This window comes from Pundamilia nyererei, unplaced genomic scaffold (assembly GCF_000239375.1).
Source record: "Pundamilia nyererei isolate P.nyererei 1_Seehausen unplaced genomic scaffold, PunNye1.0 scaffold00070, whole genome shotgun sequence".
Classification (NCBI taxonomy): Eukaryota; Metazoa; Chordata; class Actinopteri; order Cichliformes; family Cichlidae; genus Pundamilia; species Pundamilia nyererei.
The window spans coordinates 490,123-557,945 of NW_005187471.1; the positions used below are offsets into that span (position 1 = coordinate 490,123).

Here is a 67,823-nt window from a genome sequence, read left to right on the forward strand (position 1 = left end):
ATATGGCTGTTAGCATGTGTAGCATGTGTTCTTTATGCACTCACTGTCTGTAGGAGTACACACTCAATATAAACACAGTCTGGAATATCTAAGAGCTTCTGCTTTGTCATTCTGTCCTGCAGAGGTCCCAGGAGCAGCAGGAAGACAGGAAGCTCCACCCATTCCAAACTCCTTTAGCTCAGACAGCAACTGAGGCCCCCAGCCAGCTCTGTCTTTAAGCTGTTATCATGCGTGCATGAAACCATCTTTACACAAACACACTTTTTTTCTCTCTCCCTTAGACATAATCCTACAGAAACTTTCTTTTACACAATTTTTAAGCCCAGTGATACAAGGAGACCAAATCAATTAACTTCATTACAATACCAACTTCTCCACTCTCGCCTTCTAACTTCTTCCAAAAACCAAGTGCTCCCACTACTTCGATTCTCCATTTCTTGTCCTCCCCCTCCCATCCTCCGTCCTCTTACTCTCCTCCCACCCCTTCATCTTCCTGGCCCTCTCACTGACAGCTGGCTCTGATTATAGCTGTGAAAAATGGGGCAGTCACGCCAACAATCCCCCCTCCCCAGCATTCCTACAGCATGACTCCGCACTTTCTTGTTACTGGTGCTAGGCCTGTCTTTGCTTCCCTCCCTCTGCATCCCTCAGTTTTACTCTCTCTTTCTTCAGCTGCCTTTTGTTTCTTGCTTGTTTTGCTGCCTAAATACTGTATACTAACATAGAAGGAGGCACAGTTTATGAAAGCAGCTGTTTTTGCTTTGTTTTTTTCAGTTTTGGGTTGGTTTAAAGGGTATTCCCACTGAAAAGATAGAAGAGATACTGAGATAGTGTCACACAGCTTTTTCACATATAAAGGATATTTTAAAAACAAAAGACTGCACTAGAGAAAAACCCCTCCATCATTTTGTGCTGTGATGTTTATGGTACGTTAAACAACTATATAATGATATAGTAAGGCAGAAAACACAATGCTTTGGGGGGGGGGATCATTTGTTGGTGGAATGAGGATCAACAGTGAATGCTGGTTATGTTTTGTTACATGATTTTGCACAACAATCCACACCTATGCTTGTTTGATAAACTTCCTGACTTGGTTGCTCCGTCCATCTTCTGCTTGATATGCTGGAAAACAGGAGACTTGCCCAGAATTCATAACAGATTCTTGACGCCATGAAACTTAAAATAGTTGGCTGGGAATTCTTTTTCTTCATCATGAAAAAAGGGCCGGGGGATTAATAGATAGAGTTTCACAATCGTACAATAAACCTGAAGAATAATACAGAACAATAAAGTTTATGATAGCATTTAATGAAACATGTTACAATGAGTCTTCAATTTACTATGTAAGGTCTACCACTGCCAGCGCTGCAAAGTATTTGTTTTCTAAAACACGATGCATGAAGACAGGTAATGAATTTAGGTCAGTGTTTTGTTGACAGTGTTATGCTTCTCTAAGTACCAGATCAGATATCAGATTAAACTTTGCTTACAGGACATTAAACACTCACTGGCCACTTTATTAGGTACACTTTGTTAGTGCCAGTTTGAGTCCCCTTTTCCTTAACTCCTCATGGCTCAGATTACAAAAAGTGTTGGGAACATTCCTTAGAGATTGTGGTCCATATTGAAAACAAAGCAAGTTTTTCTTACAGAGGATATACACAGCATGGCAGTATTCTGTTAATTATATCCAGGTTAAAAAGACAGGACAATCTAACTGAATAGCACACTTTTCTAAACAATAACTTAAGGGGACATCAAGGTTAAATGAAAACCACACAAAAAGAAGAATTTATCAGAAACAGCATCCTCCAGATGGTTAAGATATCAGGTGTCTACTGGTATTAATTCTCTGCTGTTTTTAAAGTTGTTTGCTTGACCTCCCCAATACTTACTGAAAGGTATTTTGCTATTTCTTTCCTTAAAAACATCCATCAATCTGTTGTCTTAGCCACTTATCCATTTCAGGGTCACACTGGGGCCTATACTAGCTATACTAATGCACAGAGACAGACAAACAGCCCCCCCCCCCCCCCCCAAAAAAACCCTGTAAAACAAAATTGAAATCTATATCTTTTGATTTGACCGTTTCTGTACTAATCATAAGAAAAACTGCCATGCATTAACCACTTAATATTTTACAGTTATAGCTCCTTAAGGAGAGTTTTTCTTATGAATGCCCGCTGTGAAACAGGCAATACAAAAAGTGGCTGTTCTTTCACGCGTAAAAGATCTCTCAAATTCTTTTGCTAAGTGCATGTAGCTTAGCTTTCCCAAAGCAGTGAAAAGCTAAAAACAATTTTCCCACACCCCCGCCATGACTCTTCCCTCTAACAAAAACATCTCTTTCTTCAGCATCTAAGGTGTCATTGTATTTGACACCAGAAATGAATTCTAGTGAAATTATTTTTCTCTTTACCAATAGCAGATCCAGTATTAGCTTACGCATCGCAATCAAATCATATAATACAACTCCTGCTTTTACTAGATATGTTGAGCATTTCAAAATTGACTCTTGAGCAAATCTAAACAGTAAATCCAGTATAAACTTCTGCATCTAAAAATGTTTAAACAATTCAGTGCACTGCTATTTTTTAGCTGGATTAGAATAGAGCTGCTACATTGAGCTATTAGGTTTAAGCTAGGTATTGTTCTAAGCTAAGTCAAAAAACCACTAAGAGCAGATGTTTTTAAAAAACACCCAGCAGTAATTTACCTGCACTATTCACTGTAATGCCTGCAATCGGGTTTCATTGTCTAATGGGGACTGGTAGAGGGTTGTTACAGCATTATCTGAACACTCCAGAGGCTAGCAGATGCCTTGTGTCAGGTTGCATAAACAAGATGGAACACTTTCATCCATCATGTTGCTGAACTGGGAGCTTTAGGCCCTCTTATCCGGCTCAAGGCATCTTGTTGAAGCAAAGACGTTTTCAGGACGCTGACCTTGATATTACCTTAGTGGAAATAAATCATGGCTGAATACTGAGCTCTGTTAATACCCGCTCTATGGCTCTCTGAACTAAGAGAGGGGTTTCGACATTATAGTTTCACAACTCTTCATCCTCAAATCATGTCAAAGTGTTCAACCCTTGTTTATACCCAAAATTCTTATGATAGCATCAGGCAGTGTTAAGCTCATGTGACATCAATGTGATGGGGGCTGTTGATTCACAGGCTTTTCAAATACTCATACAGACTCACATCCTGTCTTTTGGCGACGTTCAGACAAAAATAACATAAGAGCACTTACTCAAAAATCACACACAAGACGTAATTATGAAAACCCAAAGTACCAAGCTTCATCCTGTGGTGTGATGTTTGTCTAATGCCCCTTGTTTTAATGCAGGCATCAAGAGTGCAAATTGCACGTCAGTGTTGATGTCATTGTGCAATTACGAGACTTTGTAGGTGCATGCTAATATGCGGACTGTAACAGTTTTCAGTGGTATTTCAATCTCATCAGTGAGTCACGCAGTGATAAAATTGCCCACAATGGAAGCTCCAGTACTGTACTCTAGCACAGTCCCACCTACACACCACCCCTTTGTCTCCACAGCTGCACTTATTTTTGCTCTTCACCTGCCAACTCTTTTCCATGCTATTTCTCCATTCACACTGTAGCTTTTCAGAGTACATGAAAACTTGATTGATTATAATTTCAGCTAGTGTGGATGATTAAAGAAAGTTGAGGTGAACTCCCAGGGTGCTTGGAATCAGCTGTGCAGGCCAAGGCTGAGGTTTTATTAAAAAAGGGAAAATGATTGAAGTCACCATATTAAACATAATAACAGGTTTCCCCCTGTAGGGATGGTGCTCATGTGGAACTCATTTCAGCCTCCACTTTATATTGTCTTTGATAATATTGGATCATGCTGACGGCATGTTCTCGCTGTCAGAAGATCCGAACTAGAGTTTCACACGAGCCAGGCATGAAAGTAGATCATAATCTTTAAAAATGGACAGTTTTAAAATATTAATGAAGCTTTTGCATATAGCAGTCTGTGCTTTGCAATATTTAGTCAAACATTTAATACAGCTCAAGTTAAAAATGAGGATTAGAGGTAATAGTGAAGTAGGTAGTTCCCACCAACAGCCTTTGGACTGTTTTCTCTCTGAGGACTGAGTTGGAGGGCTTCAGTGGAGTAAACACTGTTAATAGACAGTTGGAAAGTTTCAATGAGAAGAAAGAGGGATTGTTTGGGTGTACTTTGGCAGCGGTTTTGGCATATAGTGGTACTGGTAATGGTATGAAGGTGGGGGCTGCTGGCTTGGGATTTTTGGTAAATGTGCCATTATTTACGAGTCGGGTGGGCTGATGGGGACAATAAACTTTCATTTCTGGGAAAGCCATTCAACTTTACTAGACTTTATAGAACCTATAAGAGTACAAGTCAAGTTAAAAAAAACAGCAAACCAGAAAGTATTTAACAAGCGCAAAAAGTGTTTCCATATTCAGCTGTCACACAACACAGCAATAATGTGAGCACTCCTCTGGGTTGCCATGTCGGCCTGATGTGACACTTACTGGAAACATACACAAGGATTGCTGTGTATGTTTCAGAGGCGACTCTAATGACATCAAAACCACTCACAAAAGCTAAAACTGAACTCCATGCATAATTCATACCAGTTTGTGCTTGTTAAAGCTCCAAATCACAACCGGGCTAACTTGCTGACACACATGTTGTTGGTCAAATTACAATAAACATCTGTTTTGACAAGTAATTTAGCCTCATATTCAGACTTTGGATCTCATAGTATGTAAAAAAAAAAAAGAGGCAATCTATGCCAACCGGGTGAAGTAATTCCACTTGTTCTCAATTAGTTTCTTATGTCTGACGAATTCTTTGTGAAATTAGTGTCAGTTCCTTTTAACAAGATATATAGTTCTATAGAAAATGGCATTTGTTTATTATTCATTTTGAGAAAATCTGGAAATGTAACTTTCTGTTTTAGGGAGGCAGGAAGTGTTGAGATAGCAGTGTTTAACATCAGCTCCCCACTGGTCCCAGACCTCAACCTGTTGAAGCAAATGTGTGTTATATGGCCGCAGGACAATCCCCATTGTCCTGTTGTATGCAAGTGGCTGGAGCCCAGGAGCCCAGGAGCTACTCTGTTAGGCCCTGGCACCACAGCTTAGCTTTGGCCAGAAAAGTCAACCACAGGCTGATTTTTTCTCATTCAGCCAAAAAGGACTCCACACAGCTGCGCTTTCTTTCACTGCCAGCAAAAAAGACAGTCTGAGAAAGGGAGAGGATAAAGAGAGGCGGAGAGGGGAACAGTTGGGGGCATTTGGACTGGACAAGTTCAAAGACCCAAAGGGTTGTTTTCTTTGAGGAAAAAAAAAGCAGGGAGAGGAAAAAGAAGCTGCTTAGGCTCATCTTGGACATCAAACTCTATTTTGGGCTACGCCGTGTTTGGACTGCAAGCAATCACACCGAATCCCTGAGCTGTTTTTGTTGAGTGATTGGGAATGCTTTTGCCAAATTACAATCAAAGAGGTAAGGTGGTGACGTATTCTGGAGAACAGCGAAATGCTGTTTGTGCCTTTGTCTGAGGAAATCATTTTGCCATAGGCTCCTTGATCTTTATCCACATAGCTTGAGTTTTGCTCATTTCCTCTTCATTTTCCATTAAACTGAGAGCTGATATGTTTCACTGGCTCGCGTTACTATGTGGGACTCATGGCAGGTCACGGAGAAGCAGTGAGCAGACGTAAAACAAAATCATCTCAGGAGGTGCAGTTTAACCGAGGAATAATCTACTGATGCTTAAACACCTGTGGCTCTCAAGACTACAGCAGAGAGTCCCACCACCATATTTTGATCAAGTACACTACCCATGGGTTCCTCATAAAACATGAACTATAGTAGCCCTGAGACCTCAGCATTTTGCGGTTAAAGAAAACGCACACAAATAGATAAAACACCATATTATACAACACAATGTGGTTTTCAGTGTGGAACAAAACTAAACTATTACTCAAAACCAAACTGCGCTCTTCATGCAGGTACAAGAATTGGATAGCTCTTTTAAATTCGACAAACAAGTGTCTTCTGTTGTCAAATCTTGCTTCCATCGATTGCGTCTTATTAGCAAAGCCAGAGATTATGTCCCACCTAGTGACCTGGAAAAGTTTATTCACGCCTTCGTGACATCTAGGTTGGATTATTGCAACTCCCTTTACTTTTGTCTTAACTCTACTCTTCTTCATAGACTGCAAATTGTTCAGAATGCGGCTGCTCGTCTCCTTAGTGGTAGTGGGCGGCGTGTCACTATTACCCCTGTCCTTGCCGATCTGCATTGGCTTCCTGTTAAGTATCACATTCAATTCAAAATCCTGCTGCTCACCTTCCGAATTACTAACAATATAGCGCCAGGGTACCTCATTGAGCTACTTAGATTATACACCCCTATTAGAGCACTAAGATCATCTTCCCAGTCACTCTTGGGACTGCCGAGATCCCGGCTGAAGACTAGAGGTGACCGAGCGTTTGCTTTGGCTGCACCCGATCTATGGAATAACCTCCCCATCGCTATCCGCGAGTCTGATTTCATTCAATCTTTCAAATCGCAGTTAAAAACCCATTTATTCAGCCTCGCCTTTTCTACCAGTTAATACTTGTTTGTTAGTTAGTTTAATGCTTATTTCTATCTTCAGTCTAATCTTAACTACTTTAAATCGTTTTTTAGATTTTTGACTGTTTTATCCTTTACACATATTGTTCTTTTATGCTTTTATATGCATTTCTTTTGCTTCTGTGTTTTTAATGCCATATAACCTGCTAGCATGTTTGGTACTTTGCCATAGCCTTCATCCTTCCCTGTTACTTCATCTTACCCTCTTATATGTTAAACACTTTGGTACACCACTGGTTTTTAAATGTGCTATATAAATAAAGTTTGTTGTTATTGTTGCTCTATATAATAAAAATATTCTGTATTTGAATTCCAGCTCTATAAATTAGGAAAAGGCCTGGAAACAGCCAACATGGTTATTATGTTTCAATAATATTTGAAACATATGCATACATAATAATAACTGCGCTATTTAGAAAGTCATCATTTGTGATTCATGGGGTCTTTTACTGCTTTTCTTTAATATATTTTGTGTTAAGTCATTTCCTGTGTTTTGTTATCATTCATGTTTGTCATTTTACAGCGTTTGTGTTGAGTCATTTTCTCTGTTATTCATCTTTGTGTATGTTTTACTTCCTGTCTTTTTGAGCTTTTAGTCCACTGTGATAGTTTCCCCTGCCCTCAAGACTGATACACCTGTGTTTAGTCTGCCACACCTGTTTCCAGTTAGTCATCAGTCTCATCAGTGTATACTTATACACCTGCACTTGCTCTCCCAAATCCTGTGCAGGCATCCGATGTGCTGCATTGGTATGCTACACCAACAGTTTTCTTTACGCTTACCTTATTAGCTTATAATGTGTGTATGATGGCTATCTCATATGAGCAGGTGTTTAGCAATAATATTAGCCATGAAAATGCTATAACTTAACTTAAATTGTTAACTCCTTTGGCTGGTTATATTTTGTTGTCCTTTCTCATTCAGCTTCCCTCTCTTATCAGCATCTACTGTTACATTCTGTTATTCATTTTTTGTTTTCTACTTGTATTAATTGCAATGATAATAACAGGAAAAGAAAATGTCTTAAACCCACAAACATCTCTGATTGTATTCATCAAGTAGCCTGCGAATAGCTATCATTTGTAGCATTCTACTGGCAATAAACACAGGCACCAAAAAGGATCAAATTAGATTTGCAGCAACAATAAAAGCACAGTTTTTCACAATAAATCATCACACGCCTACAACAATAAGGAATTTGACATCGCCATATGCCCTGGGTCAACTGAGGACGGCTCACAAACAACGGATCTTTTTCTCACGCTCAACATCATTTAATGAAAACCATCAGTTCGCACTTCAACGCTCATTCACGATAAGCGAGCAGTTGTCAAAATTCAAATTCAACAAAACCGCAGGGATAACATGTGAGGAAAGTGGGTAGGATCACACGGGCGGTTGACTCTGTATACTGTCCAGAGTCCGGACACATGGACTCTGTAATTCTAGTCCTGGAGTGACCACACAGGGCTGGTTGTGAGGTCTGGGAGAGCTGCAGAATTGAGACAGATGGGACAAGGGAAGGATTTTTAGGGGGTGAGAGAATGCTTTCCACTGTTCCAACATTATACAAAGCCCATTGATTTTTTGCAAGCGTTGAGTGAGGAGCTGAGGAATATCTGGTTTCAGCGTCCACTGCATGGTCATGACACCTGGGCCAGGGTCATGTCTGTCCAGTCCAGTCCGGTCGGATCTGGTCACAACAATCACCATGATTCATCATTCCATCCCTAACTTTTTTGGCCTAAGTGCCATCGCTGTACTGTGAATTTAATGCATTATGCATCATATCGCTGTGGTCATCAACTCATTTCTGTAGCTTGATGGCTTTGACCTCGGCTTCATCTGTCGTGACCCCCAATGTGTGTGTGGAAAACCAAACTATCCCTTCCCATGAGCCCTCTGCATAGACAGAAAGATTGTTCCTCAGGAAACGCAGGTCAGGAAGTCAGAGGCGGAAGCCAGCCTTTCGTTCTAAATACAACCATCCTCTAGAGATTGCCGTGTCAACAGAGAATTGGGCAGTATATCTTCTTTAAACGCTGACCCCTCACTCTCTTGTTTTGTTGCTATTTTTTGCAACTTTGCATTTACCGAAACATCATCCTTCTTCTTCTTCTTCTTCTTCTTCTCCTATTTCGCTGCAAATTGGCAGCAAAGGAGCCACAGACTTACATTTCCAACATGGTGTTTGTTTTGAACTCCGGTCATGAATGTAATGCTGTGACGTGTCAAAGCCATCCAAATGAGCCAGGGCTAGCACTGATGCCGCATCCCACCCAGTGTGAGATGAAGGGCAGTGGAAGTGAGTGGATGGGCATGTTGGAGCGATTCATGGGAACAAGATCAGCAAGAGCAGTTGGCGGTTAACCACTAACAATGCTGTGGCTACTCTTATGGACAATTAATCGCTGCTTGTTCTTATTTTGCTCCTTCCCTCAATCCTTCTCTCTCCCTAAACTCTCTTCCTCTGAGGCTAGGTTCGCCCTGCATGATGACCACAGTCCTCCCATATGAATTTGGCAAACATACCATGAAACATGAAAGGAAGCAATCATGGTGTCCTGGCTGTCAAGGCTTATACAGACAAGGACAGGATCACACAAATTGGGAAGTGGGCAGTGGATACAGAAACAAAACCCGTGCAGGATCACAGTAAATATGAGATCACACATGACAGCATATTCAAGGAATCAAAGTCTGTTTTGTATTTTTTTTTGCTCAAACTTGACTATCCTTGACCACTGATTACTCAACAGTCAGCAGAGTGATTAGCTGTCCTGATGAAAAACAAAAAGGAAGTTGTTGAGTAAGCAGTGACTTTTAATAGAAGCAGAAACACAACTGACTCTACTCCTGCAATATGTCACATTTGCAGTAGTGAAAAGCATATGTACTGCGTTAATCATTGTTTTGTTTTTTTCATCTTAAACTCCTTTGTCATCCACTTTTATTTTTCAGAGGACAAATGTACTCCAATACAGCTGTTTCCACATATTTAAAGTAAAGAAGTAGTTCAGTATACTTTAACTGAGGTTAAAATAACCTGTTGTTAAATTACAGCTAAATGCAGCACTTAAAAGTGTCTCCTCCTCAACATTAAGTACTCAAATAAAGGTCACCTTCCATCTGTTATTTAAAAAGAAAGAAAAAAAATATATGCAAATATAACCATCTTCTGAACATCGATTTGATACACTGTAACTACCTTTACTTAAGCATTAATAACATAACAAATAAAGTTGAAAAAAACACAATATTGTACTTTGCAGTTGGATTTAGCATTGAGGAAATGCTTGTGACTATCATAAAAATATGGATTTTAAGGAAATCTGTATGTTTTTCTTCTATTTAGAAGGAAACATACAACACTACAACACAAATGGCAACTACAAACATAGCTTTTTTTCACCCTGACTATGTCCCCTCTTCTCAAATCTAACCTACACGGGCACTACTAAGATCTTAAAGGTTGTTTTCCCATGACTGGCAGAAATAACTAAGATGTGCCAGCGACAAACTGAAAATACATTTCTTGTGAAGCAGAGATGTTCCGCTCACAGCTGCATATACAGTAATAACCTTAATATTAAGGAATTGAAAATGCAAGTGTGTGGGGGGGATGACTGTTTAGTGAGGCAGAAATCTCACTAAGTGGAAACCACTAAGTGACTGGTATTCATCAACAACCCTATCAAGCCCCAGAATACACATTATGCACCATGCAGCAGTAAAAAGTAAAAATACTACTTATTTCTTCTTTAATACATTGTTTAATGAGCTTGTGGTCACCTTAACTGGGATGTGGTGCAGCACGGTTTGAGATTACCACAATACTAGTTTGAGTAATTGTGAGTTTTGTAGCTGATAAGTCCCTTTGCTTCACACAAGGCCAATGTTAGTGTATCTGTGGAAAGGCTGATTACACAATTCACAAGTTTGTACTGAGCACTAAATTACCTCAAAGCCGCACAAAGGAGCTGTCTTTGACTGAGCTGACCTGCTGGTCTAATCTTAGAAATTCCCACTCAATCTAGAACTCTTCTGTTGAGGTAAAGTTATGTTTTAGGCAAACGTGCAAAGACTTAAAATACTGTACAAAAATAGAGTTAAATAAGAAATGCTGAGACCAGAGGAGAGAGAAGCGGAAGAACTTTGCCCTCTGTTGGCTGCAGGGGGGAACTGCAGCAAATTGTTGCCACAACAGTCACCTCCCATTTATTTGTTGTTCTCCTCCATGACTTCTTTCATCTCCAGTAGTGATAGGTGAAAAATTTAACATCCTGTCATCCCACTTAAACATTATCAGTGACCTCAAGCTCAATCCCCATCCTCCCTTCTGAGCTTGGGGTCATCAGAGTCAACGGCGCAGGAGGCAGAAATCAAACGACGCAGCACATGCTGAGGAGTGACTGACTCCAGCGCCAGCAGAGCCTGGAGGAAAAAAAAGGAGGACAGCCTTGACCTTGGAGAGCACAAAACCTCCGAAATCAAGTCTTCTAAGAGAGAGCTCAACTCAGTCAACAGTAAGAGGAAAATACTGCCAGAGAAGTTAATATATGGATCGTGCCTTTTGTGTTTGTTGCTTTGGAAGTCAGTGAAAACGTCATGATGCTTCTACGCACCTTAGTTGCAAGATTTCTGTCATTTGTGACAACAGAAAATATTTGGATTTCAAACTCTTTATGAGATGTTTTTTTCTTTTTAAAGGAAAGAGAGTCCAGAGTAAAATAATGCAGTTTTTTTTTACAATGCATTGTGTTAAAGTCTTGTCAGTAGTAATTACAGTGGTTTACTGTCTCCATTTTTAAAGCATCTGACATTATCCCCTGAGAGCACAGCAGGCTGACTTTTTTCTATATATTTTCATTTTGGCAGGAAACAGGTGCCTCCTCCTAAACCTGGAAGGACAACTGAGTCACACAATAATATCAGCAGGCACGATATATCTGAGAGTATTAAAAATAAACAAATGCACTGCATGAGGCTTCTTAAGGCCAAGGTCCAGTATGAAGGCATTTCCATCAGTCAGTGGGTAGTTTGTTTTTGAGTTTAGAGCCCTGCTGACCTTGTGCGCTTTAAATCCTTGCAAGTATCTACAGTGAAATTTCCAGCTCCTGCATCACAGTTACATGAGCGTATTCTTCACTTGTGTTACATATTACGAATTCCCACACCAGCTACGGGATTTTTGCATTTGCAAAATGAAAAGAAAAGGGGGAGAAAAATGATTCTCTTTCTACTTCCCTGCTCTGTTTCTCCCTTAGAGGGAGACAATCGATCTGGCCCACTTAATCAATCAGTGACAGGCCCTTTGAACTGCAGACGAGATTTCTAGCAAGTCTGTCATCCCACCCTGTCATCTGTGAAAACACTCCAGGGGGAGATTGCTCTGCACAGGCCTGGCTCGTAAAACTCTTTTTTTTAATGTTCCAACACACACCCTTGCTGTTCACTGACAAGGTCCAGAGTAACCGGGTGTTTGCATCTACTTTTCTTAATGCATAGCGAGGAGGATGTTTGAGTTCCAAAAAGGTCAGCTCACGAGGTCTTAGTCAGATACTTGCTTGAGAAGCTGTGGTGTAATCTGGCCTGTTCTATTTCAGCTCGTTTCAACATTTCAGCGCAAAAACAACTTCTCTGCCTCCTTCAGGGCTGCTAGCAGTTAGAGACAAAGCTCTCCACCTCCCCACTCCCCCCCTGCATGGCTCCTGTATAGGCAAAGAAGAAGAGGAAGGGGAAAGGGAATGTTTGCCTCTCTATCCCACCCCTCTTCCCTCACTTCCCTGGGGGCAATGCTGTGTAGTAATAAACGTCCTCCATAAATCTCCCCCTCACGCCATCATCCCCTCCTCCATACTCCAACTTTTTTTTTCTGTACGTTAACAGCTTCTTTTCTTCTCCCCCTCCTCCTCCTCCTCAACCCTGCTTTTCTTTTCCCTCCTCTCCGTTTCTACTGCAACCCAACCCTGACATTAGGGTCTGCACATGGCCGATGTCATAGACTTTATGAAGGGGGGTGGGCAAGATGAGCCACAATACATGTGTGTGGGTTTCACTCTCTGTAGTCTGTCACGCCAGTGCGGTCGAATCTAGTGAGGTCACTCATGTATCAGATTGTCGCCTACAGTACCTGATGAAATGACATGCACGTATTCCATTCAGAAGAGGAGTTTTATACCTGCTGGTAATGAATAACAAATGAGCTGTGGCTGAGAAGAAGTATGCTGTAACAGTGAAATAGCTGTGGTCGGGAAAGAGTTAAAAGTGCGAGTGCCTGAATTCACCGGAAAGTCCCACAAGTGACGTTACAGTCCAGCAATTAAGAGTAAATTAATTACAGAGTAGTGGATGGTAGCTGAAACCCCGAGGATAATACAGTAAACAACTCCAGAAGTACAAGATTTCCATTGCCCTACTCCTCTTCACTTGCCTTTGAAGGCTTCTGATCGGACTTTAGTTTTATATAAATATATTTAAGCTGCTTAATTATGAACTGAAGACACTTTTCCCTCCAACAAAATTAACTTTTAACAAATCTAACCCAAAGTTCAGATTCTCCGATCAAGAGAAAAAGAAACTTGTTTTTAGTGCTTTATCCCTCCTAACTGGTAGCCTAAGACGGTTTGGCATTCAAAGCTCACCCAGCACTGGAGTAATCTCACATAAACTGACAAACCAATGCAAGTTTTTTTCTCTACAGTTACTAAAGTTACTGAAAGTTCACGCCCGTTTTTTGAAGCTCCTCCCTGCAGTCGATTGATTAAAAAGCAAATGTCGGGGTTGGTGCAGGGCAGAGGGGGAGAGTTCAGTAGCTCTGAGCAACTTTCTAACAAGTAGACTGGCTTTCTTTTTTTTTTTTAAACTACTTTTGTGATTTGATTCCGGTCGCTGCAAAGATGACCACAGCCGTGGTATCGCCTTTCTTCGACTTCGAAGTAATGAACAAGGTAGCTTCCTAACTTTTTCCACCCCCTTCTCTCTATGTGTGTCTTGTGGGCTGACGTTAGCCTGTTAGCAGCGGGGAGTTAGCTGCTGTGGAGGAATGACGAGCTCCGTGCCCGCGGCCCTCTGCGCGGAGGCTGTTTTTGTTTTGCTGTTTATTGCTTTGTATTCCGCTTTGAGTCAGCTGCGTGTTTATTTGTTTGCTTCGTCTGTTATTTCCTCTCTTCGGCCTCGTCTCTTGAGGGTTTACGCTATAAGCGCCTTCAAAGTGGACCGAAGCGCTGCGGGAGCGTTAATTTAAAAATTGTTTAAAAACATGGTGTTTTTATTTACTTGTGTATTTATTTAATGTTCAACATAAGCCACATCCGCTAACTTTAATGTTATCTATGGTTTATGCTTTGAGGTCGGTGTGCAGTTTAGGCAGCCAGCGGCTGTTAAAGTGAAAGCTTTATGTCCTCTTTATTTTAATGAGATCACTTTTGCGCCACTTTTAATACCGCTTTCAGAGCAGCCACATGCTCGCTAATCATTGACCAGATTTGGCTGGCTTTAGCCCACTTTCTGCCCCTATAAAACTACTTAAACTACCGGCATCGTCTCACCTTAACACTTGATGCGTAATTCGTTTCCATACCCCGTTTTGAGTGTCAGATTGCCTCTCAAAGCGTTTTTGTTTTTCTTTTAGCCTCCCTCTGGAGTTTGTTGGATTTTATTTACACTGTCATGTTTATGTAAATCATGACTAACTGTTCATTTCCACTAGTATGGAAATGTGTGAAAGCAGTTCAGGTTTCCCTTGTAATCCACAGAATGTTTGGCCACTTTCTTTCTCTTTCAAATGATGCAGGCTCTTTGTAGCCCACACTGGTCGTCCACAGGCCTCTCATGTGCTGCTGTCCTATTGACTACACAGGCACACACATTCCTAACCTGGGCAACTTGCCAAACCAGCTGCTGTTCTATAGGCCTGTATCCGCTAATGTGGTCTGAGCCAAAAAACAACAGTCATGCAGGCGGAGGTGTAGCCCCACCAGTCCCACAGTGCCCGTCATTTTTATTTATTTATTCGGGGAGAGTATCTGTACAAATGGTTTATAGGCTCGCCTAACAAGTGTTCAGTCACTTTCAGGAGTTGCATCAGGATGGCAATCGGACTTAAAAAGTAGCTTTTTATTTGTGCTCTACTTTTTCTAATGCTTGCATTTTCTGTCCTTTATTTTTCTTGCAGAACAAACTTCTCAGCTACAACAACAACCTGGGTGTCTCCCATCCAATGTCTGTTCCTTGCACTAGCACCAACGTGCCCATCTCCAGCTCCGCCGGACCCCTGCTGGACAGGAAGGCGGTGGGATCTCCCTCAGTGGGAGGCGTGTACCAGCGGCGGCACTCTGTCAGCAGCACAAAGTTCAACCAGAACCAATTTCTGAATAGCCTGAAGGCAGCGGACCAGTCCTCCTCACTCATCTCAGGGGTTGGCAATGCCAGCAACAACAAGGAGAACCGCCTGCGAGACCGCTCCTACTCCGAGACGGGCGAGAGGCTCATCAACAAGTGCCTAGGCCCTGCCAGTCCCACTGGCAGCAGCAGCCAAGTGAACTCCAGCCGTTACAAGACAGAGCTCTGCAGGCCCTTTGAGGAGAACGGTTCCTGCAAATATGGCGACAAATGCCAGTTTGCTCACGGAATCCATGAACTGCGCAGCCTGAGCCGCCATCCTAAGTACAAAACTGAGCTGTGCCGCACCTTCCACACCATCGGTTTCTGCCCATACGGGCCTCGCTGCCATTTCATCCACAATGCCGAGGAGCGTCGTGGACCTCCCCAGCAGTCCTCTCCTCTTAACTCTATGAACAAGATGGAGCGACCTCGGCTGCAGCACAGCTACAGCTTTGCTGGTTTCTCCAACTCAGTAGGGCTGAGAGACAGCCCCACCTCAGTCACCCCTCCACCCATGTTCTTCCCTGATGAGATCCCAGACTGGCCCAGCAGAAATCCCTTCACCTACTCCAGCCAGGAGCTGGCCAGCCTGTTCGGGCCCAGTCTCAATGCCGGTCCTGTAGGCACAGAGCCCAACACCCCTGCACCTCCCTCTCCAACAAGCACATCTTACTATTTCAGACCCATGTTGGAGTCCCCTCAGATGTTGGAGTCTTCATCCCCCCCAGACTCTATGTCGGATCAAGAGGGCTACCAGAGCAGCTCTGGTGGCAGCCTGTGTGGCTCAGAGTCCCCCACGCTGGATAACACCCGCCGCCTTCCCATCTTCAGCCGCCTCTCCATCACTGATGACTAGACTGCACGCATCCACTAGTGACTTTTAAATTTGACGACACAAAGAACATGGCACTCCCCTCTACCTCTGCCCTTCAGACTCCCCTCTGCCCTCAAAGCTCCCTTACACATCACGTTAGTTCCTTGTTAGCATTATGAGGATATAATCAACTAAGGGAACCCTCAGCTAAATCTATCATTTCTTCCCACTTAATCTGCACAGCAAGTTTTAAAAGAAAGTACCCCGCCATGTGTCATAGTGCCAAAAAAGGAGAGGAAACTGAACAATGAAATGATGAGAACAACAATTGACTGTTTATGCCAGGTGCCACTTGTTTTTCTTTTTGTTTTTCTTCTTCTTCATGTATTATTGAATGTGTTGCAGCACAAGTGGCCTTGGAAAGGGGTGTGCTTTGCACTAGCCCTCATCCCCCTCCCCTCTCTCCCCTGCCATCCTCCCTGATGATACCACTTCCCCTGAGCTTGCTAGAGGGTGCTCAGTAATGTAACTGTAGCTCTACACCGCAGACGTTTTTACAGACTGAGTTAAGACAAACGGAGAGAAATGACAGACCCTGAAAATATATGAATAGTTTTTTTTTTGTTTTTGTTTTTTTTAAAGAAATGGAGAAAAAAAGTGCCTGGGCAGTTTCTGCATGTGTTTAGGGTGAATGGACTACTGTTTGTTTTGGTTCTTTCTCATTTGCCCCCACCCACCTCCTTCTACCCCTCAGTCAAGCCCCGTCTTATGTAATTTTGAACCGGGTGAGTCTGCAGGAAGGACTTTGAACTGGAAGTTGGTTATGGCCCCCCCTCTCCTCCTGTTGCTGGTCACTGGCTGTTTCCTTTTTTTTTCTTTGGGAAGGAAGTTGATATCAAACTGATCATTAAACCTGCAAGACTTTGTCCTGCCCCCAGCACCTACACCTTCATCTTCACCGATCCGGGGAATTCCAGCATTCCCATAATATAGTTATACGTCACATGACTTGACAAGATCGGATCTCCAAGCTATTTTACTTTACTTGTCCCCCTCCCATCTCCTTCACTTTAGAACCTGCTCCATGGAGCTCTCTACTCTCATTACATCCCTTTTTGCTTTCTTTATTTGATAATTATTTTTTATTAATGTTATTATTACGGTTATTATTATTTGAGAAACTTTCCAGACAGAAGGTTTGCGTGTCACTGCTTATTTAACTTATCAGAACATATTTATTGGTGATCATATGCATTTTTTGTTAATTTTGTTTTTTGTATTTATCTGGATAATGAACAATAGAATATATTTTCTTTTATGTTAAATTATGATCTTCCATATTAATCTAAAGATTGTGAAGACGTTTTTGTCAGTTTTCCTTTTTTTCACAGTTTAATATATTGTACTTCAATGACTTTTGTTCTGCAACTACACTTTGTCAAAATGAAACTTAATTTAAAGCAAGAAAAAAAAAATGCAAAAAAAGCTGTTTTGCGTTTTGATTATTTATTGTACTTTGTTTTTCTTACTCCCTCTTATTGGACTGCATTTCCATCTAAACTAGATTTGCTTGTATCCATTCCTCCCCTTGCACATGTTACAGTAATCTGACAGTAACAGTAGCTAACTGTTATGACATTAATTCGATTTTTTTTTTTTTTTTTTTTTTTTTTTTTTTTTTTTTTTCCTCTCTCCCTGATCTCTTGTCCCCTTTTTGAAGAGGATTATTCCTACTCGGGTTGATGGTAGACTTAAAGGGGTGCTAAAAAGAAAATTATTAACATGACTCGTTTAGCAGAGTCTAGCAGTTCAGAGGCTGGCTGTGTTGAAATGTGTTCTGTCACCCAGTCTGTTATTACAAGCAATAGTTGTGACCAAATGAGTTGAAAGTATATCTTCTTTTAATTCAATTGGATGCTTGATCAGTGGAAGTGCCTCGTTTAATACATTCCAGGTAGCTAAGGGCTCTCCGCCTTTTTATATTTGATAATGGAGGACAATTTTTTTTTTTTTTTTTTTTTTCTCTCTCCTTAAGTCACTTGTTCTGTGTTGCCTTTGTGTGTTCGGAAGAGGTGAACAAATTCTGACACAAAGAAAGTAAAACTGTTGAATGTATTTTATTTTTTTTCCCAGCCATGTTTTTTTCACTACAGTAATTTCTGTGAGTTTATATGAAAACCTGTTCTCTCTTTCTCTCTCTCTCTCTCTCTCCCTCTCTCTCTCTCGTTCTCTCTCTCTGTTTTTGTAAGTATTGATTGCAGTTAAGTCAATAAACCTGTATTTTTTTGAAAAGTTCAACTTTGTGATGAGTGGTGTGTAAAAAGTTCTGGGAAATTGAGCAAATATGGGGCACGTTTATGCTCAGTTTTGGGTACCCATTCAAACTCTAGAGGGCTTCCCATGAATGTGAGTTTAAAAAATAAAATAAAATCAGTCTTATTCTAAAACCTTACAATTCCAAAGCTTAATCAGTATTCAAGTTTCTACAGTATCAAAAAGTCCAATAATGGCTATGAGGAAGCTCTAATGACTAATACTGCATACTTTAAATGTTGCAATTTGTCCAAAATGTGAAGAAAAAAGAAACTAGTTATATTTTGTAACACCATACCCAAGGAAACTTGGGTTTTAACAAAAGAGGCACACAGTATTATATTTGAGGCTGTAATCAGGTGAGTGCTTTTTCGATGCATAATACAGAACTAAAGGGAGTTTCGGTGTGGTGCAAGTTGATTGGTGAGCTGTGCTTGCAGCAGCCAAGGGTATTGACCTGGGGATAGTCAAAGTCTGAGCAGGCTTGATTACACAAAGACCTGGCATACTTAGTTTCAGCAGAAATATTGATCAGGGGGAGCTACTATAAAGTTTCCAAGAATAAAAAAAAAAAAAAACAGATTTGATGAGGTTGTGACCTAATCAATATGTACACAAGGATATTTCAGGTAAAAAGGAGGATAAACGGTGCAGTCATAGTTAACACTATGCCTTGGGGTTAATTTGATATATTCTGTTTTTACATCGAGAATAAATACAGATAACAATCACAAGTTGGCCATTAATGCGAGCAGAGTGGTATTCAATTTCAGTAGCAACTTCCACTTCATGCACTCGACTCAACATACGCACCGCTTCTGCATTTCCTCGGCCTCTGGACACTTCCCGTCTGTCCATGTTTATATTCTCTCAGATTGCAAAAAAACCGGAGCAGCAACAGGAACTCCCTCCATACAATGGTGGGTGCTGACCCATCACAGCTGACCCATAGAGGCCTCCTTGTTGCTTTATCCCTGAGAACCTGGGCCTTGTGGCGTCTAGTCTTGATCCTTAGGTCCCTCCATTCTTCATCACCCACCAACCTACTCCCCCATCCCATTTTAGACCAGCTGGAAATGGTCTAAAAACATACTGGTGGCCACGATAAAGCAAAGAAAGTCCTTGATTACATTCAAAACCAGAGAGCATTCATGGTTCCTATAAAATAAAGCAATGATCAACACCAACCACGATGCAACAACTTGTTTAGAAGTACAAAGGTGCTCTTAAGGAGTCAGCTTAAAAAGATGAGATGATATAACATGTGTATTTAAATGCTACTGATGGAGAGTAATTGCTTGTTGAAAGGCCTCTTTTTTGTGGCTTTATGGAATGTTTTACCTGTGCAAAGATGGGTGTTGTGTTTGGGAACAATACAGTGAAAATTGCTTGGATTGCATACCCCTTTTAGAAACTTTGAAAAAGCCTGTTTGCATTCATTTCATTTGAATTCTACAAGAATTTGTTCATAAGAAACAAGGGTCTTGAAACTTAATTAACATCACTTGAAAGATATCATACTCTATATTTCTTTGTAAGAGAGTTTTTGGCAAACAAAACCAATATTGCATAGTGTTCTTGTATCTGCAGATGCCACACAGCGTATGAAACATCGCATACTGTCTTATTTGGTGCAAGCCTGAAGCAAGATGAAAGCGATGGAAACTTGTTACCACTTCAAAACTGTTCTGCGTATTTGGTTTTAATAAGATAAGAAGCAAAGAAACAACGGATTCAAAGGAAAGGCTTCTCAAGCTAAATCAGGTGAGCATTAGTGATGCACACCTTTTTCTTTGCTGCACCCTTTCAGAAGAACATGAAGTGCATGCAGTTTGAGGCTGATGAAAGAGGGCTGTTTCCTGTTTGTGTGGTGTACGCATAGAGGCACCTTGAGATGAAGTACCAGGAAGTGGGTTTCTGAACCTCCGAAGGTGGCGGATGGAGGGGGTCGCCTGCTCTTTGATATGTTTTTGAAAAAAAGAAAAAGAAAGCTTCCATTACTTCATCAAACTTAACAGCAGGTAATTTTCCAATATGGAGACGATGCAGTGACACAGACCAAGCTCGTTCACTCATTGCTTCCTGCAAAACAGGATAAAGCAAGTTTGTAGTTCAGCTCTCAGTCCCAATCTCCATTCACCTTTAACCTGCAGGGTTGAGCAACAGAATGTCAGAGCGTGTACACTTTGCAATTGTGTTATCGCAGGAAGGTCTACCTCCTTGTTTGAGAAAGAGGTGAGTAAATAGTGCTGATGTTCTAACTGTCTTTTATCTACACTGACAGCTGAGAGAAGGGTGGCTGCAGTGCGGTGTGCATGCATGTGTGCATGCTTGTATGTCACTGCAGCACAGCAGGTGTTGTGGGACAACGGCTAAGGTCAACCTCGAGCGAGGAGGTTAGAGGGAGCTCAGAAATCTGCATGGAAAACGGTAAAGAGATCATCTGTGCAGCAGCAAAACACTGACCCGTGGACATCAAAAGCATAATTTTCTCAAATTATGCTTTGTCACTCTGTGCAAAACAGGCATACAGCCACCCATAAATTCCTAATTAACACATTACACAGTATTCAGGGGGGTTTAACCCATGTGAAGATAAATAAATCTATAAATAGTAATAATGAGCCATTTGCTCTGATGATTCTAAACTGAAACTCTGACAAATCAACCATGACAGGAAAAAAAGTCTTAGTGTTTGTCTGTCACAATCCCCATACGCTGACCTTGCTGTCAGATGACAGATTTGCCAAAGGCCTCATTTGCTCTTATACAGTGGCAATGCACAGTCATCCTCTCTGTTTGTCCTCACTTTTAGCTCTGCTCTTTGTTTGTCCATGACTTCGCAAAAGAGGTTGTTGGGAGTTAAAGTCTGGTTTCCTAAATATTGAAATTCTTAACTTAATTATGGGGATGTGTTTTATAATTTGTGCTAACAAGGGACCTTCTCATCCCCCCTCTAATCTCCTCCTGACTATTATCAGCCTGTAGTGAATGCATTTTACTGTTTGTGAAGTTTACCGTTTGAATACAAAACAATATAGATTAGTCACACTGAGTGACACAGAAAGTGGAACACCCAATACCTAAATCTATGGGGGAAAAAAACCCTTGTCGATAACTGCCTTAACAAAGAAAACAATATTAACTATGTCCTTTGAAGGAGCTGCATTACAGTTTGTAGAATGGCATCACAGCAGTGACGCCACCCTCTTTTATCAATAGCATCAACCTATTTTCACAACCTCATGATTTCCCCTACCATACATGTTTCTGGGTAATCATTTCATAAAATATCTTATCTGAAAGTCATGCTTTAGTAGTTGCTTTACAGTTAGCATTTTGGTAATCACACTGCTGCAATCTCAGTATACAGTATACAGTATATGCACTTTTTTTTGCTGCCCGCAGCAGCCAACGGGCTTTATCTTTGTAGGTCTATGGCTGTATGTGTCACAGCTAGACTCATTGCAGATCAACAAAGACAACAGTCACAAACACTCCCTGATCCCGTGGCTTTAATCCGGGCTCTCCACGCTGCTGTTATCTAGCCGACTGAGGCTGTGACACACTACTTACCCAATAATTACTATTAGCCGTGTCTGGATCCAGTGTCACATGTGCTTTTCCTCCCCTCAGGCTAAAGTGGCAACCCTTGACCTTTTAAAGAAAGGAAGAGAAAACACATGTGTTGAGCAGAGGAGCAGAGAGGTGAGGAGGCTTCAGAGGAGAGGACTGGTGATGGCTGTCTGACAGGTTGTGGAAACACACCCTTCCACTCCTTACTGTGACAGAAAAACAAACACAAAGCCACTAGACTCTCGCTGAGCTCTGCGCTAATGGACAGGTGATGACTTTTTCCTAACGAGACACTGGCCCAGTGGAAACAGGAGATGAGGAGTGACCAATAGGAGAGGCTGTAACAAACCTGACACTGTTTTGCTTTGGGTTTCTGGTCCACTGGGCCGAGTGAGTCACACACAGTTCTCCTGAGTATTGAACCACTTCAGTCTTCCTGTCTTATGACTTCCAGCGTCACGGCCTGATGGGAAAAACGCGGCCTCCATTAGCAGAACAACACTTGCTCTGCTTTATTAAAATGCGAATTCTTGCTTAAATGGCCTTGACAAGCATTTGTACGACAATATTTCTATGACATTTATGAAGGTCACAGCGGGGCTCAGGGCAGCACTGATCATCCGGTAGGTTGTAAACAAGCCTTTTCTATCTGTAACTCACTCAAAGTCTGATTTTCCATCTCTGAATGAGTTTTAGGTGCCTGAAGAGGCACATTACACAATATCTCTCCATGTAAAAGCAAATAATTGTGCAAAAAATAAAGCATATTCATCAGCTAGTCACAAAGCTGAGCTTTGGCTTAGTTTTATTTCGAGGTAAAGTCTGTAAAAACTCCATGTTGGATATCGAAAAGACATGTTACTATATATCCAACTCTTTACTTATGCATCTGTGTGTGACACAAGACAGTGAATGAGGTTAGCTCGAAGTCACTGAACCATGCTAAAGCTAAAAACAGCACGTTTCCTTACACGTGATTCTCAGTTTTGTTTTGCAGCATCTGTTTCCTCTGGTGACAGCGACACTGGAAAACAGTCTCATTCTCACTTCTTAAACGCAGTTTTCAGTTTCTCACTAGCTCAATACTGATTTAAATGACCTCACACGCACATACGCACACACACACACCCACATGTACATATCACGCTCCTAGAAATAAACTTCCTCCTCCACCCTTACACCTACAGAAGTATATTAGAGAACGACAGACTCAAAGTTGGCTAACTATGAGTCACTCTGGCCTTTTAGAGGTAAAAGCAGACAAAGATGACATCAGTGACAGTTTTACAGGAAGTCCTTGCACCGAGGCCAAGTCTGCACTACACATAGACGATCATCTCTATCTGCAATCTAACACTCAAATGCACTCACATGATGTTGACTTCAAAAAAGTTTTTAAAATTATGAAATAGATAAAGTACAAGCCTTTTCATGGCCAGAAGGGTTTAAACAGTGTTTGAAAACCAGACAAAGAATGAAGAGAGAGTGACACAGAGAGTACGTCTGGACTTCAGTTACCCTCCTGCTAATATAACCATGACTGTATAAGTTTTTTTTTGTTTGAGTTGTAAACAAGCCCTAGATACAGTATCTGGCCTTGGGACGTTAGGGAATAGTTAAAAGTGAACTCTGTCTCTATGTGCATGTGTATTTCACAATGATCTGCTGGCGGAGACTCAGAGGGACAAAGATAAGAACTGACTGTGAGAAACCACAGATCTCACACCCACTCATTTACACGTACACACACATACGAGACAAACGTGCATGCATTCTCCCGCTCGTATGCAAGTCTAAGACAAATACACACATGCATTTAACAGCGCGCTCCCTCAGGAACATGCATGAGGCTTCTCATGATGGAGGAATTTTACTTTAAAAACAACCCAGATTGTTTGGAAGTGTTTGACTGCTGCTCAGATTTCTCAAGGCATGTCTTCGATCAAGATAAGGCCGACCTGAAACCTGTCAAGCTCGCTCCTGCACTGTGCTCGCCCTCAAGCATCACCTGCTAACCTGTTGTGACAAGCACTCGCGTAGGTAGAGAGGAAAAAAGGATTAAAGCCTAACTTTACATGAAGCCTTGAGTAATGCTGGCGTAAGGGCATTACTATGACAGACTCATCTTGTGCCCAGTGGGAAACACTTTTGCGCGAGACTTTGTAAACTTTACGAGAAGATGACAAACAGTTGAGTCAAATTCTTATTATTATTACTAGAAGTGAAGTGTGTCTGGGTTCAGGGCTTGGGATCTGAGAAGTGAAACTAAAATTTGAGTCAGACCTAAACCACAAAAATAAGTTTCAAACTTCAGACTTGACTGCTTTGTGACTTGGCCTAAAATGACTTGCTGAAGTGTTAAACGGAGATAATACAAGGTCAATTTCAAAATGCAAAATACCATACTCTAGCTTAAAGTCTTAATTTGCAAACAATAAAGACAACACTGGTTGGATTGGTCCAGTAGGGTTTTGCTGTTACTACTTTGTGCTGGTATCACCATTGAGTGGCTGTTATCGAATCTCCAAATGAATATTGCTGTATAAATTACATTTATCAGAGAGCTTTTGTTATTATGACTCTTTGCACAGTGCTTATCATGTTACACATTAACACACCAGTACAATTTTATATCAACATCATCCTGAACTTGTATATTCAGGTACATTTATTCAGTCAAGTGTTTAAAAAAACACAATTGTTTATTTCTTGTTAAAAAAAATCTGCTCATAAAGTCTGACATCATTAGCCATCTCTGGGTCTAAATTTTTCCAAAAATTAACACTGAGAATCCAACCAGGGTTAAAAATTATCCAGAGTCTATCAGCACCAATAAAATCATCAGTGTGGCTGTTGTCCCAATATTACAGTAAGGCTTATCAAAAGGGCATCTATCAAAAAGAGGATTTACAAGGTTACTGGAATTAGAAATTGGTAGGAAGTTAGCTAGGCCAATGTTACACCATCGTATGACTTAAGCTTTCTATAAAAATAAAGCATACTGCTCCTATATACATTTGGACGTCAACAAAGATTGAAAATTAAATACCAGGTAAATGTAGGGTTAGTGAGGTTGTCCTAGCTTACCTTTTATAACATGCTAACTGGTGGCTAGCTACAGTTAGGCTAATATAAACACATTAGCAAAGAAAAGATGTATTAAATGGTTAAATTGGATACATTTGGGTACATTTTTCCTCAATGCACATTCATGTTGAGGGTCCTAGATAAACTGAGACAAATGTCATCATATAGCAGCAAGAAGATGTTGAAAAAGAAAATCTATCTGTAACATGGAGTTAGTCATTAATATGTTGATGTGTGGTTTGGACAACTCGCTATGAAAAAGTCACGCTCCTGAGCTGGTGTTTGTAATGGTTTGTAGTGTAGCCTGTGAGTTTTTAAAAACTGAGGTTAAAGATGAGTTGCACATGAGTAGAGCTAATGAAAAGCCAGAGAGGCCAAGAGCAACCACCGATGATTTTTAGGGGCTTGTTTCTATCAAATAAAACAAGAGACAAAGTGTTACAACACCTTAAACCTTGGACCTTGGAACAAGGTTGATAGGTCATCGCTTAACAAGCAGATTGTATTGGCAAGCAGAGCAATAAACTGGTCCAGAGGTGTGTGTTCTGACACCTTACTTATGAGCCTTGAAAACTTTGCTTACATTTCCAAAAAAGTGAAGCCGAGGCCTCTAGAGCTCTGTATTTTTGAAGCCACAGATTCAGTTGAGCAAACATGCCAAATCAATCCAGGGAATGAGTCATCACATAATTGAAGACTGACTGGCTCTGATTTTTAACCCTTAAATACCAAATATAAATAAGAGTTACAACTAAGCTTCACATTAGAAGATCTTGGGGGTTTACAGTATTCAGAATAATCTGCAATACCTTGCCAATCACCTGATATTTTAAATAATATTGCTTATTTGTCTCACTTTAGTTTTCACATTGCCATCTCCTGCATATAACCAATACCTGCTTGCTGATAACATCCCTCAAAAAAGCAGTCAACGTAGAAGAACCACTTAGAAAAGTTCCCAACCCTAATATTGATGTGTTCTTAAGGATTAGAGCTTTAATTTAAGACTCACCTCGATAGAAAACATCTTTCCTGGGGTCTACATCTGCCCAAGAAAAAGCTAAATCACCTATACAATAGCTTCACATGGGGAAACAATAAATTGGTTCTCTGAGAGGAACTCATCTGGGTTTTCCACTCTGAGAATCAAACATCATTGTTATCAGTGACAAAGAAAAACAAGCAACAAGTTCAATATAATGTGTGAGAGCAGACTGAGGCCCAAAGGAAGGCCGCAGCACAATGCATGGCAAAAGAGCTCTCGATAAATCACAGCCCTAACCTATTCGCCACCTGTGTCCACTGCCTTCCCAGAAACACAGTCACATAGGCAGCTGCCCTGCTCTGGAAAATCGTCACGGCCATAATACTCAGACACGAAGTCACACAACAGGAGATTTGGATATCAAATGCCAGCAATGAGTAGAACAAACTCCCTCTTTAATGTAGAAATTGTTACTTTGGCATAAGATTTTAGAATGACGTTCCACAGTGGTGCACACTCAGCTGTACAAATTTATGCCTTGCACACATGCGATCAAACAACACAGCCATTAATTAGATTAGAAGGCCCTCAGCTATTTCCAGTTTTCAGTCTTAAAAGTGCATTGTGGTCTAAACAAAACCAAAGCCTGAAATAAATTAAAGTCATCCATAAACCATAATGATATTAACAGTGAGACAGTGCCATTCAGATTTATAATGTTTCCCAGTTAAAGTTTGTCAGAATTTCTGGAGGTGACGTATTATATGTGTGTCTGTGTGTGTGTATATAGTCATATGTAAACACATCCGAATGTGTATGAGCATATAAACACATATAAATGTGTATAAGCATGTGTGCTGAAGGGGGAGGGTTGTTTACTTGGGCAGCCTCTCAGAGAGTGTCTCCTGGCCGGCTCCCACTTCCTGCCCCTGGAGCAGCAGCCTGTCTAGTCAGCCACCTCAGGCTGACAGGGAGACCACATGCTAAAAGACTTATTGGCTTACTTTAGAAGACCTATGGGGTAGAAGGGGACCATAGGCCTGCTTTGGGTGGGGCTGGAACTTTTCTCTCTCTTTTTTTGAAGCAAGATTGGGGGGTCTATGGGGTGTCTGATTTTTTTAATAAAGCTCTCAGCCAGCCTCCCCTCTCTCCCTGGTTTCTTCTGAGTGCTTACAGCTGCGGGGGTTGAGAAGGGGGGCATAGCGGAACAGAACTCTGCATAGAGAGAGCCCTTCATGAAGTCACATCTGGACCTTTCCCAGAGAAGTCAATGGAGCAGAGAGGCTAATGAAAGTCTTAAGTTATGTAATTGAGCTCTTCCATGTGCACCAGACGGTAATGTTGGCTTGATCTGCAACACAGGAGGTTAGCAAAGTCTTATGGACATTTATGCCCCTCGCAAAGGTCTGATAAATTCAGTCGGGCTCATGTTGCTACTGCCATGCCTGTAGCATGTCACTAACTCAGAATATTTGAGTTCCAGCCCCTTACATGGAGTCCCTGAAGTAAGAGACTTGGCCTGTGGAGCATAACAAACAAGGTTTGGCATTTACTGTTACTAAAAGGCTTACTTAGGTTGATTAGCCCATGTTGTTTTTGCTGTAGTTAGGCTTCCAGTGTCCAGCAGCAGTGGAAAATCACTAGAGAATTATGAACATTAAGTATAACGCATAATTAAATGTGGTGTACAATGATTCTTTTTGAACTTTGTTCAAAGTGTAAACGATTGTAATGCAATTTTGAGCCTTCCAGTTTATGACAAACACATGTCCGCTGGTGTATTGTTATGCTTAGCCGTGACTGGAGCAGAAAGGCTGTAAAATAAACTGCCTGGCTGCTTATGAGTCAAACAGGCAAAGAGCGATCTGCGCTGTGGGATTACATGGTAAGAAGTGGATTGATGAATGTTCGAGAACACCTACACACACAAGTGCACAGAGGCAAACAAGCATGTAGTTTTGTATATATATATATATGTGTGTGTGTGTGTGTTTGTGTTTCCATATGTGTGAGACAACTGTCTGGATTGAATAAGGTCTCCTGTATCATCCCCAGCTTTGATTTACCTTCCACAGCCGAAGGGAGTAAAAGGAGGAGCAGCCAAAGCAGAGGAGATGCTCTTGAAATGAACACCTTGGTAAAACCTGCTGATGTATAAAGTGTCAGTGCTGGGCCCCTCGGTGGCGTCACGCCAAACCAAGAGCCACTATCACCTCCACCGCCGTCACCACCACACCACTCTGCCTTCCATTAATAAAGGAGAAGAATAACAGTGACAGAGAGGAAGATAGGCCAGAGCAACGATACATTACCTGGCAATTAGATGAAGGGCGGAGGCAACGAGGGGAAATGTAGACCATATGGGAGGCTATGTGAGAGGCCACCTGACCCAAGGGGCCCACAACTCTCAAATCAACGCTCCTCGCCAGACTGGACCTGTTTGAAGTCTTACATAATTCTTTGAATACCACCCTCTTCTGCTTTTCTCTCCACTGTGTTTCCAACTTCTTCTCCTCCTCCCCTCTTGCCCTCTGCTTTCCACTCTGAGACCACAACCACAGAGACAGTTCCCGGCCAAGACAAACACAGCCCTGAATCAAATCAATTTTTGAGAAGTTATGGTGCAACTATTACAGCTTAACACGCTGTCGACAAGCCGCATGAGACGGTCCCCTGACGAGTGTGAGAAGAATCAAGACGGTCACAGCTGTAACTTAAGTGATCAGGCACACAAGAGACAAAACAGGGATTGCCATTGACAAAGTCGTTCTTCAGGTCTCTTTCATATAACATGCATTAGTAATCCTGATGATTATTCCCTGGACGTTTCTCAGTGGAAATAAGCATACCGTGACACAGATCTCTTGTGGTGAGTTATTACAGGGCCTCTCCTTGTGTTTTCCAGTGCTTAAAAAGAAAAAAAAAATCTCCAAACATTTCGTCTGTGAAGGAGCAAAAGTTTAGCCTTATTAAAACAAACATGGGATACCTTATGAGAACGGATTTTCATTTTGGTAAATACACTTATTTGCTTTCTTGCATCTTATTTAATGAGAGGATCCATAACATTCATGTGTCCATAAAACATGAAGCTTAGATAAACAAAAGGACAAGAAACAGCCACAGTGACTCTGTCCAAAAGTAACAAAATCTGCCTGTCAGCACTTTCGAGGTTCATTTATTACACATGAGGTCTTTTTTGTTTAAACTGCTGTTTTAAAATAACAAGGAAGGGAGTTTTGCATCTGAGTATTTCTTGGTGGGGTCCTAACATGAAAAGACACCATACATACATACTCTTGATCACTTATCTACTTATTGCTGGGAGCGCTGGTACACTCTGAACAGGTCATCGAAAAGACTCACAACTAAGAAATACTCTGGGGCCGTTTATAAAAAAAAACACATCTTTTCCATTGTTTACTGATGGAATAAATATAACATATTATTACGTTTGTAAGCAGTTCTTTGGCTAGAATCAGGTTTACTTTTTGACTCGCACTCTGCAGACACAAGATTCTGTGCGACTGTGTAAGTGAGATCACACACACTGAGTTAAGTGACACACAAATTTGAGCAAACTAATTTTAAACTCAGCTAATCAGTTGTTAGTCATATCTTGACAAATGGGCTAGAGATATGAGAGCAAAAAAAGCGAATAAGCGCACACAGTGCGTGACGGTTCATCCACCAGCTCGACCTGGCTAGCTGATGAACGGCTCGTAGCCAGGTCTACTCGGATCCAGAAGGGCCAGCAGCAGCTCTGTGGAAATACTGACTCACCAGCACGGGGCCTTAATTCAATTCTCCCTTCTCACAGCTGCAATGGTGGTGGGGGAGAAAGAATTTTATTTCTAAAACACCTCTATTGTTACAACACAAAACATAAAAGAGCTAAAGCAAACTTGCAAGAAAACCAAACCACAGTGTGCACAGGAATAAATCTCACACCTCACATAAACAAGCCCCAGAAACTAACTCACATTAAACATCAAGCAGCACCATGGCACCCAAGCCTCCATAAAAGAAAGGAGTGAGAGACAGAAAGCTGTATCATTAAGGTGGTTGGACCACTGGTAGACTGCCGGCCAATTATAAGTCTCTTATTAGACAACTCTGCTCAGAGAACTTGTGGTCTAATCATATAAAACTTTGAGTACCAGCTCCCTGTGTGCTGCACCACTGGCTTATTAGTTACTGCTCTGTTTTTGGTGCTCCGCTGCGGCAAATTGACTTATACTTTAGACTTACTTTAAAATGCTGTTTCGAGGCAGGCCCTTCTGAATTCTAACAAAAAAAAAGCACAGGGTGAAGCGGCATTGAGGTGTCATTAAAGTCACAGTTTCTTTCACACTGTTCTGTGCAGTTGATGAAAGCTCAATCTTTCATCAGTCTTGCTCAAACATTGTTCTAAGTAATATGGACAGAGCAACAGCAAATACACTGAAAGTTAGGTCATGCTTGCTTAAAACAGGCATATAATATCATGCAAGAAAGTTGAAAATACCATCAACTCAGTGTTTTTGTTCCTTTGTGCATTAATGTTGCAGATTGAAGACACTTTTTTTCTTTTTGAACCAGGTCATTTCACCTCCAAGCAGAAAAACAGAATTTAATCACTGACATTTTTTTTAATCTAACACAGGAAAACAGGAAACAGCAGTGATAAAGGAAGTCGAAGTGAATAACAACAACAGCAATAGCTGTGGTGAAAGAAGCATGACAATTTAACTGTTTGAGTCCTTTAAGGTTTCAGATGCTCAAGCAATATCAAATGAACAGTTGGAAAAGTGCAGATGTTTACATCAACATGTAAACACAGGCAGGGGAGAATAGAAGGGAATGGGACTGCATTGCCCTCTAATCATATGACATTTTAGAGCGTTTGCAGACAGCTTGATGTGGGGGCTGGTGCTGAGCGTGGAAGCATGATCTGTTCTGCAAAAAAACACTTTTGTTTCAGCATATATGTATAAACCTCGGCCATTTGCATGCATTTAACCTTTCATTTGTGGTGAAGAGCGATGGCTGCAGGGAAAAGAAGTTTAGCATTACAAAGGGCATGAAGACAAAATGCAGATTTGTTTGTATTAGTGGAATAATTCAACAGAAACCGAGCTAGAGCAGGTAAGCAATACAGCCTCACCGATAAACAGCTATTGAAGGAGCTGGCTCTCTCCAAACTTCACAAATCTGCTTACCAGCAACTGCACTTGTTTTGTTTCACCTATTAATAACCAGAAAAACAATTTCCATCCTGATGTCACAATGACGTTTCCTGCCAGACATGAAGGGGAATAGAAACACAGAATGACACTGAATAAAACAGCTTTTATCAAAAATTCATAAAAATGGCATCTTAACTAACAAATAAGGATAGAAAGCAATCACTAGTGGAGGTTTTTCAACTTTGGCCACTGTTATGTCAGGTATACTCCTCTGCCTCTCTGAATGCAAAGCTAAACCAACCATGTTGGAGCTCTAGTGGTATCAATCTTCTCATCTACTTCTTATCTTGAACTTAAAGGCTTTTGTCACGATACAAAAGAACTATATCTCTGAACTGACTCATTAGTGACTAATGCCAGCCCAGCTTACGCCTTAAAGTGGAAGTTGTAATTCTGATCAACTGGAACCATTACAGTTTGTCTCAATGAACAGATAACATTTTGTGACAATTTTGATCCAAGTTATTTTTTGTGTCAATTTACCTTTGTGCTTGGACACTAATCACTAGATTACATCTTGTTACTATTTCCAGAAAAACTTTGAGGCTGCTTAAAAGGACCGAATATGTGTATTTCCTCAAGTACTGTTTTCATTGTTTTTAAGTGTTTGAATTTTCAAGAACTCAGAGGAAATCTCCGTACACGGAAGCAGCTAGCACTTAAACACTGTTTTTATTGAGTTGACAGGCATATAAAAACCTCTGCAATAAAGGCAATATGACTACTATATCTGGACCCCCACGCAAACACGCAGACAACAACGACAAGGATTAGATCTTAGAATAAAAATACAAGCCAATGTTTCTCGCCACCTACACCCCCTGTGTTCACTCTCCAGTCCGGGATTTGGTGTGAATCTGGGTTCCAGCAGCTGTGTCGTGGGCTGCAGAGACCTCTTGGTCTCCAGGCCAAGTTCCATGTCCGCTCTGATTATAGCACTAGAACAATGCGGGCCATTGTGGAACAGTTAGTCTGGAGCCTTTTCAGTTTTCTCCATTTCCTTCAAACACAGTCATTCACACATATACACACAAAACAGCTGGAATGGACTAAAGCACTGAGAGAATCACTTTAGGGTAAAATGTATGGCATTTTTTCTTTCTTTCTTTTTCTTTTTTTCCCTTTTTCTGAATGAGCATGAAATATAGTTGACTTGGTCCCTGGTGCTCAGGCAACCTGCCAAGACTTGAAGCAGGCAGTTGAAATTCATCGCAGTTAGGCACACACAAAACATGTGCAGTCACATATACACGCACATGCGCTCATGCACATACACCCTCACTGCAGGAGACCTCAGGCCACAGGGGAAGAACAATCTCACATGCCACACAGTGAGGCTCTCTGCAATTAGACAGTCACTTTATCACACTACAAACTTCTCTCTTTCCATCGCTCTCCCTCCCTCACACACACACACATACACACCCAAACAAACACACAGAGGTGTAATCACTCACAAACACACTGCCAAACTCAAAACTGCTATTATCTGTCATTAGGGACTCACACACACACACACACGGTTAGAAACACATCTCGCAGCCTCACATTCTCCATAAGCAGTCAGCTTTGTGCCACTAGCCAGCACGTTACAGCAAAGTGCAGTAGCATGAGTACAGAGAATCCCCATTATGAACAGAGACGTTTTATGTTATGTCTGTCCCTCAAGGGGAAGAGAGGGGAGAGCAGTCATGACCCCTTTGCCCCATAGCCTTTGACCCCTTACCCTGGGGGTTCAGTGGTCATGCTGAGAGTCAATGATGTACACAGGGGTACATAGAAGCATTACCCTTTATATGTGTCCTCGTGTCTCCCCCTTTACCCGTATTTCCTGGAGCACATCTTGAGTTCTACTGTTCTGCATGTGGGCTCATTTCAACATGCAACCTAATGCACATAAGTCACTTTTAACACATGGTTACAGACATGCAGGGTGTATTTATTTATGAAAAGACACAGTGTATCACTCACATTTGCTGTACCCTTGTATTTACAGAGTAAGCAACTCCATTCAAGCAGTCACTGGGAGATAGTTTCGGACCCAGAGAGCAAGGCTATGATTAAAATTGTTTACATGGGTTTTTTTCCCTTTCCAAAGACTAGTATGCACTTTTATTTTGATGTTTACTTTTGTAGGTGTTGGCCAAATTGCATCTGCTGCTTAGCAATTGATATTTTAGGAAATATATTTTATTTTATTTTTAGCTTCCTTTGACACCCAACACATGTGGCCGCAACTGAATAAATCATCAACTAAGAGACTCATAGTGTGAACACCGATAGTGATTGGTCAATAAGAGTCATCCTTTATTCTTTCAGCATGTTTTTGACTGCCGCAGCAAGAAATAAGAGTTGGACAGGATAGCACAGAAAGGCACGGTCAGAACTGACTCTGTGTATTACCTGATGAAGCTCAGAGATTATTTGAGTTTAGCCACAGTAAATGTTGCATTTTTTCTGTGGACCGTGATACATCTTATAGAAGTAATTTAAAATAAATTCACTGTATTATTCTGAGAGAAACTTACTTTGGGCACAAAATGGAATTTTTAATCAATTTCAAAAGACCCAAGACAATAAAATAGGAAACACAAAGGTTAATAAACAACCCTTTTTTATGTTAGGTCACTAAAAAGCTTTAAAAATATGTAAAAGGGAGTACATCCTTAATTGTGAAGGGTTCAAATCCAAAAATGTTCGGGAACAGCAGCTATTTTATTATAACCAGCTGCAACTGTTTAGTTTCTCACTTAACCTGCCACTTTGCAACTTTTTCTACTTCTTTTGCAACTTAATACAGTTAACTACTGATTCATATCTCAACTCTATATTATAATTATAGTGCTAATTTTCACTTACCTTCAGACTAAGCTATTTTTTAAAATCCAAAGTAGCTAGTGTAAGAGAACATGATCTGCCCAAGTAAAGGCTGATGATGTGCTCATCTGCTTCTTTCATATAAAACCAGTGTGTCTCAAAAAACGAACTCTCTCTGTGGAACAGGGAGCAAAGCATGGGGGAGTAAAGTTCAGGAGATGACGCCAGAAAAGATAAACAAATGCAATTCAACTTGACATCATTTCCTTTGGTGTAAACATGCAGATGCAAACAGTGCTAAGACCAGATGGGATGACTTGGAGTGATTTGAACAGATACATAAAATGTTTTACATAAGATGTATGGAGTGCGTGTCTACATGTGTATATGATTATATTAAGCCGTCCATGTTTTCCAGTCTCTAATGATGCAAATGGAAGCGACTTTGAGTTGAACCTGCCGCCACTTCATATCAGTGTCTCCTTTCAGTCTTCTGATCCGTATAGTTGCCATTAAAGACACTAGAGTTGTCTGGCTGATGTTGGGATACGTCTGGCCCTGCCTGTACACCCTGAGCTATTTCTCTTACCCTATAAAGCTGGTTTGGTTTCAAACAGGCTGCTACAGGTCCCCGCATCTGGGATCAGGACTGGGAGACATGGAGCGAATCTTGCCTGTGCACTGCTCTGTGTGTGTGTGTCATTGTGTGATTGCAGATAGTGAAACAGATTTGCTAGAAAGGGCAAACGTGTTGCTGCATGCTGCTAAGATCTGCTGTTTTCTTTTCAGTGAGTAATACTGTAAAATAATCTTTATATAACATCTTCTCAAAAAAAAAGAATACAAAAATAAAGGCATTTGGAATTAAACCCCTAAAGCAAATAAAAGCAAACCTTTGTATATATGTAGTAAATATATAAACCTCCAGTCAAGAAGGAAAAATGTGTATTCCCTGAATGGCTGTTGAGTTGTTTCTGGAGGTAACTGGCGGTCGATCAATGAAAGTAGAGACATAGAGCATGCTGCTTTGGTTGCCAACTGCTTGTTGCAGTCACTTGTAGTTGAATAAAGACACTGACATATGTGAAAAATCTCACGAGCTACTACAGTAGTTGTAGTAAAACTTGAAGAAGTGCAATGCAACCCAAAAAAGGAGGCTGCTTGAGTTTAATGTAAAAGCTGGAACTTTAGAAACACGATGGCTGTAGCACAGAGGCAAAACTTTTATATTCAAGGTGAACAGCTTCTGTTTCCAGTGTGTGTTGCACTTTTCAGTTTCACTACTGCTGGCAAATAGTTTGCGAATAAAGAGAAGTCAGCAACGTTCCATTCCAACTACTGGTGGCCGCAGTAACTCATTAGTGACCAGTGTACAAAGCAATCATAGGGAAGGTGTCCGTGCAGCACCATATACCTCTTTGTGACCAGTTTTACACTAGTGACTTTCACAACCTCAAAGAACCCTCCCGAACTGGTCCCAGAATGCATGTTTTTCTCTAGCACCTGGTAGTTTCTGGGCCTGAGGCTTTAAAGTTCTCTTTTTTCTTATCTCTCCCTTTGGCACTTTTTTCCATTAAAAAAACATAAAATAAATAAAGCTTAAATACTAACTAGCTAGTTAAGTGGTAACAAGCTTGCTAGCCCAATTAACACACTTACCATTATCCCCAAAGGGGCGGATGGGGCAGAGTGATGTATAAATAATATCCGAATTTAACAGGGCGCCAATGTTGTATCCTCCAAATGATTTAATAATTATTCTGTTAAATACTAAGAATATTAGACAGTGAAAAGCCATATCTCTTCTGTGTTGGTTGATTTTGCTTTAATTATATAGGGATGCAGTAAATTACAGCATACAAAAATATGATTTATATCAGGGTTTCTTAAGAAATTAGGTCAACCAGCAGGGCGTGTTTTCTTGTTTTACTTGCCTTATCAGGAGAGCGATTAGAAGAATTGCTCACAACTTTCTTAGTATGAGTATGACTATCCTGCATGACAAAGCATAACATCTGCTAATAAAATTACAAATTTGCCACTAGGTGCATTTGTTAGATCCTGAAACCCTCGACTGGCACCTGATTGTTGTCTTTCACAGGAGGTTCCCCTTGTGTTGTGGAACACTAGCTGCTGAAATTTCCATTTTCCAACCACTTTAGAAATAATTCTGTCACACTGGTTTGACACCCGAGAGTGAAAGATGAACCTTGACCGTGGAAACGCCGGTAAACAAAACAACTTCACAACCACAAATTCCATTTCCTGACTAAGCTGGAGCATTAAACCATATCACAAAACCAAGATAAAAACAGTATTACAAACACTTTGAATGAAATCCAATTTAGCTAAATAACAAAGAGATTTTCCTCTTATGAATCAATCCATTGGACAATGAAGTCTATGCTTTTAAACACAGCTATAACTTGCCCCAAATGACTTTTTTCAACTATATTTTTGATTTAGTGTTTCTTTTTTAGTCACAAATGTTTACAGTAACTATGGATAAGCAGTTTTACAGGCTTCTTCTTCTGATAAACATGATGGAAAAGTATATTTGTGTATAAAGAGTCATATTTATATTGTATTATATGTAAGTAATACAATTTAAACTGGTAAACAGGTGTAAGCTTTGAGTGAAAATGAGAGAGTGTGGCTCCTAATATGTCTGTGGTGAAGATTAATAAGAATAAAAGCTGTAAACATATATTTCAACCTAATAATAACGACATAAAATCAGAGCTTAGCCTTTCTACTCCTCTGTCGGGAGGTGATTGTGCAAGACACCCTTGCATCAGACACCCTATGACAGGTTTGATAAGAGTTGATGGACGTGATTGCACTTCATGCCTCGGGTCCTCGCAGTTTGGCAGGGTTGCAGTCAGGCAGGACCAGACAAGCTGCAGCTCACAAGAAAGGACATGATCACGTGATCGCAGGATAGGATTTGAGAAAGCGTACAATAAAACTGCCTTTTCTAGAAGGGTCAGAACACAGGGTCGTCTAACTCTGCAGCTGCCTCAAGTAGTTCAAGTGAGTTCAAGTGGAGTAATCACCTCATTTACCGCAAGCCCGTTTACCTCAAAGAAAACGTTTTTAATTACATGCAGTCACATGTTGCACAAGTAGCATGATGTGCACTGTGCTTGAACAGGATAAAAACAACACATGCAGTTGGGTGTGTCTGAGTTATTATTCTCTTCATAGAAATTTCTCTGACCACAATCAGCAAACACAGGTATCTTCTTCTGTTGCCAAAATTGTGTCATACTCTTTATTTGCACAGCTCATGAAGAAGTAACTGAAGCTTAATCTCCTACAATTAGGACAAGAAAGATTCAGAATTCAGAAAAGTGCTAGCAGACAAGTGAAAGAGATTGTTGGTATATACAGACTGCATTCATTAGCTCATTACTGGCTTCATAACACCCAATTTATCATGTTTTAGATACATTATTTAAAAATACTACAAATACTGGTGACGATTTTCCACGGAGTAATTTAAAAATATTTAGGTTGTAGTTTCTAGATACATTTTTCTTTAGTAGGAATGTCAGCTGTTGGTGGCAAATTAATTTTCGATCTATAACTCAATCAAAAATGTGTCAGTGATCCGTTTTAAGACTTCAAACCCTTAACGGAAAGAAAATGATGGCCACACGTGAGAAACTGAAGCGGGGTTGCCAACGCTCACACCTCAGATGTGTGAACAATGCTTTTAGTGTCATTCTCTTACAGTTATGCTGTTCTAACAAATTTCACATCATATAAAGAGATAAGAGAAGCATCAAAACAAAACTAGATAGACTTTAACAGATGTTTTTTTCCTTTTTTTTTTCTTGACATCAGGCTTGTTCCACTTTTCAGCACCAACACCGGTCACAGTCTGGTCTCTGGGGAAAAATTAGTATTCCCGCAACCCCCAGTAACCCCTCGACTGGTTGGCGAGAGGACAAGGGGGATGCTGCACGAAAAATCTCCATGCGATTATACGTTGGTTACTAGATGGTTGCCGTGGTCACCCGTGGTTTGCATGAAAGACGCTGACTTGTCTGAAGACAGCATTCATTTACTCTTAAAGCTATAGTGAACCTGTGAAAAGTATGTTACAACGTGAAAACATCTGCTTTCAAAGTAAAACTTGGGCCTTACCACAGTGACCAACACATTTCAAAAGGCACAACTTGTACTTTGAAGTTTCACCACAACATAGCGAGGAGTTTGCAGGTGTTTGCAGGCAAATTAGCATCTTTAATATGAACTATGAGTAACTACAGCAAACTACTGTGACTACGGTAGTCTTCTAGCAACCGAAGCAATCACCAGGAGGGTTTTCAGTACCTCTTTGCGAGCAATTGCATGCTAGTGACTCACAGTGACAATCGCCAACCAGTTGTGAAATATAGATTTATTTTTTTTCTCAGAACTGGTGTTTGCCAAATAGTCGCTGACAGGTCTCTAGGCCTTGAGACTGATGACTCAAGGCCTAGTTGCTTAAGACCAAAAGATAAATCACAGTCTGCAACTGACAAGACAAGTGAGCTGTCACATACACAAACATAGGTGTACAATTAAAGAAATTAACATTATTACAAACTAATAAAACTGTTTAATGAGCAGCTTTGAGCTGATAAACACTAATGAATTAACTGTGGTATTATTGTGCTGTGGAACATAGCATCAAGGCTAACATTACTAGCTTGACACAGCTAACAGAACAACTACAAAGTGGATGTGATGGCTCTAAGTGGGACTTTTCTTTAATTTATCTTTCTTTATTTTTTTAACATAACATTGTCACAATGTAATAAAATGTGAAATGCCCTGGCTGGCAACAGTGCGTTAGCTTACTAGTACAGGTCAAAAGCTAGTTAGCCAGACATGCTAATGATTATAGATTTTACTATGTTAGAGCATATCCAAACTAAAAAAGAAAAAATGTTGAAAATCTTCATTATATATAATCCCAAGCGGGCATGTTTAACATGTTTAACAAATCTGAAGTTGTTAAGCTGCAATCAGACACCTCCTGTAAAAGAGTGTTTAGTGAACACAACCGATAAACTAATTTCTCTAGCATAACTTTCAAGTAGGTAAAAGACCATTCCCAGAAAATTAGCTCTCTTTTTCTTCCGTGTAGCCAATTAACTCAAAAAGTAGGCCTGAGTAATTCTGCCATCGGTGTTACAGTTTATAGCCCCGAGACAGTTAAAGCTGGTGAGGGCGTTGCTCTTTTAAAGAAGAGATAACTCAGTCCATGACAAAGGTGTTTCAGTGCCGAAACATGCCTGTGTACGCTTCCTTTATTTTGACATAATAGAAAAATCAATCAACAGGAGACGGCCGCGAGGTTTAAGGGAGGAGTTTGTGAGGGTTTCAGCCAAGGAAACGTGTTTCAACAAGGAGATTGTATAAGCTTGTCACATATGACCTGGTTGCTAAACAAAATAAGTTTCCACGCCCAAGATCTCCCATTCTGCCAAGTGTGTGTGTGTGTGTGTGTGCTGTAATTGGTTAGCAATGTGTGTTAGCATATATCTGGTTTCTAAATGTTTTCAGCCAGATTCTAGGGGCTTTGAAAAGAGAAAGAGAAAGAGACCGTGCCCATCCATCCTCCACCCGATTTCCACAGTACATTTCAGTTTCTTACTGTAAATGTGTGGTTAACCAGAAAAAGCTGTCTGTGGGGCCAGAGCAAATCTTGAGGGAAATGCATTTTGAAAAATCAAATTTTTTGGTAAGATCGAGGGCATTGTGGATTTGCTCCTGCTAAGGCTGCGAATCACCCAGGGCTGTGATGATTATTATTATTTGAGTTGTGCATTTGTATGAGGATTACGCTCATATATGCTGCCTCTCTTTTGCTCCTTTGCTATACACGAGTGCAGATATTGAGGAGGCTAGAGCGTGGCTGGAAAGATAGAAGGCCAAAAACAAGTCTGTGAATGAAAGAAACAGATAGCAAAAGAAAAGGAGTGTGAAGAGGGGATGACAGAACCAGCACGAGTGCGCAGAGAAGGGGATGGAGGGTGGGTAGAGGAGGAGGGAGTGACTGAGCATTGCTTTTCAAGAGCACAGAGAACAAAGGCTCTTTTGTGCGTAGTGCTGAGAGAGTGAAGTGGAGCCAGGGCTTAGGGAGTGTTTAACAGTGTACACCGACTGCATTCCTGCAATGTGATTACAAGACGCTTTTAATTTATACTCAGGAAATGGACTTAACTCGTTCCTTTCCTTGCATTCCCTTACACTCTACCTGTTCTTGCTTCCCTTCTTAATTTTGGTTATTTGAGTCTTTTAATGAGCTCACTTTCATCCAGTTAAGTCCAAACAGAACAGAAATTTGTTTTATATCAAACTTAAAGAGGCTTAAAACTATAAACATCCATAAGCACAGTGTATTATCAAAGTTTAACGGACTTCTTGAATACATTTCCTTCCTCGTTCATGAGCCAGATATTCTTAAACATTTGCAGTGTTAATATTTGTGCACTTGCTGGCAGTAAATGCTGTGTTTCTTGGTCCATTACAGCCACCGCAATACGGATGCAACGCTGTGCTGTATAAAGCTGATACGGCTAACGTGTTACCTCATCAGACATCCTGCAGGAAACATTAACATTCACTTAATGGCGAATGCTGGTATAATAAACACATCAGCCGCAACATTACAACCATTACACCCCGTCTGACCTGTCAGGGCACAGACATGGGACATCTGGAGGTGTCCTGGATCTGGGGAGTTTCAAAGCCAGGTCAAGGGTTCTTGAGCACTTTTTGCAGAGCGGTGGTTATGAAGAGTGGATTTGTGTTAATACCATCAGCAGTCAGAGGTTTTAATGTTGTGGTTATTCAGTGTATGTGGCTGTTTAGCTGTTTAATGCTTCACCAGCTTCACCACTTCATTGCAATCTTCAACTTTTAGTAGGCAAAGACAGACAGACAGACAGATAGATACATACATATTGAAAAACAACAGTTTCTCCTTCCACACTAAAAATATCCCAGCATTGTTTACAACCAGAGTGCCAAAACATATTTCTGCCTTCATTATCCAATTTAGCAAATGACATTTGGGCCTCACAGTCTCCTGACTTGGCTTGCCGAGTCAGATTTTCCTGCTGAAGGTGGAACAAGAGAGGGGAAATCTGGAGGATCTGAAGGCTGAGGTCAGGGCATGTGGACGTCAACCTATGGCCTTGCTGCTGCAAAAAAAACAACCCAAAAAAACAGTCCCTGTCTGGAAGTGATCATCACAGCTGCTTGTTATCAGGAGGGAAACATCTGATCTCAGATCATTGGCTTTCCTCCTCCTTCTCATCACTCTCTGCTTCTCTATTGAGTTGGGACGGAGACAAAGGTAAAATCTTGGTGTGTCCTCCTTCCATGAGACTGGCCACTAACTGCTTCTTTTACAGCACACTTCCTTTCCTTTTTGTTATTCCACCCCTTACCCCACCACCCACTGTATTCATACATTCAGATGTAAGCTGAAACTCACATTTCTCCCTGCTTTAAATCCTCCTCCTTGCTGAGTGATTTACTTTTTTTTCTTCCCTCCCCTTTCTCTCTCGACATCTTTGCTCAGACCTCGTTCCAGTAATGAGGCTCTGCATTGTCCAACTCAATCTCAATCTTCCATCAAACGCTGAGGAAAAAAAAATATTTCACTCAAAGTAAAGAAAACCAGGGGTGGGCTGAGAAAGAGAATGCATGAAACAAGAACAGAAAAACTTTTTGAAAACTCTTTTAAAAGCAGAAATGGCCAGCTCCCCACCCACCACCAGATTAGCTTTTCTTCAGAAAGACGGTATAAAGATTTAATTAGCCAACCGTTTCTGTAAGGCTCAGTCTTTCCTCTCCTTTTTTCTTTTATCTGTATTTCAATATGCCCACTCTGCATTTTCCAGACCACCTAAAAACCTTAACTCCATCATTCTGTGTGTGTGTGTGTGTGTGTGTGTGTGTGTGTGTGTGTGTGTGTGTGTGTGTGTGTGTGTGTGTGTGTTTGTTCTTTTCTTTTGCCTAATCAGAAATCCAGGTCTTTAGTGAATGGAAGGTTTAAAACGGTGATCTGGGTGAGGAGGGAAAGGGTTTCAAATTGGGAAGGAGGGTGAAGGGGGTGTTACAGTATATTGTCCATCAAAAACAATGCACGTTTTATATTCAGCAGGGATTAAGCATCCTATCAACACGTCTGGAGTGTGTGAAGAGCCACATGAGGAGCTTGTGATTGTGTATATGTCAGGCACATAAGTAGTTTTATATGTATGTTCATGTGACTGGACAGATTTCTCATTTATTTTGACTACACTGACACAAATGCAGCTATATCAGAAAATGCATGTTACTTTAAGCTTCTCTCATCTGCACTATTTAACCCCAATGATTTTATACATCAAAGGATCTTTATGCCTGTGGATGAGTACTATTTGCAAGGTAAAAGAACAAAGTTCCATAAAAACTTTCATAAAAGCCTCTGTAGCATGCTTTACAAAGCTGCTCAGGGCTAGGGGGCTCAAGACTAGATTTAGCACAAATGGTAAAATATATGCAAATCATCATGCAAACTGTCAGCAGTCAGGCATGATTTGGGGGTAATGTATAGCCTTTTTCCACCAACATGGTGCAAGTGCCTAATCTAGAACCAGTTGCATCCATTTCCATCAAAAAGAAAAAGAAAAAAAACACTGGTGTGCCACAAAATTACTGGGGCCAAAGTTGAAACAACTAAAGTTAGTGGTTATGGTCTGGGCTACCACAAGAAATTCAGCATGATTGGCAGATGCACCGGGGCAGAACTGAAACTGGATGGGCACCATTCTGATGGAAGGAGGTGGTCTGCTTCGTGTCTTGAACAGATAGAAGGGTGTGTGAAATTAAAAAAGACAAGCCTCTGGGTTCTGCTCCATCAGACCCAGTATAGTTGTGCCAAAAATCTACGAACTCCTGATGTATGATTTTTCGCATAAGCTCAGAAGAGACTGTGGTGGCCTGTAGTGCCCTGACAGCATTGAACTCAAAGTGTTTTTACCTTGTAAAACAAAGATCTGATCTGGTGTTTCCATAAGAATACCTAAATGTCCAACTAACTATAAGTGATTGATTGGTTAAAATAAAACAAAAAAGCAGATACAATAGTCATATAAACTTGGTAATGATACTTTGAAAGCTGAGTCACACATCAATTCCTTTACCTTAGTACCATCTTTAGATTAATACTAAAACTGAAATATTTACAATGATGACATTTGATGAAATAGTTTGTTGCGTGCAATGCACCTACCACAAATGATCCTTTTCAGTCTGTTTTGTAATCTGTAGGTGTAGGAGAAGTGTTTGTAGATCTAAAAAGGGCAAACCACAAATGGAGAATATAACATGCTGATGGTCATTCTCAAAATGTAGGTTTCCCTCCCCACCACTGAAGAGTCAAATCTTCAAAGAGTTTCCTTTAGGGACTTGAATAAGGGCCAGCATAGTTGTGATACACTGGATACCAGATAGTGCGGTTGGAGAAACACTAATAGGGGAGGAAAATCTCTACCAGACAATATAATGTTCAACATTTTTGCATCTGGAACTGGCAACCAAACTACTTGAGTTGTTCATCAACGCAGGACTTTTTCCCCGCTTTTGAAATTTTATGGTGCTAAGATAACCATGTTTCAACACTTTCATGGAAGCAATACATAAATTTGGGGGATTTGTGATTAAACCCCTTTGAATACAGTATGTGGAACAAATCCCATTTTAATAGGTGATTGTTTTTGTGCCCGTTGGAAAGTTCACAGTTTCTCAGCAAAGTCTAAATTGCAGCTGAGGTTAGAGGCTGAGAAGCAAAAGAGTGAAAGAAAAAAAAAAAAGCAAAGCGCCAAAAGAGCTGGACAAGTTTGGAGGAGACAGCTCAGTGTGCCGGAGGGTCTGTTTTGTCAGTTGAAGAGCAAAGCAATGAGGGAGTAAAGGCGGGAGGACGGTGGGTGGGAAGGAGGCACGGTGAAAGTTAGTCTGTATGAAAAGTTTTTTTTTCTTTTTTTTTTCCACATCAAAGCTCGGCCTGGCAATAGAATTAAAAAGAGGCAATCTGCATTTCCATAAGCTCCTCCTGACCCTCCTGCAACCTCCCCTAACCACCACCCCCTCTTCCACCCCACCTTCATTATCCTCCCACACACCTCAGCTAACCAACAACCATTCTCCTATTTGCGCCAGCAAGACCATGGTCATTTATTATGTTATTTTACCCAAGAACTCCTGTCCTGATCCACGTCTTCCCTGACCTTTCACCTCTTCTGACACCTTTCTGAGGAGTTCAACCCTAAACCAGTTTTAGGTAAGTACTCTTGAATGGGAGAAACCTAAATCAATTAAAATCATCTCCATAGAAAAGTTCCCTTTTAATATATTAGATGCCTTCAGGAAAGAAAGAGAACAAGTCCAGTTGCAGAAGTGTATCCCTGCATCTGGATGATAATCTTCAGATAAGATATGTTGCCGAGGCACAAGCTTGATACCACATATCTATGCAATTTTCTAACTAAGCCCCATTCTGTAAATGAGCACATTTACCAGAACATAAACATTTCAGGATACAAAAATTGGATGGTTTGTGCATGTCTGTGTCTAACTCATCGCTTCATGGACTTAAATCTGTCTGTCATTCGTCTGCACACTGTAAGTGTCAACATGACATCTCCAAGACTACATTATCAAACAGTGGATAAATTAGAGAAAAGAGAAAAGAAAATTATTCCAATAATTTGCTTTACAGGAAACTGTTTGGCTGTAATGCTAATTAGTAAATGGTTGCAAACTAAAATGCTAACATGAAGTTGAAAACGGCAACATATAAGCTAAATATCTGCACATTAGTATGGTCACTGTCAAAATGTATATAGCATTTAGTTCAAAGCAGTGCAGTACCAAGGACGAGTTCAGAATTTGCTTTAAAATCTCTTCTGAATGTCTTGGTAGCTAGGTCGCCCATCATGCTGAAAGATGCTGACTAGCAGATTTTACTCTAAAGGTGAACATGCTATGTTTCCATATTGCGGCACATTTTATTTCACTACAGCTTAGAAAGTAAATGTTTAGTGTCTGAAGACAGGTCGTCATCTTCCATGCAGACAAGAAACTGTAGCAACTAGCGACCATCTACTAGCGACCAAAGCAATCGCAAGCAAGCTTTTGATGAGGCACCGTCTTTGCCCACAATTTAACCTAGCGACGCACTCTCATGCAGTCATTCAAGATGCTGACTGCACACTGCTGGAAGCAGATGACTTAAGTAACTGCCGAATGGCGATTGGTTGACAAGTAGGGCGCAATAGAAAAAGGAGCGATAATGGAGTTTACTGGGAATAGGGGAACTACAAAAACATCTCCAAAGATTAAAAAAACCACTTGGTTTCACAGCTCTTTTTGTGTCATAACTTCGGTCTCCTTCTGGATCACAGACCAACAACAACATGTAGAAATCAACCATGCTTTGTACACTGCCACCATCTGACAACAGAGCTCACTGCAGGCAAACGCCCAGTCGCTAAGCTGGAGCGGACAGTGAACGTGCTCCCTCTGCTCGACCATAAAATTAGCTTAACTAACATAACTTCCTCAACTGTTTCATTATAATTACAATGGCTGCTAGCATAGCTTTAGACTATTAGTCCTTTTATCTCGTAAGTGAAATTTCTATATTTTAGCGTGAAGAAGATTATTAAAAAGAGAGATGACTAATCATCTAAACAGATAATTGGCAGTGTCACTGCTGTCTAGTTCTAAACTGCACATTTTTAACTGGATTAGACTGATTGTGCTGGAATTATTTTTCCATCCTCAACCGCAGTACTTATATCAGGCACTCAAATATAAGACGGTTTATAATATTTTTTTTATTTTATTTAGATAGCACTGCAATTACTTGACAGGTGTAACCTGAAAAACCTGATCAACTGAACTCAATGGAAAACGCCACTCTAAATAAAGAGAATCCTCTGTACACATAGGTACAGTTACAGCTGTACATATTCATCTCAATACATGGCGGGTTTTAGCTGTGGGGGTTAAGGGGAGTGCTTGTTGAGGTAAATGACATCATGCTACAAAGTTACATGTCTGCTTGCTTATTTCCCCATACATGTTACATTTGTTTGTTCTGACTATTGCTGGATTGTACTGGTTTTTGTTTGTTTTGTTTGGTTGATACTGTGGTTTCTGTTGGTCTACTTCAACATTTTGGGCCATAGCCAGCTCACGATTGCCACTGACTTTTTTGTTCACTGCATGTTAGTGGCTTCCGGATTAAAATCAGCCCCATTTTTCTCAGTTAAAATGTTAAGAGTAAAATGTTTTTGGCCACAGATTCACCTACTTGGGCCAATGTGACATCTAAAGTCTGACCATGTAGCAAAAATACTGCAACTGACTTCGCAAAGGTTATGCTAAGGTTATGCCTCGGATATGTTTTAAGATTTGAACGTGTACTTGAATATAATAGTTCTGTTAATCCCGTTTTTACTAGTGACTTTGCACAGCCATGTTTTGGCATATAAAAAAAGCCATGTTGCTATATTTGTCAACCTTTGCTGCCTGCAATGGGCCTCCCACACATCATCTTTTTCAAAGTCTGATCTTTCATTGTCTGTAGGTGCAGTAGACGTGTTTACAGATCTAGAAAGGGCAAACCACAAATGGAGACTATCTAAGAGAGGCTGATGGTCATGGCCAAAATGTGGGTTTCCATCCTCATCACTGGAGACTTAAACCTTGAAAGAACTTCCTTTGGGGGTCTAAAATAAGACCCAGCATAGCTGTGATGCATTGGGTACCACAGACTGTGGTTGGCTAGAGTGATGTGGTTGGAAAGCACAAACAGGAGACGACAAATGTCAAGAGAGAAAGTGTTTACGACACTACGGAGGTAGAAAGACAGCGAAGTAGGACGTACAAGACAAACACAAGTCAAAACGATACCATCACTGTATATTGTGACATTAAGTTATTAATTCAGTCAAGATGCTGAATAAGCATCATGTTTTATGGTTTAAGCTAACCAGAACTATACCATAAGAATAATAATCATTTGGTCTTAGAGTCCTTTTTCTAAATTTGAATGACCTTAAAAGCCTATGTACCCTTAGTCTTAAAGCCTTGAATAAAAGATTATACACTTGATAATACTGAAAGTATAGTATTAGATTTTGAACTTTATGTGGATAACATGAATAAACATTTTTGTCATCACACAACAAACAGTTACCTGTATTACCCCCTGCCTCAGTTCATGGGAAAAGTCAGATGAACAGAAATAAACAGCTGCCGAGCTGTTTTGCACCAAAAAAGATGATTATGATATTTGGGAAGGTACATAAATCAAGAGTTTTATTGACATTTTAGAGAGATAATTTATCTGAAAATGACTCTGTAGTGCATCAGCGCTTTTATAGTGAAATACACTGCTTGTCCGGGACTATGCTGTTTACTTTGTAGGAAAGATTATGCAAGTTGACTATGAAGATTACTGCAAGGGTTACTCTTTAATGAATTAGGTTTATATGGCCCACTAGAGGCAAACAAGCTTTTTTCTCTCCTCTTCTTTCCTCATGTTGTGCATTTTCCATTGTTACACCTCTCTGACCGGTCTTCCCCATGTGATGTTGTGTAATGTATGGTCATAAAGGTAAGATGGCGCTGGCAAAAGGTCGGCAGCCTTAACCCAATTTCCTTTGGGGTCAACCTTCAGGATCAATAAAGTTTTATTGAATTGAATTGAATTGAATATTATATACAGCTATAATATACATGATATAATATTCAAATCCTTTATAAATCAAATATGCTAAATTGCAGCTAATTTATAAATCCAATATAAATCCACCAGCTATGGAGTAAAATATCTGCCTGTGCTGTTTCTAAATACGTTGAATAAGTTCACTGGGTAGTTGCTAAGTTTGTGCTATACAGATATTGTGGTTTATTTTTTTCTTGGTTTGGTTGGGTTTTTAGACTGTGGTTAGGAAAAGAGGGTTTGGACCCATGATGGTTAACCAGACTTAGAAAGCCCCTTATGAGTGAGGGGAACTGTAGAGGTCGGTTAATTTTTATATCTGATAATCACTATGAGTTGGCTCTTTCCTATTATTTCTTTGTTGTTTCTCTTTCCTATTCTAGTGTAAAATTACTCATTCAAGCAGTGTAAATGTAGAGCTAGGCTAATGTATGTAGACATGTTTCTGATATGCACTGATATTGCTTTTTTTCTTACATTACGCACGCAAAGTTGCAAGACGGTGAAGTAGAGTCAAGTCGTGTCTTCGAGCTGCAAACTAGCTTCTGAAATACCTTAATGGAAACTTAATAAACAACAACCTCATCATGTTCAACTTTCAGTAAATCTCTGATACAAGAACTGCAAACATGTGACCTGGAAAGCGTAGCAATATGAAAGATCCTAAAACTGAAATGAAGATGTGTACACACTGATAATAGCGCTGCAGCAAGTTTTTCAGTTTCAGAAGTTTATCAAGTCAATGAAGTAGAATATGTATCTATCTCTGTGTGATTGTTTTGACAAGACAGAGTTGTGAAATCACCAAGTCCAATTTACATCACTGTGTCCCAGTAAAACAATGACCTCGTGGTTCAATCGTTTTGTGTTCCACCTGGCAACATAATCACCTAACTTGCAGTTTTCAAAGCTTTCATTTTCTTAAAGTGGTCTTATAGAGCAACAGTTTTACTGGGTTTCTGAAGGTCTTTCAGTGTGTTTCTTTGGACATGGACCGCTTTTTCAGTCCAGTCTGTGTACCTCACCAGTTTCAGACAAATATTTTATTATTTGTTAGGTCTTTTAATGCTGGCTTATGTATCATTAAAGCATATAAAAGACACCTCACTTAAGGGATGTTCAAGTGATTCGTCTCTTGAAGGTTCTGTCTATACATAACAAACAAAGAACCGATTTTTTTTTTTTTTTTTTTTGGCCTGTCCCGTTTGGCTCTTTTGCCATCAGAATTGTTGTCTAAAGGCAAAGAAAGATACCCAACGGATTTACTTTACCAAACTGACCATCCCAGCCTTGCCGTAATGGTCCATTTGATTCACCTTTTATTGTTTATTTTATTTTCACTTACTGAATACGGGACAGACTTGACTGGGGGAAAGAAGGGGAGAAAGAAAGAGGGAAAGAGAAACAGCTGAGAAGAGGGACCGATTTTAAACGATGTCTTTACGCACTTTGTTTAGATGAATCTACAAAACATACCAAAGATGACATAACTTGACGTAAAATTATGTCAGCACAAGTTGATTACCTGAAAGTGTGGCATACACCTGCGTTATCTGCAATGTGAATGCAATGAAACTGAATGAGTGGGGGGGAAAAGAAGAAATTAAGGGTCTAAAAAATCTGTCTACAGCAGATGAAAATTATCCGAAGTAATGTCCTTAAGAAAAAAGACATCACAATCTGTGATCCAGCTAATGTTGTGGTGGTGTGGGGGATTCTGTCAAAGTCTTTGAAACTATGAAAAGTACCATCAGATTTTGATCTGACCTCAACATTATTGAAGCAGTGGGCCAGTATGTTGACAGAGAATTGAAAAAAAGGCAGCCAACATCCAAAGAAAAAAATTGAATGTCCTTCAGAAAGTGTGAAGAACTGTTCCTGAAGAATACTTAGAACATTACAAGAAAGCTTACTTAAGTGAGTTCAGGCTGTGTTGAAGTCTAAAATTGGTCACACCAAGTCTTGACTTTCAAGTTCATTAGAAATGTACAAACTCAAAACAGAAGAAAATAGATGGATGGATGCGCATGTTTCACATGTTTTAAATCACTGCACCTAGTTTCCATTTTCCTAGGTAAATTTTCCAAAAAAGAAGCTTTTTAAAGCATCTGCTTTTTCTAAAGTTGTTTTTACATGTTTCTTTTAAAGACAATTACTAACATTATTAAATGAAGATGTCTGGTAAAACTAAAAGCACGTGCCTGGCACACTAACCTGATAAGGACATTTTGGAAACTCCAAGTGAAAGTCCCTCTTTATTTATTTTATGGCTAAGTCAGTAATCAGTCTTACATGTTAGATCTCTTTTGAAACACAGTGTACACATTTGAAAACACCCCCACAACCACTTCTCTGTTTAGACAATAGCAGGATTTGGAAAATACGGGTGCACTCGTCCAGATTTCATGCTTCCTCAATCACAGTGGAGAGGTGTTGACCCTGGCACTGCTGTGCTAGCTCTCGAGATACTGGGCTCAATTCAACCCTTAAGGCCCTAAAATATGAAACACCCCATTGTGTACAAAACAACTCTGTCCTCTGTGTCTTCTTCCTCCAAGCCGCTTTCGTCCTCTCTGTCTTTACAGTGTATTGAATTCTCAGCCATCACTCATGCGACTGACACTGGAATGTGTTGGTTGGCATAGTTCACTCAAGAGGGATTTTCAGGCAAAACATTATTCAAATGAGGTGCAGTTTTGTTTTGGAACTTCTAATACACCTGTCATTTATTAAGTGGCAGAATAGGTCAACGGACTTTTGTCTCTGGCATGTAATCATCCTTTGTGCCTCTCCCAGAGGCACAAAGGATGTCTTTAAATGACTCCAAATGAGATGAAATCGGTAAACTGCTGCAATTGTTCAGTTGCCTTTTAGTGACTCAACAGTTGGACTCTTTATTGACCACAACACTGATCAGAGCACTAATGATAAAAGAAATGAAGAGCAACAGACCTTGTACCAGCAGAGCAAAATGGGGTTTGCCAAGGCTCAGAAAAACCAGAAGTCTTTGTAATAAAAGACTCAAAACCCTTGTTTACTTCATCAAAACAACAGGCTGAAAACGCAAAATGTCCCGTTCCAAAAAGACAAAAGAGCCACATGTATTTTATTTACGAAAAGCTGAAACGGGAATGAATAATAGATCAGTTCAGGCTATCCTAACATAACCCCAATGAGGAAACGGGGACATTCTGGCTTTTAGACAACATTTTAAACAACAAGGATACCTGGTAGCTACCTTAGATGGTAGTGAAGCTCTAAAAATAGATATGAATCTTCATAAATAGGAGAGAGCGTTGTGGGCGTGTCTCGGTTTACCTCAGCTTGGAGTCCATTGGTTGAAGTGTGCCAAACCCTTGTATCGTACGAGCTTAGGCAGGGCCAGGAAATCTAAGGGTGGCTTTAGTGTACAGATCAAAAACAAGGCTGAGCTCGGAGCCTACAATAATTGACTGCTCCCTCGCTGCTCTACATTTAACACCTGGTTATTGTTCTTGCTCAATGAGACTGTGGAAATGTTGACTGCGAGGACTTTTTTTATACATCTGACTCTTGTCATTAACTCTTAATAGCAGTTTTATGTTAAAAAAAATATATAAGGATGGATACAAAATTCAAGCAACAGGTGATACAGATCCTCGGAAGTTAGTGAGGATTTTTTTAAAGCAAAGAGAGTGTACATTTTGATTTAAAGTCATCAGGTTGCTGCAAACAAAAGTTCAAAATCTAATGCTGCACTTCCTTAAAACATGGCTTAGTTCAAAGCCTGGAGTAGTTTGAATTTAGGGGGTTTCTGATTGTTTTGTTTTATTTGCCATCACAGTGAAGGATTAAATGTTTACATTCACAGCATTTAAAGAGGGTACTGAAACCTCTCCCACTTGTTTTCACTTTACTGTAGTTCCTTTCCTCTTTCTCAGATTCACAAGAAACTTTTTCCACTGAAAGACCACAAAACACTTTACTGTGGGTGTGTTTTGTTCATCCCACCATAGTGATTAGTATCCTATAAAAAGCAACCAATATAGAGTATATCAAACATATATTAAAAAAAACTGCCTCCAATTTCATGTTTAAGCATCATTTTTCTGATTCACAGTCTTACCCAGCAAATACAAATACAGCAAGGGGGAAGGGATGTGTTAAGTCAGACGTGCAATGCATATTGAATGCAAAGTAGTTTTTAAGGGTATTTGCAGCACACAGTGCAAGAAAAAGGAAAAGGTTTATGATTTGGAAAGCACTAATCACACTAGTAACTCCAGCAGTGTCAGGAAGCTGGTTACTGGCACTTAAGGAGCTCTCTAAAAACTCTATCAAACGCTACACAACTGAGAATATTTTCTTATTTACCAGCGAGAGAAAGAGTGACATGAGCTTCACTCTCCAATAACATCCTCTAAATCACCGCCCTACGCACACCTGGGAGTAATTTGCGAGCAGTATGGGCTCTGATGAATCCGTAACAGATTTAGATTTAACAATCCAAATTGGATGGATTACACAAACAGAAGACAAGTGCACCTCCTCGCCTGGCTTTGCCCCATCTTTGTTTAACCGTGATACCGCTGCCACCTTCATCATCGCCATCATGCCCTTCCTCCCAACACTCAACTGACCTGTGACCCAATCTTCCACATCACTCACGGGTCATCACTAAGAAGAAAGGAGATTTAACGGCTAAGTTGGCTCGGGAAGGCCCGTGGAGGCGGGGGCCGAGCATGTCTCGGAGAATTCCAATCTTCAGCTGACTCCCCCTTTTCTTCCCCTCCCACTGCGCTTTTCTGTTCCCAGTGAGCACCAGAGAGAAAACATCTCCCCTCATTTTTGAGGATGATTATTGGGGCTGGAAAGCACGTCTGTCAGGAGTCTACTGATGAGGAACAGAGACGCCAGCTCTCTCAATGCACGATCTTGGAGAGGCACAGCCAATGATCTGTGGGGAAAAATAACTTCAAAGAAGAGTCTGATATTTTAGAAAACACGCACATTTGCTTTCTATCAGCACCTCCTAAAGGGCAGTAATTAAGCTGAAGTAAGTTGTTCTATAACATTATTCTGTGATCAGTGTTGGGTAACTTAAACTTGAACACCCCTTCTTTTTTCTTGCCCACTTTAGTCATATTATCCATAAGTTGTGCAGCAGCTTGTAAATGTCCTTGATCAAATTTGAATTAGCGCTCATTGCAGTTGACAGACACTGAATGTTCTTCATGCACAATTGGCATTTCACTGCTCTTGCCTTTTATTTAGCCAAAAAATTTAAAGTAATGTGAATATTTCCAACACTGGCCCCTTTAATGCAGCTGCCTGCAACGTGCATAGAGTGCAACAGAAGCTAGTAGGGAACAAAGGGAAATACGGCAAAACTTTAAATTGTGTATCTAACAAAGTAACTACTAACTGATTAGTGCAAAACTAAAATGTTCCGTTACTAATGAGTTACTTTACAACAAGTTACTCCCCCCCAGTACTTTCTATTACCAAGTACGCCACCACAAAGTCTGGATGCAATCACAAACTAAGCCAGTTAAGATGTTACCCATCAAAGTGGCAAAAATGCACCATACTGAATTTAGGGGACCACAATTGTTAGTAGGCCTCAAGAAGTTACTGATCTCAGCCAAGAAGTCCGGTACACAGCTTTGTGGAAAATCCCAGCCTGTCATTTCTGCTCTTCAGGTTTCTATGGATTAAATTAAGAAGATTTTAGATATTTATATATGTAGCGTGTTTAATTCTTAGCAAGAAAGCAGATTTGCAGCGCTATTCCTTTCTGTAAATCAACAAGTGACTTTACTGAGCTGGATGGGCCAACTAAGCATCTGAGGAGTGAAATTATGTGTTGTTGTCTAAGAAAAGAGACCAAAAAGATTAAAGGATCAAGCAGGAAATCACAAATGCAATCCCATCTTTTCTCTAAAGAGCCTCACATCGCCCATTGAGAGGGAAAGTCATTGGAGGGTATTTGTTCCTGCCAGGATTCCTCAACTCACTGCTTCACTTCTGAAGCAGCGCTGGCATTGCAGAGGTAGGGGGGTTTAGCCTAGAAGCAGGAAGGAATAGTGAGAGGGGCTTGTACAATTATTCCAGCTTGATCAATAACGCTATTAAACGCTAATGCATTCAGTAGAGGCAGACTCAATTTGATTGTGAAGCTTTATTTGAACATGGCAGGAAGCAGCAGCAGCAGAATCACATCAAAGACAGGCTTTGTGAGGAGAGGACCAGATTAGGGCCTCTGACGCAAAGATGGACCTAGCCAAGAGGAGGCCATGAATGCATGCACACACACACACACGCAAGCCAACACACTGCAAAGGCATTCAATCTATTTTCACATTTTCCGTTCGCCTTTGCTGGATGGCTACACACACAGCTATGCAGAAGCATATGTGCCTGCACATCATCTGCACCCCAACACACAATACACCACAAGATTTATGCTTGCTATTACAATCTAAAGATAGAGGCAGCTCTATCAATCTCCTTATCCGAAGCTCAGCAAAAAAAAAAAGGTTGTAAAACTTCAGCATCATTAACATTTTATTTAATTTATACTATGATTAGTGGTTGTAACAATCCTCTAGGTAATCATTTCAGTTATAAAAGTGCTTTTTATGTTAGTCTTGCATTCAAAAAACAACTTGAAACCAACATACGTTTGTTTTTTACACTTTAAGGAGCAGCTTCAGTGTGTTTTCCAGTACTTTCTTAAGTTTCCAACCCGCCTGCGGCACTTTGCTCCAAGTCCATCTGTTCATACTGATGACATAAAGGTTACAAACATATAGTTTCACATTTGTTAATAAAGGCTTTGTAATTTTATAAGACAGTTCGGCAACTAAGCTTCTAGCTAACATCAGTCAAATAGTGCATTTGCTGTGGACTGCACACATTAATAGACATTTGATGCTTCGGTGGCTATTCACAGCAGCATGCTGGGGAACAGCAACTAACTTCAAATTAACAACATTTGCCATGTTTATTGCAGTGCAGGAAGAAATCAACTGTGTTGCTCAGTGATGTGCTTTTTTTTGTGTACTAAAGAATATTTATGGCAAATGGGAATAAGATGTATCAGGTTTTTATTGTATATCTTGATCTTTGTGGTACTTGTTGCCCATAAGTATACAGATTCTTAATAGACAGAAGAATCTGGAAGAGTTTCTTTAATAGTCCCCGCATGATGATCGCACAAAGAAGGCCCTGCATTGGCTTTCATGGCTGCGGCCTATGTAGCGTTTGCATGTTGTTTGTGTACTCAGCCTTTACCCCACAGTCCATAGTTGTGAATTCAAGCATTGTCTCTTTATGTTGGACCTGTGATGGACTGGCAATCTGCCCAGGATGTACCCTGAATCTTTCCCAGTGGAAGCCGAGATACTTTCCAACCTCCCTGCAATCTTGAATTGGGTCAAGCAGTTGAAAAACTGTGTGGATAACCAGAACAATGAAGCTCCATGATTTACATATACTGTGGCACAAATACCTTTAGCAATACTGGTATGGGAAAATCCACCGGTTCATTGTATTCTTTAGAATCAAACAGCATCCAATATACGGTCTGAAAGCAACTAGTCGAGCCTGACCAAGGTCATGTATAGTCATCCAGATGTTGTCATTAGATTTGCATCTGCCACACCAGAAAAGCTGTGCAGGAGAGGACAGAAAAAGAAAATGTTCATCTGAGAAGCTTATGAAGCACCTGGCTGTGCTAAAAATACAGACCCAGTAAAGTGGGTTAATGTCGCTAAAAATGAATATTCAACTACAACAAAACAGAAACCATGCACACTCCCAACCCTCCTCCCAATCACCCCTCACTCCCACCTCCGACGTACTTTACGATGCCCTGCTTCCTAATAAACATTTGTGGTGTTTGGAATCCATTAGGAGCAATATCCCACTTCTCAAAACATCCTGGCTCATTCTGGGGGAGTGGAGCAAGGAGATGGTGAGCCGCGGGAGAGGAGGGCCTCAAATTTCCATTTCTATTAAAGGCAGACGCAGGGGATTTCAGCCGAAAGAGCAGGAACGCAGAAGAACAGTGTACAGTCCGATACTGACGTGACAGAAAAGGTGATATGAGTGGGGTTGGTGCTGATAACAGGAAACGATCTTTGAATTTAAGTTTTTATGTACAGTGCAACAGTTTGATTACATATTACCATGGGTTTTCTTTCTGAAAAACACATTAAAGTGACTCTAAATTCAAAACACACTAGACTCACTAGGATCATAGAGCTCTTACTTTACATTTAACCCTATGGACAGGGTCATACTTTCGCACAGGGAAGCTGGTTGTAAAGAAACTTGGATCACAGCAACACCAAACTGTGAGAAGTCTTGCAGAGTTAAGAACCAAAGATCAAACTAACAGGAGCCACATGGAACAATGAAATGTTCCTCAAATAAAACAAATGAACCATGTAGGTGTTGACCCAGTCCTTCAGTTAGTGGCCATAAATCTGTTTAGCACCAGTTAGCCAAGGAACTTTTGTTTTCTTAGTGCAGTGTTTGTTGTGATTCTTGGTAAAGGACATTGAAACGTGTCTGATTTCTTTCCTCCTGGGTTGATTGGTTTTATCAGAATAAAACAACATAGAAGCAGAACTCAATGCCAAGGCCACGGGACTAAAACTGCTTTAAAGGATCTGAGAGTTCACGCTTGACAGAACTTCTATTTTCTTTTCTTTCTTTTATTATCTTCTCCTTCTCCCCTGCTTCCCCCTTTAAACTTACAGGTATTGTTAGGTACTGTCACACACTGCTCTTAGTCATATGTATTCCCACCATATCAGTTCTAGTGGGTGTTATCCAGCTCCAAACAAACCTTTAATCCAATTCAGATAGCAGGCACTCAAGTGTCGCAACAATTGTTCCCACTGTGTGAAAGTAAGCCACAATCTAAAAAACACAAGAGCTGCAAGACAAATGTGTGGCCGAGCGCCAACAGTGGGAGGTACTGGAGCGACGGGCCTGAGATTACAGACAAAGCAGGAGTAAACACTGCCTTCAGATAAAAACACAGTCGGGTACTTTTAACAATAGTTCTTTCCTGGTGGGGAGTAACACCAAAGCGCCTTCCTGCATGCGCGCCCCCTTGCATGCGCCCTCACTTCCTGTGGACGCTCAGACATGTGGCTCGCCGGAGACGCGTCAGCACTGACCGACTCTATGTCCCATCAACCTCTGACCTCTGAGCAGCTTTCTCACACACAACAATGGCGAAAACAGAAGAAGCACTTAAAAGCGACAATCCAGCAAAAATGAAAAGAATCGCCTTGCATATACAGTACATGAACACAACGAACAAAATACAAAAAGTCTTTGTTCTTCGCATAAACTCCTCATGTGGCAGGTGGGCTCGTCTGAATTTTCCCTGTTGTGTTGTGGTCATGGTGTCCAAAAGAAATACATTTTAGGCAAATAAGCCAATGCCATGGTTTGAATCTCTGTGTGCTTATTTTTTGCAATGCCAAAAAAATCTCATTGATCAAGGTTTAGTTCATTAAACTCATTTTCTACAACAAAATAAAAATCCTAATCGTCTCTGTTCTGTTTTTAATTCAGTGACATCACATACTGACATTTTGCCAAAGCACTTTTGTCTAAAAGATATGAACAAGGTTGAGCTGATGCTGTGATGCACCTGGTCTTAGCGAGGCTGAAAGGAGTCTCACTTCCAGCTCGTCAAATATGGACATTTCTTAAGGATAGGGGTAAGGATAAAGGCGGGGTTTGCCTTTAAGCTTAAAGTGCAGAGTTAATGATGTAAAGAGCTATATTTTCACCACAGACAGTATAAAATATGGATGCAGCTTCCTCGTGCTTTAAACCTGCATTCTATATGAAGGCCACCAGATGGCGATGGCTGTGGTTGCCTATGGAAATACATCCTTTACAATTGTTTCCTAACAAGTTTATGGGCTCAGTCACCCATCTTGGGACAGGCTGAAAAAAAATCATTTTATAAAAACATTCAAAATTATGTTGGGGTTTTTTGCGGTATGAAACCATTATCCTCATTGGCTAACAACTTATTAATCACAATTTGACAGCCAATGAGAATGCAGCCGCACTGTCAGACCAGCCGCTCCTTGTCACATCCATTTTTTGAAAGGAAAATGGCAGCAGTCAAAACGCTACATTCATCTTTTTTTAGCCCAAACTATTATGTTTTTCTTAATCTAACCAAGTAGTTTGTGTTACCTAATCCTAACCAAGCAGTTAGTGAAAAACACACAAAATTAAAAAAAAAAACTAAATACTAGAAAAAAGGAACTTTTTAACACAGGGCAAAATCCCAAAGTTCAAAGCATATTTTGGTGGAAAGTAGATGAAATACCTGTTCAACCAACAGTAAATTCTTTTGCCACTATACTACTTGAAAGACCTGTTCCGAGGTTTCTTTCTGTAAAACACACGTTGCTAATTAGTTGTAGTTCTTTGTTTCTCGGGACACGTAAGATTAAAATCATCAGTGAAGTAGAGGTTAAACTCTTCTGTGGTGCAACAGCTTACAATCCATGTCAAATGTGATTAGGGGCCAAACTCCAAACAGTATTTTTTTGTGAGGTAACCAGCTTATCCTTTAACATAATTCTTAAATATTACTGTAAACGTAACCAGCTGTAGCTATCAGATAAAAGCAGTGGAGTTTACAGCACAAAGAAGTCTTTCCTTTTGAAATAAAGTGGAGCACAAAATAGATATACTCAAGTAAAGTAAGTGCGTGAAAATGGCCCTTGAGTAAAGGTACCTAAATATAATTAATTTTCAACAGTGGAAAACACACACCAGGTCCCACAAGACATCCTTATCATCAGAAACTCTTCTCATTCCCACTCCCACTCACTGATTCCTGCTTTACTTGCCTCCCTTCCAAACAGCACAATCATCTCAAGGGGCAAACAGTTATCTAGAGAAGAAATTACAGTTCAAACTGGTTAACTGATTCATTATGTTTGTCTTGCTTTCATAAGTTCTGGCAACACATAGTCGACTGACATGAAAAAAAAAAAGCATATTTCTGGATGGCACATCTCTACGGACAGCTAAAAGCCTCTTTGCTTCTAAATCATAACTATAAATGATGTTTGTGCGCTCCATGCTTTTATGATTTGGGCTGGGGAGGGGGCTGAGAATCGTAAAAAGAAAAGAGAAAAGGAGAACACAGGACTTGTGGGTAATTGTAGTGGAGGGTGGTGGGAGAGAGAGAGGGAGAGGGAGAGCGTATGGGAAAGACTCAGCAGCCAGATGTGTGAGGAATGTTCTGGCTGCTGCAGCGTGCAGAGAGGTGGGTGGATGCATGGGTGGGTGGGTCGGGTGAGCGAGCGAGCGGGGGGGAGGAATAGAAGACCGGTCGAATCGTTAAAGCCTGCAGATCGTTAAAGAGCTGTCAAGCCTCCAATGTTTCACTGTGTATTTCACATCATCTCATGATCAGCCTCACCTCACATGTTGGACTAGAAAGTGGGTACATTTACTCAGGTACTATAATAAGATACTTAGTATCTTAGTAGTATTTCCATATTATTTGAGTGGCCTTTAGATTGATTAGGCTAAATCCTTCCCCTGTTACTGAAGGTCCAAGAGGTCTGAAATGTAAATCCCACCTGTCTTTTCCTTTTTCATAGTTAAAATGCACTAACAGTTATGCAGTGGAATTTGGTCGACTCACGTTGGAAAGTTAAGCAAAAAGTGTTACTTCTTGATATTTTAATTATATTTTGCCAATAATGATTTTGTGCTTCTCCTTAAGTACGATTTTTGGTATTTTAAGCCAGTGATAGTTCTCCCACCGATGCGCACAGCTGCATTACCGCAGGCAGCCCATGGCGATCAATCTGGAGCCACAAGAAGCTGGGCATGTATTTACACAGGCTACCCACAATGCACCTGGAGAGCTCAACTTGCGTCACAGTCTGATAGCGTTTTTAAGAAAAGAATAAAAAAAAGCATGCCCTCCATCTGCTACTCATCATCGTCATCCATCTCGTCTTCCTCCCCCCGCTCTTGTCATCTAGACTCTCTGTTTCATGCTCTGCCTCACCAATTCATCCAACCCTCTACCACGACCACAACCTCTGGAGCTGTGGCATGGATAAATAGGCCGCAACAGCTGGGCCTGAGTCCTGAGCAGGACCACCCCTCCAGACTTGACCAACAACACACCCTTTTCTTTCCCACAATGACCACCAGCACCTCTATGAGTCTGAATCCACATGTTTTAAAGACAGAACTTGAGAGAAGGTTCCTTGTTACTGCCTTTGTTTATGTTATGATTTATTTGGGTGTGGGCGTATTTTTTATTTTTATTTTTTTCCATTTTTATTCATTGAAATTTACCTTAGGTGTTGATAAATGAGCGTCCAACTGCGTAGTCTGAGCTCATAAAGGGTTTGTTTACACTTTCAAAATGAAGAAATAAAAGAAAAGATCCAGGTTTTGACTTACAACAACTGCACAAAAGAGTATTTTCCATGTTATCGCGCAAGTGCTTCAGGACCATACACAAATATACCCAAAACGTACATGCTTCCAATAAATTCTTGATTGCGCCTTTAAGTTGAGAGCGTGTTGTTTGTTCAGCTGCTGAGGGCCTCAGAGAAAAACCAGGGGAGGCCGCGGAGAATTCATACCTTCCATTCATCACACGGCGCGAGGGGGGGGGTTAAGAAAGAGCAAGGAAATGAAGAGACAAGAGTGTGTGTGTGTGTGTGTTTTATGCTCTGCTGAGTAAGAAGAGAGGTGAGCTCAGCTTTCTGACAGCTGGCCTGAAACCTCTGCTTGGATGATCTGTTCATGTGACGGTTTTGCTATAAGTTTGCTTATATTTATAGCCGATGCCCTTAAAGAAAGTGGGTCATTTTCGTGTTTAAGAAACTGATGAATCGGGCACAACAAATACAGGTAAATATGCTTTTTCACTACTTAACAACAGGATGCCACAATCATACTTGTACAGTATACATACTTGTATATATATAAGGCTTTGTTGTGTGTCAAATCATATTTACACAGCTACATGAAGTGCACTACAAGAACTTGCATCAGGTGCTCATAATGCAAAAGACCTGAATGTTAAACTAGCTTCACCTCCAACTCTTTGGAAGTGTAAAATGGCCAGCTACGGGTGGTTACTGGCTTGCTAAAGGATTGCTAAAGCCACATTAGCACAGGCGTAAGGTCCTAACTGGTCAGTGACCACTGATTGCTAGAGAAAAGCGTGAATTCTGCAACTGATTGGTGAATGGTTGCTGGTTGCAAGCATGAACTTTGTCACAAGGAGTTACACCACGCTGCACCAAAAGCCTTCTTGAGAATGGCTTGTTTGCTAACATGTTCCAGCGTTTGTCACTTTTTTTTGCATGGAAGACTGATTTGTTTGCAAACACTTGCCATTTACTCTCTAAGCAATCTAGACACTTCAAAGTAAAAGCTGCACCTTTTAAACATGTTGGTTTCTGAGGTAAGGCACAACTTTTAATCTGAAGGCAAACATTCTCTGTTTCTAGCTTATGTTGCATTTCTGCTGTTTCACCACAGCTCAGAGTGTAAATGGGGTGTGTTTGCAATCTGCAGCTGGCCAAAGCAATCATAAGGTTTTCGGTGCAGAACCTTCTTTGTGATGGTTTTCACCTAGCAACAGCCACCTACCTCCAGCAACCACTCGCCAAATACACATTTACTCCAGAGGCTCTCAGGGGGGTCCCTTATTGGTCTCTAAGCCTGTTTGACTGAGACACAACACAACTGTCATACACAACTGCACAGTGCATCATGTCCTACAAGGGAGTGTCCCAACTATTTAAACTGAGACACAGCTGTTTCAAGTCTTTGTACTATGCCAAACTAAGAAGCAGTTCGCTGTAGCTTTATGCAATCAATATGAGAGCGGTATCAATCTTCTCATATAATTCCCAGCAAGGAATTTTTCAAAGCAATAATTTTCATACGGAGCTGGAACGGAACGTGTTTAGTTTGGAATTGCATAAAGAAAAGAAGCCAGTGCGCACAGCTACGCTGGCTTACTCTGCTGTTCAAAATTAAACTTTACACCATTTGGAGCTTTTCTTAAAAAGAATTGAAGTCTAATAAAAGACTTCAATTCTTTTATTAGACACTGATGTCACAAAGTAACACACAAGTTGTCCTTTGGCACCGGCACACAGTGCTGGCTGTAGCAATATTGGACCATGAGGACTGAAGTTCCTTTTTCTTAAAGAGCAACAGACTCTGTTGGGGAATAGCTCCTTTCCAGAATTAACTTACAAGCTTAAAAACAAAACATAAGTGCATTTAAATCTGGCTTTCAAGGGTCCCAAAGAAGCACCACTGTGTTATTAGCTGTCTGTGAGGCCTCTCTTTGTAGTATGATGGCCTAGAATGTAACATCACCAACACCACAGGACCCATTATATCGCTCAGATGTGATGGGTGCATTGTTATAGTATGTTATAGTATTATAGGTATTATAAATCTTTGTAACTGCATAGCTGTATTAATGAGGAAACATACAGTCACCTTTTAAGTCTCTCTTAAAGTTATCAACTCAAAAGCTGGAACCACAACTTGTATATTATGTAAGCTTGGGTTATCACACAAAAGACTTGAAAATGCACACAAGCGAGTGATGAATAATCGCTGCTGGTTTGTTCATCTGTAATTTCAAGTAGCTCTCCCTTTACTGTCACTATGATTCAACCTGAGATGCATCTCCATTGTGTTCCCACTTCCCCAGTCATGTCCAAGCATTGCTTCATCTTGCTGTTACTCCATCTTGCTGTTACTCAGTTGCAGCAGTGCTTTTACACAGCTGTCTCATCAGCACTTCTCACTTCCTCAAAATCACAACTGAAAAAAAAACACACACAAAAAAAAAAAAACAACAAGATGGCTGACCTTAGATCACGAAGAACACAGCCACTGTGGTAAAGAAATGATTCCAACCACGTGAACCACGCTGCGCCCAGAACAGCTGTGGGCTTTGCTGATTCAACACAATTCTAACGCTTTTAAGGTTTTCTTTCTATTTTTTTTTTTACCATGTTTGGAGTCAAATATTTTGACATAATCACATTTTCTATCATACCAGCGCCTGTCGGAGCCGAGCCCAGGCCAGGGAAAAGGAACTGGGACAGGAAAAATAAGGAAAGGGCGGGAAGCAAAAAAAACACACAGAGGAGTTGTTTTGAGAGCCCCAATCGTTTATTACCCTCGATTTTCAGTGGCTGAAATTTCAGCCTCGCTGTGAGGAGAAACTCGAACTGGTGGTCCAGCTGTCCACAGCCTGCCAGAGTCAAGAAAACCTCCACTGCACACGCTCTCGCAAACCCACTCCCACACTTTTCCCCCCCTCTCACGTCTCTCTCCCAGCCAGGTAATCAATGGGCAATGCACACCCAAACACAACATGGTACTCGGAGAGATCGGGGCAGGCTGTTGTGACATGTAGGCCATACAAACAAATCTGTCACGCGGCTCGGTGACCATGTTCCCGGTTGTATGTTTTAGAGCAGGCGAAAAAAAACAAAAACCCCACAAATATTCTTCAATATTCAAATAAATTAATATTCTGTGTTTTGCATTTTCCATTGTCGGGAATCTGTTTTTGCCACATGCAAATATAAAAAAAGATCATATTGTTTACTGTTTTAGTATCATTTTAATTTGCCGCAGGAGAAGGTCTCAGGTGGTTTCAATACACAGCGAATACAGTGGAAGTGAAGACAGAACAAGAAGCTCCTCTATTGAGCTACGGCTTTGTTTAATGGGGTCATGATCTGTTATCCCAGAAGCTCTCTCTTCTCTTCTCTATCTATCACAGAGTGAATAAAGAACACACTGACCATACGGTGACTCATCATCAAAGCCTCTGCCACACACTGGGAATTAGCGACCTTGGGCACCTGACAATAAGATGTTGTTCAATCTGCTTGTCTTATCAGTCTCCAAGCAGCCTTTCTATATCTGGGAAACTTATCATCAGGTCTTTTCAGGCTAAACTCTCCCACAGCCTCCGACAACTTTCCTCAGCTCAGACACAAGGAAAGATATGCAACCATGGCAATGTGGAGCTTAGCTTTGATCTGGGACATGGTGCAGTAAATCAAATCAACTGCGTTCTTTCTTGTGCTACTTTATTTATCTTCAGCACTTTCCATTCACTGTTTAAAGTTACTTAAAGCTGTACAGGTATGCATCTTTTGAATGTAGGTATACCTTCTTCCTTTTTTTTTTCAAACAGTTGCTATTTTAGCTTTTTTGGGAACAGCTTGTACTTTCCTCCAAACTGGACATTACAGGCGAAGAATACGTGTGCATCTGGCTTTTGAAAGCAAGTGTGTAAGAGTTTAAACATGCATCTGTTAATTTTTTGGCCACTTACCACTGTGATGTTATTCCCCTAAAAGCTGCTGTGAAGAAAACATTTCCCTATTTGCATATGCAGTAGACACAGAGCATTAATTTGGAATTGTGGTCACGTTCAGTTTCAAGTTTCCTTTGAGTGTTTGCTGTAGGTTTCAATAACTTGGAGGGAAATGCCATGTTTCACTGTTTTGGTGCCGCTAAAGGACAGCTGTTCAATCGGAACAGCTATGTCCTGGTAAAAAGGAGACAAAAATCACTGAAACAATCAGCTGAAAGGCACTCCTTTAAATGCTCTGCAAAAGGAAAGCTGGTCTGTCAATAACTTTCTGTGACTAAATCTACATGATTTCCTGTAATCTGATTCGTGTCACAGTAACTTGAAAACATTAAATCAGTGCGCCCAAGTGCAGGAGGCAGCTGCTCGGGAAGTTAAGCAACAGTTTAGCGGCGAGGATGCAGAGCTCAAGGTTGTTTAATTCGTACTGAATCAGCACAAAAATTTCTAAAGAAATCAGCTATTGCGAGAGAGGGGCACAAGACACGTGCATTTGGAACTGGTGACTTCAAAAGGACTTCTGCTTCAACTGCTGCTATTTGGTGATGACAGAGTGTCAAGTAAGGGGAAATTTATCAGCAAAAAAAAGGAAGAAGAAAACTGGTAGCTGTGGCAATGGGTGATGAACAAACCCAATGCTAAATTAAGTACAAAAATTACTGCAAAAGCTTTATTCGGGCCTCCAGCTCTGTTACTGTGAAACACAGCTCTGTGCCTGGCAGTGTCCTAACAAAGCAGCCAACATGAAGCCAAAACTGCAGTTCCTTTGGTGACCACTTGGGAATGGTGCTATTATAAATGTTCATGTTAAAAGGCAAAAAATAAAGATAATTATGATTAGTTTCCCCTCAGGACAACTGCACTGGATGCATTTCTATATAATCCCATTCAAATTATATTAGAGGTTAAATTTAAACACTTTTAGATTTTTTTTTCATTAGCCAAAAGTAGCATTCTTTTCAATGCTAAAAGGAATTTGGGTTGTACTTTGCTAACCAGGCTAGCTAGCCAGTGCTAGCGATAGCAGATAACATTTAAAACTAAATCTCTTTTGTGCGCCTTTGAAAAGCCAAGATGGTGACATTCAAGCTGCTCCACCAAATTACGCTAATGGTGCCTACTTTCATCCTTTATTTACAGTTTATTTTATTTTCATTTTAATATAACAAAACCATTGTACTTTAACCTTTAGTCATTTTTTTTCTTTTATATCCATTATTATCAGCTTAATAACAGTAGTTGTTGATTCCTAATGACTTTATAATAATGATTACAGCGTGACATAAAATATGTCACATTGAGGCCATCTTACAATGGTGTCGTTTGCTGGTTTTAGAAGTTTGTGATGTCGGCAGTGGCAGAGCAAAATGCAGTGCGGAAGAGGGTACAGGGAGGAGGAACACGGTTCATGGTCCAGCAGATGTTTTAGCTTTTGGGTTTTGGCTAGAAAAGGGCAATTAAGAGCTGCTCTTAATGAGGCTGGCAGCCACCCCATAAACTGTCTGGTTCAGCAAAAGAATTGCTCATTAGACTGAAATGCCCAGAAAAACACCCACCTCCCCCAATCGCCTTTACCCACACTGGAACAGGAAGTGATGGATCAGACATTTGAAATATTGTAAGCCAGCATCAGACAAAGTTGCTTTCTGTTATGTCTGGCTTTAAAACACTAAGTCCTGTGCGTGTGTGTGTATGTTCATAAGTGCACGTTTGAATGTGTGTCCTTGTCTGCTGGCATGTTTGTTGCACACCAAGCCAAGAGTGGTAATGATGCACATTTTCCATGAGGTAGCTAACTGCGTACCTCCAGGATTAAAAGGCCAGAACAGCCAACCGAACATTACTGATGAGATTGGTAACATTAAAATGCCAAACAACCAAAATAGACCCCGCTCTGATCTTCAGATGTTGTTTTCCCACCCCCTACCCCCAATTTCTGTGCGCCATAAATTTCTAATTTAGCTAATAAATAGTAAGAACCACAGCAAGGACTCCAGAGAGCTGGCTTACAGCTGGTTATCAGTCAGACACAAATACAAACACAGATTTTATTCCCTCCACTCACCCACACACTTCCAAATCAGGACTCCACAACTGGAAAGTACATTAGTTACGTAGAACACAAATTTGGGGTACCCGAGTTTGTTTCATTCCACTGTATCCTTGTACTCCATTCAAAAGTGCTAATACAGTGATGGCTCTGCATAAATGTAGAAAAGTATTTATTGTTTCAGTAATATTTATGCAAAACACCAAACATCTTTTTTCCCATCTAGCATTACAGCAAAAATAATTTTTGACCAGTGATCAGACAAAGCAATAACAAAGATGTCACTTTAACTTTCTGTAGTTGTGATGTGCATTTCTCAGTATTCCATTCATGCATCCAGCCATCTATTTTCTTCTGCTTACCCAATTCAGGGTCAAAGGGAGGGGTTTGATCATATTCCAGCTGCCACAGGGCGAGAGGCAGGGCCCACCCTGGACAGATTGCCAGCCCGTTGCAGGGTTTCAGTATTCCCATAACAACAATCTGATGAATTGACAAAATATTCAGCAGATTAATGTTCCTCCATTGCTGAAGGATTCTCCACTCTCACGCTATCTGACGAGGCCTGTCCCCGGACCTGTCTGGCATCAGGAGCCCCTGGCACGATGCTCCCTATTGAGTCTTGACAAAAACTAGGTCACTTGCAAAGCTCCTGCTGGACACGCGCAGTGGAAAGAAAATAAACGGGGCAGATGAATGGAGCTCGACTGGAGGTGGACCGGCTTCCTGCGAGGGCCTCAGAGGGATGCTGAGAAGGAGGTTAAGATAATGCAAAGCGAGTAATGTAATGCTGTTTCTGTTATTCGCTATAGCTGTGGAGATTATCGTCCTTCTGATATCTAAGTCTTCCGTTCATTGTTCCATATTTTGTGTGCGATGTAGCTGTCCAAACTTCCTCCTGTTGAGTTCAATAACATTTATCTGATCTTATAAATCATGCAGGAATTTCAAATCCCATGTCTCTTTTATAAGGCATCCTCCCTTCGCTCCAGTGGTTAATGTCTGATAGCAATTAAGCTTTGGGGAACTTTACAAACAAACAAAGATACAACACATATGACCTATTGTTCACAGCACCGCGAAGCCTACAACAAGTTTGCTGCGCACATGTTGTTGTCAACACCACAAAGACGGGGCTTCTAGAAATATCGAGTGGAAACCAGCCGTACAGGAAGTGAGGGGGAAAATGCTCAGACGAAAGACAGGAAATCAGGTGACTTTTATTGGGGTTTTTTGGAGGTTTTTTTCCCTTGTCGTGTCAAAGTAGGAAAAGATGCAGTAGTGCCAAACAAAACAGGACAAATAACACACCTGAAAGAGCCATATTCCTCCCAGTGAAAGTGAAGCACTGACGTTCTCAGTCAACAATCTGCAGAGTTATGGAATCGATCCCTGCCCCCACATCCTCCCTTCACCGTGAGCCTGAAGCGTATGTCTGCCAGATGTCCATAGCAGAGCCGAAGACTGGCTAGAGGTGTCTTATATCGGAGGAATTATTATCCTAACAATATAACATGCCGTCAGTCCCTCCAGGAGTAACAGCCCTAGATTTGCATTACAACCTCATCCCTATCACTGAGCTGACGTTTCAGAAGGACGACAGACAAACAACTAGATAGATAGATAGATAGATAGATAGATAGATAGATAGATAGATAGATAGATAGATAGATAGATAGATAGATAGATAGATAGATAGATAGA

General features: G+C 40.7%; 1 protein-coding gene across 1 annotated transcript; it reads left to right on the top strand.

Moving 5' to 3' along the window:
* The first annotated feature begins 13,430 nt into the window (after positions 1 to 13,430).
* On the top strand, positions 13,431 to 17,330 carry zfp36l1a (zinc finger protein 36, C3H type-like 1a). The gene is made up of 2 exons (XM_005736560.1): positions 13,431 to 13,596; positions 14,823 to 17,330. The coding sequence occupies exons 1-2, from the start codon at positions 13,546 to 13,548 to the stop codon at positions 15,885 to 15,887; spliced, it is 1,116 nt and encodes a 371-aa protein (XP_005736617.1). The 5' UTR covers positions 13,431 to 13,545; the 3' UTR covers positions 15,888 to 17,330.
* The last annotated feature ends 50,493 nt before the right edge of the window (positions 17,331 to 67,823 follow it).

What these genes read in the sequence shown, in the direction of transcription:
- zfp36l1a (XM_005736560.1), top strand. Translation starts at nt 13,546, where the DNA reads ATGACCACAGCCGTGGTATCGCCTTTCTTCGACTTCGAAGTAATGAAC. An exon ending in ACTTCGAAGTAATGAACAAG is followed by an intron (nt 13,597 to 14,822) that starts GTAGCTTCCTAA and finishes TTTTTCTTGCAG; the next exon opens with AACAAACTTCTCAGCTACAA.